The 58,797-nt window shown below is 38.3% G+C and overlaps 2 protein-coding genes and 1 long non-coding RNA gene across 6 annotated transcripts; 2 read left to right on the top strand and 1 right to left on the bottom strand.

Moving 5' to 3' along the window:
- The first annotated feature begins 1,254 nt into the window (after nt 1-1,254).
- Nucleotides 1,255-5,006, top strand: zgc:56699 (uncharacterized protein LOC405758 homolog). 2 transcript variants are annotated; one of them, XM_023292624.2, is made up of 7 exons: nt 1,255-1,336; nt 2,159-2,231; nt 2,335-2,438; nt 3,834-3,960; nt 4,051-4,128; nt 4,412-4,469; nt 4,566-5,006. In XM_023292624.2, the coding sequence occupies exons 2-7, from the start codon at nt 2,195-2,197 to the stop codon at nt 4,636-4,638; spliced, it is 477 nt and encodes a 158-aa protein (XP_023148392.1). In that variant the 5' UTR covers nt 1,255-1,336; nt 2,159-2,194; the 3' UTR covers nt 4,639-5,006. The 2 variants fall into 2 exon arrangements, with proteins under 2 accessions (XP_023148392.1, XP_023148540.1); XM_023292772.1 differs by lacking the exon at nt 1,255-1,336 and adding an exon at nt 1,976-2,038.
- Nucleotides 5,007-15,699: 10,693 nt separating this feature from the next.
- On the bottom strand, nt 15,700-20,927 carry nr4a1 (nuclear receptor subfamily 4, group A, member 1). Its single transcript, XM_023292499.3, has 7 exons — nt 20,813-20,927; nt 18,878-19,666; nt 18,617-18,746; nt 17,930-18,093; nt 17,619-17,821; nt 17,335-17,513; nt 15,700-16,860 (listed from the first exon to the last, which is right to left on the bottom strand). The coding sequence occupies exons 1-7, from the start codon at nt 20,864-20,866 to the stop codon at nt 16,604-16,606; spliced, it is 1,776 nt and encodes a 591-aa protein (XP_023148267.2). The 5' UTR covers nt 20,867-20,927; the 3' UTR covers nt 15,700-16,603.
- Nucleotides 20,928-43,740: 22,813 nt separating this feature from the next.
- Nucleotides 43,741-52,122, top strand: LOC129349414 (uncharacterized). Of its 3 annotated transcripts, none has more exons than XR_008602411.1 (4): nt 43,741-43,876; nt 44,796-44,896; nt 48,075-50,126; nt 50,228-52,122. It is a non-coding gene; the product is annotated as an uncharacterized LOC129349414 (long non-coding RNA). The 3 variants fall into 3 exon arrangements; XR_008602412.1 differs by lacking the exon at nt 50,228-52,122 and adding an exon at nt 46,977-47,118 and having other exon boundaries at nt 48,075-50,186; XR_008602410.1 differs by lacking the exon at nt 50,228-52,122 and having other exon boundaries at nt 48,075-50,186.
- Nucleotides 52,123-58,797: the final 6,675 nt, after the last annotated feature.

The raw sequence follows: 58,797 nt of genomic DNA, 5'->3' as shown, positions 1-58,797 counted from the left end.
TTTTGTTGCAAAAATGTCTGTACTTTAACTCAAGCATTTTATTTCAAATGCTGAACTCTTGTGTTGTGGTTATTGTACTTTTGCTTGAACAAATTAATTGATTAGTTCTTTCATCACTACACAGCCTATAACATAGAAAGTTTGTTTGTTGTTTGTTTGTTTGTTTGTTTGTTTGTTTACTTGATGCTATTTAAGATCTTCAAATGCTTTTTGTGTTCATATATCACACATTTTCAGGGAGGAGAAGTTTGACTTTAGTGGTTATCAACCCTGTAAAGCCTGACCCATCAAAAAATAGCCAGAAAATTCTTTTTTTGTGGAATTGAGATGTTTACTACCCCTTTTAACAAAATCCAAAAGACACATTTTGCCATATCATTTTGTTTATGCCTATTTTTTTGTATCAAATTTGATCTGTTAGACTTTTTTTGCAACTTTTTGCTCACAGCAATCTAAAGCAAAACTCCACTTGTCTACTATTTAGCACTGATTGAGCTGACACACTTCATAACAAAAAACAATAATATAGCAATAAATACGATTAAAAGAAAGAACAAAACAACAAACTGCAGGGAGTTTTTGCAGTATTTCTTTGATGACATTTTCAATGTAATTTCCTCTTCTTTTTTCCTCCTCTAGTCTATTTGACATCTAAAAAAGGGTTAATATAGTACAGCTATTATGATTTCAGAGAAATTGTTATTGTAAATATACTGAAAATACATTTGAAGATGGAATTTCATTCATTAATTAACTTAAAAAAATTAAAAATAGTGTGTGTTTGCATTTTCATAGGTATAATGTAGATCACATTACAAAAATGGTATGACTTGTTAAACACAAGTTGATTGAAATATAAACAATGAATTATTTAGAAAATATGCATTCTTTCAATGCAGAAAATATCTGTTTTTAAAAATGAGTAGCAATTTAGATGCTAATTTTATCGTTACTTCTTGAAAATTAGCAATGATTTTCCTGAAAAAAAGTGTATGAGTTCATGAGAGTAGCCATTTTGAAAAGGGGCAAAATACGACTTCAGCTGCCTGTAGTGGAATGATAATCCTCAAGGGGATGAAATACATGCATCAGGTCATATACAACAGGTTTTGAAGGAAACTATTTATCATGTTGATGAGATAGAGGTCTCACAATCTCATGTATCATTTATTTTTCACATATTTTTATTTAACAGTTAATCGTTTTGTGTCACGTGACTTCAGGCGCCATTAAAATGAGAGGGGGCGGGGCCAAGAGGTCATCTTCCGTTCGGCAGTCGCTAGCAGGAGACGAAGTCAGACAACCGGGAGCGGTGCATGAAACATTATTTTTCTGGGTAACATTACATATTTTCGGATTGTATTTGAAGCAGTTACTATAAACCTGGTAAAAAAAAATAGTGCTCACGTCTTTTAAAACGCTTTAGCTTGTGTTAGCCTCGTTCTTCCAAGTAATATAAATGACAATTTAACTAGCAACTTGCTAACGGCTTTGCTAACACACGGCCGACAGACATAGCGCTCTCAGTGTGATGTTTGGTTTCTTGATATTAGGTTTATTGCCATAGCTGTCGAGGAAGTATGTGTTGTACAATAATTACACGCAGCTTAATTTTATGTAAATGTACTTAATGTTTGAACGGTGAAAGGTGGAGTAAACTGTGAGCTTGGGATGAGTGAAACATGTCAGTGTGTTGCTGAGCGACTTTGAACTGCGACTAAAGACATTACAAATAACCATAGACAGTGCCTTTTTCTTCACTGTCAAGCAACAGCACACCAAAAACTTTGGTTCATGAATAGTCCCCAAACCCATTGTTTCAAAGCTTCAAACATTATATAACTCACATCTTGTCCACTACCAAGAAGATTAAATGATTCACTCAGATCTGATTTAAATTAGGTGTTTTCACATGTGTTTTGTACAATATTAGACACACCCCTAAACCAGTCAACCAAACACACTTGGCTAATTACAGGAATGTGGCACACCTGTTGGGTTACCTGCAGTGTTTGACTGAGTCCTGCTAATAAGTCAGGTTGTAATTGTTGTGGGCCACTTGTATGCGTCACCAGAACAACCTAACATTTGCACATGTGGATCTTTTTATTACTATTTTTTTACATTCCATGCTAACCTGAGTTGTATTTCTTCCCAGTTGAGCAGTTGGGTTTTACACTGTAAATTGCCACACATGGCAGCAGAGGCAGCTCAGCAGGCTGAGGAAAGCGGTACATTAAACCTGTTATTTAAAATTGTGAACAGATAAAGTTATTACTTTTTAAAATATTGACTAATGAAATGTATGCATTTGTTCTTTTCTGACTTTTAAAGATGGGAAAAACTGGGATCCCGACAAACTTATGCCATGTCCTTATGACAAAAACCATCAAATCCGAGCCTGCCGCTTTCCTTACCACCTTATAAAGTGCAAAAAGGTGAGTCAAACACTTGTTTGCAACTAACATCTGTGGTTGATTGTGTCGTGTAGCTGAGCAAAGATTTTTTTTCTCACAATGATATTTGTGCCAATATGTACACTAAGTTCCCATTACTATAGGTACACTTGGTGTACAAACAATCCTAGTCAAATCTAGTAGTCCTCCGTTCTAATGTTTTATGTTAATGTTTCACCAGAGCACATCAATGAGGGTAGAATAAATATTAGAAATATCTCAATGTAGTCCATTATGTTCAACAACATCCGTCAGAATAATCTGATAAAATTGAATCACACCTCGTAAACAATTTGAACAAACCCTGAAAATTATAACCTTCAGAAGGGTGTTAGGCAGGTCTGATTTTGAATTTGTGTGTGCGGCAGTAATCATGTCGTATTGGCAACTGTTAGCTCTCTTTTTACCCTCCGAGTCCCAAGCAGTCTGGGAATTTCTTACTCAGTGTTGGCTCATTTGCACTGCAAAATGAAGACATGTACATCTATGGAAACGGTACAACCATCCCGACAAGTAATGGGAACTCAAACACATCTTTAGTGTAGTGTAACAAAATTAAAATAACATAAATCACAGAATCAAAAATACATAGCAGAGCGCCAATCTAATTTTTTGACTGGTAGCACTGGTGCAACCAACTTTCTCATTTGGTCGAACCTCCCACCTTGTCCCTGCAAAACACATCACTTGCTGAACATTTTCTTACCGATAGACACTATAATTTACCAATGTTTCTAAATGCCCCACATTGGAGGCTGTGGTAGCTGTGGTGCTCAGACAGGTGTGTGACCAAAAGTTACTCTGAAAGGAGTTAAACTAGAGCGTTGCAATGTCAGATTTGTCCAAGATGAAACAGAGTAAATTTTTTTCTACATGCACTCTTTTCTATGAGCAGTGTATGTAGCGCTCCACATTTCATGAGAAGACCGCACTTTTAAGCGTAAATACCACAGTACACTGAAGTTCTAAAAGTACTACTTTCCACCACTGGTAAACACAGTAGCTGCCTGTGCCAGTTAGTGACACAAATACAGCTTTATGATCATCATGCACTCGCACATTGTGACCACTTGAAATTTTAATTGGCACACTCCAGGGCAGTCTGGAGCCCTGCATAGAGGCTATATTAATTGAATTATTTATTTTACAAAAACTCCCTAAGTCAGCATGTACAACACAGGAAGTAACAGCACAGGAAAAAAAAGCTCTGACTCCACAAACTACAGATATTTTACTACCTACAGATGTTGCAGGGCAGAACGGTAGCAACCACTCTTTGATAGAGGATCTTTACCTGCTTCCTAGCACCTAGAGGAATGAATCAGTGCTGTTTTAAGATGAATGTTTAACTGTTATCCTCATCTCTCACTGATACAGAATCATCCCAAACTGGCCAGTGAGCTAAAGACTTGTCCTTATAATGCTCGCCACCTGGTCCACAAGCGTGAGCTGGCACGCCACACTGAGACCTGTGAGAACAGAATGTGTGTTTACACTGAGGACGGTGAGATTGTCATTTGATTGTCTCTGTCTTCATCTGCAGATTCAGATTTGTGTGTTTTGCAGTGTTTGAAAGAAATAATTCTTTCTACAGCTGGAAGCACAAATGGAAATTGGCACGTTCCAGTCAGTACCTGGGTAAACCCGATTGTGATTGAGGATTGGGACAAAGGTATGACTGACAACCACAACTTCTTGTTTTTACACTTTGTTTTTGCACAGATTCAACAAACACAATGTAATTGTTTAAGGTGGAGACAGGTAGGTGTTGCTTCCCTCTGTTTCTGTTCTGGTCTTTATGGAAAGTAATCAGTCTCCTGCTGCACAACTATTCCCTTAGAGTAACAATTAGGTTGGGAGATTAAGATATTCTAACGACATCAGACTTGGAACGTGTGCAACACATTTATTTTCAATGCAGTGTCTGTAAAGATAACAGAGCAGTTGTCTTGCAGAGGCCGACGAGTTTGCAGCGCCGTTCGTGTGGGGCGTCAACACACTCTTGGATCAAATGTAAGTAGTTTGCTCTGTCAGTCTGCCTCAGCTGTCACCACTTGTTTTTCTGTGATTTCCCTTAGATGGTGATTTGTTTTTTTTCTCCCTCTGCAGTCAAGAGACGAGGCCTCCTAACAACCTTGGTCCAAGTTTCAGAGCCCCCAACACCCTCCCATGGTCGGATTAAAAGACCTAATTTGTGTTTCCTGCAGATCCAGACTGAAGCTCAATGTAGGCCTATTGTATGATTGCATGTATGGATATTTACTTTTGTACTAATAAGTTTTTAATTTCCACTACTGTTCTAAGTTGTTGGGAGCTCATTTTAAGTCACTGGATGCAGAAGGTTTTGTTGCGTAAAATATACACACTCAAGCAGCGTCATTGTTTTCTGTGTTCTATTGTCTTGCATTCTTCGTTACCAAAACAGATAGCACTGGTCAAAAAATTGTGTGCTGCTTGTAGTAAACATGTTTATCTGAAGTAATTTTGCGTAGCTGAAAATGAATAATAAACTTGTCCACACGCTTTACAGCACGTGGCTTGAAAATACTACCAGTATGGCTGTGATTTGGGATCAGAATATGAAGGTAATTACACCACACTGACTTCAAAGTACTTCATTACAAGCAGGCAAGTTTATTTATAGAAAACCTTATCATACACAGGAGTTCTTCAAAGTGTTTTACAGGTAAAATATAAAAAAAAATCAATAAAACATGTAATAGAAATTACATCAAAAACATTACAGACAAGTTGACACAGATTTATAGTATAATTAAAATTGAAGCAACTAAACACAAAAAGTTACAAACAATATTTGTATGTAAAAGATAAATTATACAGTAAATTAGGAAAGGCAAAATTAAAATCAAGTGAATAAAAATACAGGCAGTTTAGAATAACACTGATTACCAAAAAGCTTTGGAAACTTGTACAAGAAAAAGTCCAACATTTATAGGATTTAGAAAAAAGTGCAGACGTGTTATTACCTTCATGTTAGAGCATCAATAGTAAAACGACTGTACAAAGGCCCACTTCATAGTATTATATACTCTATGGATTACATTATCAGGGCATTATGTCAATAGTAATAGACCAGTGGTTTACATTTGTTGAAGGTCAAGACTGTATTTGTTTGAAAATAGTTTTTTCTTGATTTGCTCTTCATTAGCACAAATTTCATGACAACAGTTCTGGTTATAGAAGCTCTACGTGTAAATCAACCTGTTTCTGATTCAAATTTAACCATCTTAAAGGTGCCTCTGTCTAGAAATGCAAAGTATAAGGTGTATTTTTTCTTTAAAATTAAGACAAGGGAATCTTATGTTAGAAAATAAACTGGAATATTCTCATTATACTGATGGACCATTTCACTTGTTGCAAGAAATGAGAGCTTGATAGTAAAATATAAACTAAAAGGACTTTATCATGAGATCTCTGCAGGCAACAAATGCATCAGGTTTGATCTTGTCAGCTGAGACCTTTGTGTGCAGCGCTTGCATGTTCTCTTTGTGCCTACACGGTCTTTCTCTGGGTGTTTAACTTTCCCACGCAGTCCAAAGACGTGTGTTAGGATAATTGGTGATTCTTAATTGACTGTAGGTGTCAATGTGCTTGGTCACCTCTTTGTATTAGCCCACCTCAACCCAGTGTCAGCTGAGGTAGGCCCCAGTAGACACATCTACACCTACTTTGTCCTGTAAATAGAAGGAGAAATTTGTAAGATTATGAGAGGGCATCCATCTTGGTGCTTATGGAACAGGGATACAGTAAGACAACCATCATTAACCGGCTTGGAATTAGAAAAACAATGCAGAGAACCTTAAGAAAACACTATGCCTCCACCAAGAGCTCCAAAGGAAGAGGCAGAAAATGGTGGTCTCATTAAAACTCTTTCTGAAGCTGTATTTCATTTGCATATACAGTCATGGAAAAAATTATTAGACCACCCTTGTTTTCTTCAATTTCTTGTTCATTTTAATCCCCGTTACAACTAAAGGTACATTTGTTTGGACACATATAATGATAGCAAAAATAGCTCATAAGAGTTTAATTTAAGAGCCGATATCTAGATATTTTCCATGGTTTTCTTGATAATAGCCAAAATCACTTAATTTCTTCCATCAATATCTGTGGCATTGTACTGCTAAAAACAGTGCTTTTAGGCATTCCATGTTTTCTTTCCTGTCTGTTTTAGTCACATGATGCACACAGGAGTTAGTACTTGATTGCATAACCATTGTTTCTGATGACTGCAGCCTTGTGTCTTGGCATGCTGTCCACCAGTTTCTGACAAAGCAAATTTGCTTTGTTTTTGGGCTTGTGGTTCTACATTTTGTGTTTAGTGATTTTCCACAGGTTTTTAATTGGATTTAGATCTGGTGATTGGGCAGGCCAAGACATAGTTCTAGTGTTCTGGTTCTTCATCCATGCTTTAACTGAGCTTGCCATGTGACAAGGGGCATTATCTTGTTGGAAAATCCAGGCATTGGAGGCAGGAAAGAGTTTTCCAGCTGATGGAAGAAGACTGTTTTCAAGAGTAGCCCTGAACATGACCTGGTTCATTTGCCCTGTTCCACCCAAACTGTAACAACTCCAGATCCTCACTGATCCACCCCCATGTTTTACCTTAGGGGCAATACAGTCTGGTTTCTAAGCTTCTCCAGGCTTCCTTCTAGCCTGTAAGTTGGTTGGAGTGGACATCAACTGAAAACTGGTTCCATCACTGAACAGAATCTTAGCCCAATCATCAACAGTTCAATCCTTGTGATCCCCAGCAAAGAGTAACCGGGCTTTCCTCTGCCTTTCACTGATGAGGGGCTTCTTCCCTGCCCTGTGTGACTTCAGACCAGCTTCAAGAAGTCGATGTCGAACTCTCCTTGCCGAACAAGTCACATTTCTCCACAGTGTTCACTCTTTTTTAAGGTCCCTGTAGGTCTGACGACGATTCCTGACACAGGAATGGATGAGTTCACAGTTGTAGAAAGATGCTTGGTAGAACCATGTTCAGCTTGTTATTTCTTGGTGTAAGTAAATGATCCACCATGAGGTGTAACATGTGACTCTTGAGTGAACTACTTTGAGGATCATTGCATCTTGAAAATGATCCTGGCTTTAAATTTGGATTTCGGATGTACTGAGAATCCTGGGTATAAACCGTAAGTGTTTATGGCAGTGATCATTCACTCACCTCATAAAAATATATGACCAAGTATCTCTAAAGAACAGCAAATCTTTTGTGTAGTTAAATGAGTCAGAGGTTGAAAACTGTAATAGGAGATGGCACGTCTTCAGATAATAGTAAACCAATGCAAAGCTCATCAAAAACAATATACAAATATAAGAAAATCGATAAGAAAAATCTTGAAATATGGAAAGGAAAATTAAAGACGGACATTACATATCCACACATATTGCAGACTGGACAATATATATGTTGTCGATTTAAATCTCTTGTGGTCATTTTGTGTCTTTCACTTTAAGTATCTGTCTTGATGGTTGTTTTATTTTTTAGAGTCAGTTTGAGTCTCACTGTGGTCATTTGTGGCTGTAGTCGATTTTCGTCTTTTTGTTTTTGTTGACTATTTTAGTTTCCTTGTGGTCATTTTCTATCTCCCTGGTATCAGTTTATCTTTTTAATGGTCCTTTTTTTGTATCTTTGTGGTTTTATTTCCATTTGAGTCATTTTGAGTCTCTTAATGGCCATTGTCCTTCTCTTTGTATTAACCTCAAATCCTTGTGGTCATTTTGTGCAATTTTGTTATGTGTTTCCATCTCTCTGTGGTCAATTTGTGTCTCTTTGTGGTCGTAGTGTGTCTAATTATTTTCTCTTAGTGGTTATTTATATGTCTGGCAACATTTTGGATTTCTTTGTGGTTGATTTGTGTCCCTTAGTTGATTGTTGGGTTGACTTTACCAGAAGAAACGATTATACCAAACAAACTGTTTTTTAATGATAATATCTGCATTGGATGTGAGGATGGGAAATTTGGACTGTGATGATTTATAATGACTGATTTAGTCCATCTCCATGATGCTGTTGCTTATTTAAGAAGCAGCTGAGAGCCTCAACATACTAACTGTTATTGGGTGGCCACTGGATGGCGCTACTTGTCAACTTTCTACTGGACACACTTACTATGGCCGCCTGTTTTCTCTGTCCTTTGGAAACACTAGTCCTTTGATTTGATTATCACCGTTTGATTCAAGTAGCTCCTCTGATTATCTGACATTTTTATTATGAGCACTTTACAGTCATAAAGATACAAGATTTCACTGCTGTCTTTGGCTCCATGTTGAGTAAACTGTCCAGGTGAAAACTGCTGCGTTGAGCTCAGAGTGATAAGTGTCAGGATAAGTCCAGTGTGAGGGCGGCCCGCCAGCACACTCTGTCATATCTAAGTGGCATTATTGATTTCATGTGATGACTGTCTATTTTAGTTGTGGCTATTATTGGAAGTGTCCAGAGGGGCTCTATGCTGTCCTGTCACCATCTGTAAGGATGAGATATGACTCCTCAGAAATGAGGACGTGCTTGAACCTGTGGTCCATACAGGCCTCTTGTATGTTTCAGGGAGTTGGCTCCTCCTCTTACATGTACTGGACATGTGTTACTATACAGAAAATTTGCTGAGTGTCAAGAAAAGGCTTATGTAAATTTTGAACTTTTGTATAGTCAAAAATTTAAAGAGGCATCTGCAAGTAGCCAGCAATTTATAAATATAGCTCTTTGGATGTTGAGTTTTTCTTCACATGGAAGAATCTTCACAGTTGTATTAGTATCTGCTGCTCAGTCTACTGCTGTAAATCAGATCTCATTACAGTTCCTTTAGAGACATCATCATAGACAGGGAGGTACTCTATGTTTTACTATGTCCAGTGTCGTATAAAGTACTTAGAAGATAAGAGAAAAAACAGCTACACAAAGTCTTACACTGCATGTAAAAATCCATCATTTTGCCTACTTAGAAGCACAAAAGTATAAGCAAAGTTAAAGCATTTTAAGCACAAAGTACAAGTCAGGATTATGTTATTATTACTAAATTAGTATTATTAATGATATATTTACAATGACCAATCCCTATCCTATTATTTATTGAAGCATGTTTTTTTAAAAATAGCTTACTGAGAGCCAACAGTTCTGACACGCTGGCTTCTTCCACCTTCAACAAGACTACACTCATATGGGTCTTTGAGTGTGTTGTGCTGTATTTTATGAAATGTAGGCTTTTAAACTATATTGCATATGCTTTATCAGAAAGTATGTTGATTTAACTACTGTATTTATTGTGATGTAATTACTAATTACATATTTTGAATCGCAACAGGCAAGGGGGCTTTACATCTACACTTATAAACGCACAAAAAAGTAATTCTCAGCACCTAATACCACCATTTAATAAAATCTAATCTGCTTAACATTATATTGATGTGGGGTTTAAAGTCAAATTTCTACATTAGTTGATTTATAAGTATATTCAAGTTGAGGTAATTTAATGGAATTTTCTTGATAACTTGAGTTCCGGATTTTTGAGTTCAGAGGTTTCTCTATCCTAACACGATTGGACGATTTGAGATAGTCAGGTCAAGTCACAGTGGCACCAAAGTGCTTTCTGGCAATAAAGATTATGAGTGGCATTACAGATGCACCTAACAAATTGAAATGTTCGTTTGAACGCCCTATGGTGTTATTTATAGTGTGATTTTACCAGAATAATTTACATATTGAAATTAAAACCCTACAAAAATGATGTAAAATAGTACTTTATCAAACTAATATACATTACATGTACCTCTTACATGTACTGTAAGAGGTGTTCTTAATTATGGAGAATATAACCTAACTAATGTAATTATAATGGAAGGACCCTATGGTGTTAAATTACAGAACTTAACCTAAGTAATATAGATAGTAAGGCTAAGAAACTACAGCACTATTGTTTTTTTTTTGTTTTATTTTTTTATTGTTAAGACGAATATTTACAATACCTTTGATTGTAGAGGAAAAGCTAATTCCCATAACTCAGTGTAATCTGTTGGTTGAACATAATTTTATTAGGAGTTGTCATAACTCACAGACATTGATAAAAATCGTTGCATTAACTCCTTTCGTTAAGTGCAGACACTATTACATAGAACGTGCATTTTTCCTTTACAAGTAAATAAATCAAAATTAATTTAAATGTTGCAGTTGAATCAGGTGAATCTACTTTTAAAATCTTGAAGTATATCAAGGAATTGCATTTTATGAGCTGACTGTATGCTTTATACGAAAAACTTGAAAGAATTTGACAGGCAACCATGATTGTTAAATATAGGCTGTGAACAAAAATGTAAGGAAAAGAGGAAGCTGTGTTCAAATACAACACAAACACCCCAAAACTCCAACTAAATACAACATTTGAGTAAAAACTTACAGTTATTTTAATACATATGAAACAGTGTCTTCTCTACTAAGAGGTTTGTGATAAAAACAGAGTGTAACCTAGTAACTGTTTAGTCTAATGATCTGTATTTCCTATTGAGATCCTGTGTTTCTCCTCTTACATCATTATGTTGTGACTATTGATTAGTAATAAACCTTTTCCCCTCTTTCGGTTGTAAATCTAATACAAAATCCATATTAGCAAAGAGTCCTGCCAACCTCAAACATAAAGTGAAACACAATAGCCTCTGGATATCCTGTTCCAGACTGACTGCCCAGTAAAAGACAGCAGTGGGAGCAGAACTGTAAGTCCACTGGGCCAAAGAAACAAACTGTGAACTGTCGTTACACCAGAAACTTTCTTTTTCCTGTTCAGATGATTTGATGCAAACGCATTAAAGTGGAATGAGCCTTTAAGACATTTCAAAGTTTTTATAAACTGGGTCACTTTATATCTGTCTCCCAGAAAACAGATTTTTTTTAAAATTTTTTTTTAAATGACAAAATCTGTATTCGTGTCACACACACACTGTCATGTTTCTGGGCTTCTCTAGTGAAATATTTGGATACACTTACAAATTCAACACTTTTTCATGTTTTTTTTCTATTTTTACAGTTTAGAGAAAAAAATGAGGACATCGAAACTGTGAAGTAACACATTTGGATTCATGTAGTAAGCAAAAAAATAATAATTTTTCATATTTTAGACTCTTAACAGTATCTTTCAGCTCTACACGCTCTTCATTCACTGAGTCTGTGTCATGAGGTCGTCATCTGGAGCTTTTCCAACATTCTGGGAGTAGCATTTGTTGGCTGCTTGTTCTTCACTCTGCAGTCCAACTCATTCCAAACCTTCCCCACTGGGTTTAGGTGGTGACCGTTGAGGTCAGGGCATCTGATGCAGCACATTCTTGGTCTGTTGCTTGGTCAAGTTGCCCTGATGGAACCTGAAGGTGAGTTATGGCTTAATGTCCTGCTAAAAAAGTAATGGTGGTTCCACTAAGCTTAAACCAGATGGGGTAGTGCGCCACTGCAGGATGTTGTGATGGCCATGCTGCTTAACTGTTGCCTGGAATTCTGATTAAATGACCAACAGAGTCACCAGTAAAGACACCACAACACAATCACAGCTCCTCCATGTTTCACAGTGGGAATCACACATGCAGATACCATCATTCACCTTCTATGTGTCTCACAAGCAATCTAACCAAAGTCCAGATTTCTGCTGGTTTAATATCCATTTCTTGTATTTCTTAGTCCAAGTAGTTCTCTTCTTGCTCTTGGTCTCCCTCATTCGTGGTTTATTTACAACAGTTCCACCATGAAGGCCTGATTCACAGTCTCCTTCCATAGTCGATGTCGAGATGTGTCTTCTGCTTGAACCCTGGGAAACATTGATGATCTGGGACCGAATCTGATTTCTAAAGCCTTAATGAACTTCTTCCTCATGAGAGACAGTTTTATCGCAGCATTTGATGTTTTTTGAACCTGGAGAGACTTCGAATGGAAAGTAACTGACATTTTCTGAACTGACTGACCCTTACATCTTAAAGTAATGAGGAATGGATGGTATTTGGGTTTTTTTTGTTTTCGTTTCTTACCTAATTGAGTTTTCCTTGCCATAATTGCGAAGAGAATTAGTAATACAAACATTATAGAGCAGTAAACCAACACTACCTCGCATGGCAAAATTAAAGAAAAGCCCTTGAATGAGTTGGTGTGTCTGAACTTTTGACCGTCGCTGTAAATTATTCAAGTTTGGGGACATATTTAACCTTATCATTTGACTGAGTGAAGTAAAAACCATTGCATTCAGCCTCACGGTTTCTTCTTTTGTGACACAGCAAAGAGTTTATATCACAATTCAAGTCAGAAGATGTAGCCTTTGGTGAAGAAGAGTTTTAACAAAAAAACTAATCTCTGCAGGTCTAATGTTCATTTCTTGTGTTTCTTGGTCCAATCAGGTCTTCTCCTCTTGTGGTTTGTTTGCTGCAGTTCCTCCCTGAAGGCCACACAGTCTCCTAGATGTTGAGATGTGTCTTCTGGGAAACACTGATGTGGGACCCAATCTGAGGGGCTGTTAACTGGTGATTTCTGAGACTGTATTGAGCTTCCGTTCTGCAGCAGAGTGAACTCTTGGTCTGCCTCATGAGAGTTTCATGGCAGCATTTGATGTTTTTTGCACTTGAAGAAACCTTGAAAATTGTATTTTCTAATTGACCCGCGTAGAAAATAAGGAAAACTCCTTGATTGAGCTGGTGCATCTGAACTTTTGACCGGCACTATAAATTTAACATGTTTGGAGACATCTATAAACCCCTCCATTTGATTTAGTAAACTAAAAGCTGTTGAGTGTCCGGCTTTATCTCTTCTTCATTGGTGACAGCATAGAGTTTATATCACACTGCAGGTCAAATGTGACTCTTACAAAACTGTTCACGCTGCCTGCTGGACACTCTGCAAACATGTTTCAGGCACGCCTCTGAAACCGAAGCCTCTCTGCTGGGCTCATTTTATTAATGTGGCATTCTCATTTTCTCTCAGACATGCACAATGTGCAGTGGACAGTTTGTCCCCTGGAGCTCCTCTCTACACTATCTTTATCACCCACATAGGTTCTGTAATTGGAGTGATGCTGACTTTATCCAGTTACTGTTATTGCATAAATCCTATCTTTGCGAGTTCACAATTGTGAATAATATTCCAACTTATGGTACGTCTGAATCCAAAAGCAAAGTCTGTTTTCAGTGATACAACACTGCAGGATGTCAGAATCACTTTGGACTAACTGCAGTAAATCTACAACAGTCTATGTTTGTCATTAGATAGATGCATATTTAAAGAACAATATATAGATCTACAGTACAGTGTAGTGATGTACTGATTTTGGACAAAGTGAACTGTGTGAAGATAAAGGTCAGATAACTGCTGGTACAAATTCATAACAAGAAAACCTTTTTAAGGAAACATTATATAGCAGCTGGAACCAGTCAGTGTGTTATTGGCACCCTATTCATATGACTAAATTACCATGTTGTGAAATCAGGTTGATTGCTGTTGTTTATTGAAGAACTTGTTCTGTGTTTAAAATGCATCACTTTTGTACTGTGGTTTTATAAGCTGACATACGCTGATGAGCCACAACATTAATGTGATTTCCTGTGTCTGTCCCTTATGAGGCCTGGATACAGGACCTCTGGAGGTGTCCTTTGGTGTCTGGCACTGGGAAGTTGGCAGCAGATCCTTTGGGTCCTGTGAGTTGGAAGGTGGTGCTTCTCCAGATCGGCGTTGTTCCAGGGCATCGGGTGCACACTCAGTCATACTGGGGTCTGGGGCCGCTGGACGTTGGGCTCTTCGTTGTGTTTCTTGCGCTCTACCTCAGCAGCCTTGTGGCGTGTCAGGGCACATTGTCCTGATTAGGGAGGCTGCTGCCATGGGGGCTGCGCTTGTTGTACTATGTGTCAAAGTAAAATCCACATGAGGACCAAAGGTTTTTGAGCAGAACATTGAATTTCAATGCAAACTTGCCTGTCAGTTGTTCTAATGTTGTATCGGATTTGTGTCACAAGCTAGTATTTCAATATTTGTAGCGCCACTGCGTGTGCTGTTTATTTCCATGTCTTTGAGTGTTTTCTCAGGTTGTGTGTGTGATCTTCACTACTCAGCAGGTTTTGGAGACAGCAATGTCAGTATTATTTTGATTCAGACTGAATAATCTCAGCAATGGATGGAGTGCAGTAAAATTCTGTCATGAAAATCATGGTCTCCACACCAAGAAACCCCCTGACTTTGGTGGCATTCTTCAAGCCCCCTCATGATGTTGTCTTGATTACAGTTGGATGGATTGCAGTGGAATTTGTTTGACTTTCATTTTTTTTGGCCTTTTTGCCTTTTATTGATAGGTGCAATGGAGACAGACAGGAAAGGAGGGAGAAGAGTTGGGGTAAGACATGCAGCAAAGGGCAGTGGGTGGGAATCGAACCCAGGCCAATGCATCAGGGACCAGCCCCTGAACATGGGTCGCCCGCTTAGCCCGTTGAGCTATCCAGGCTCCCCCAGAAAGATTTTTTTTATGGCTTGGGTGATTCTCCATCAGGTCAAAAGGGTTTCTGTGCCTTAAGTGTAAACTTAGACTTGTGTACTCCTCTTGCTTTCCGTCTCTCTTTGCCTGTGACCCATGATCTTGAGCCTCTACATTCCTGCTGACTTCGTCTGTTTTGGACCACTACGGATGGTCATAAATTCCCACGTGCTGTTAACAGGTGGACCTGAGTAATCTATAACCTATCATGTATAAATAACCTTTTATCAGCCTGAATTGTGGCACTTTTCCCATAACATTTGTGTCAAGACTTACGAGGTGTGCATTCATGTGTTGACACATACGCACACACATGCAAACATGCATACATATAGTAGTGTGGCAGTATACAATGATGAAGTAGTCTGGGTCATTTGAGACAGGCCTGGGAATTCCACCGGCTTCTAAAAAGAGAGCAGCACATAACTAGCAGCGAGGTGGGTGAGGGCACATTTTCAACAGTATGTTCTGATCTGTTGCCAAAAGAAGAAGCTGCACTTGACTGAGGCTTACAGGCTGCTGGCACAGCAGCACACTCAGCACGGACACACAGTGGAAGAATAAACAGTGGACTAACATCCTTGATATAAAATGACAAATGTTGTTAAGTCAGTGTTTATGAAAAGAAATGGTGTCCTTGCTCATGTGGGGGATAATTTTTTTTAATAACCCCAACGACCACGCTATTTAATATACATTTCTGAATATTCTGGGTAAAGAGGACAAAAGCATTTCAAATATGCAGTCGAACATTTTATTTCATGTTTAGCTGCAGTAAAATATAACATCGTAGTATGTAAAAATTACAGGCCCAAAACAAAATCGCCCAAGACTGTAGAATACAGCTCAGGTGGCAACAACACCAGCTGGTTAAAAACAACTTTAGAATCATTTACAAACGAGACCAGTGCGTAAGACTGTACAGGGTGATACACAGTATATTAGCTGCTCAATGTCGATTCATGATACATGAATGATACTACTGATTAATCCTGTAGGTTTACCCTACTTTACCATCACCAAAAATATATGGTGGCATAAATATAAAGCACACAGGAGCTTTGAGTGACTTTTACCTTGGATGTTGATGTGCGTAGACTGACTCCAAAGTCTGTACAAAGTGGTTCTATGAATTAAACTGCTTGTTTAAACACACTATAGCACCAGAAGAAATTGAAACAGAAATATGACTATTTTCAATACTTGAGCTAAAGATATCACAATAATGCTTTTATCATTGAAATGATGGTGCAAATATTATTTGCATTGACTTTGTAGCTGTTTGGAAAGTTCAGTCATGTTCTCTCCATCAGAAATGTTTCCATTCATGGCACCTTGTTGTATGTAAACAGCCACCTTTTGGTCCATGAGGTGGCCTATCTAATTCCATCCAGAGAGTCCACAACTTCTTGGAGAAACAAACTAGGAGGAGTATTATGTGATGGCTCCACATTCATGCTGCTTCCACAAGTTTTATGACTGTAAAATTCAGAAGCATCATTTTTCTTCTGATAATCCCTAAGGATTATCATTCTGCTTAGCTTCTTGCAGTTTCACTTTGTTACCTGGAGTTTAAGTGCTCAGTCTGGCTCTCAAATGAACTCCAGGTTTTATAGTAGAGATGGTCGATCTCCCATCTCGCACTCAAAATGGAAGCGTATCCATGAAGATTTTTTCCACTATCGGTGGTGGAGGAACGAGGTCTTCCAGTTTAAGGTAAAAGATGCGCTGGAGGCCTTGAGTGTACAGAGTCCTGAGCTCTGGCAGCTTCCCGAGAAGTCTGGACAGATAATTTGGCCGCGAGGAGTCGGAGCTGCAGCCAGAGACGTGATCTTTAAGGCAGGTGATGAGCTGGTTCTGCAAGTCCTCAACGCGTTTTGGCTCCTTAAGACCATGTCGGTCTGCAGACGAAAAGAAGAGACATGATTCGAATAAGACTTAGGATTTGTTTTTCTGACTTTAACCAAATAATGCACATTGATAAAATTATACAGTGACAAATCTGATTTGTATGGTTTATCTACTCATCTCCTTTAACAAACACTGCAACTCTTGACTGTATTTGGAAAATGTTTATGCAAAACCTGAACTATATTTAGTTGACATGTTTGCTGTGTGAATGCAGCCACGCTGAAACAATTCCTTGCCTGTAAACGTAAACCTTCATTGTGGTTATGTTTAGGTCTGCTGTGATACGTGACATCTTCTCTGTGTTGTATATGAGGTCCAGTTACATTTTGTCCGACACCTGTCGCGTCAATCCTGTGTTGTGTAACTGCTGTTTATTGTCCATTGCAATGACACTTGAAGAAGACGCCTGGTGGACGCTGCTGTCACAGCTGATAGGACCAACTGTGTTCGAATGAAAATCTTACCGGTGATTATGACGAGGGCAGTGAGGCAGGAGAAGGACGAAACATCCAGCTTCATGCGGTGGAGACTCTGAGAAAACTCCAAGATGGAGTCAATCCATTCCCCAAAGCTACGGACACACTGTAATTTATGAAGTACAGCTCCGTTGCAGAAGATGAGCTTGTCTGTTTTGGGATTGGACCTTTTAAAAGAAAAGCACAGGTTTTTAGTTTGTTCAAAAGTCTTAAAGTTACTACTAACAATTTGGCTAAATCCACAGCAAAAATGTGCAGGAAGTTGCACTCACCGGTATGCAAGACGCAGAATGAAAAGTTCAACAAACGCAGATTCCAGCAGCAGTTCCTGATCCTCAGAGCAGAACTCAGAGAAACCTGGGATGCTGTTTGCCCACTTTTTGATAACCTCCATGGAGGCTGTCAGTAAGTCGTAAAACTGTTTGATGTCACTGGCGTCCTCCTTGTGGTTCACGCTGACATCCGTCTCAACATACTGAAATTACAGGCAGCACAGACGTTACAGGAGACACTTCATTCAGAGCTGGTGAGGAATTTTTCCTCAAAGTACAAAATAAATTGAAGGAATGTTGTTTCTTCTTACCTTGGAATAATCCAGCGTGCCGAGGCTGGGGTTTGAGTCGATGTGGGCCCTCACGAGAGAAGCGATCATGCTCACTGGGGACACAGCGGCCGTCACATCCTGAACAACTTTAGGCTTGGAAGGAAGACGACCTCTTCGACCTTTCAGACTATCGGTTCTCACAACTGGAAAAATGGTGACATCAGTGTTATTATATGTTCAAGATAGGTTAAAAACTGTGGGAAAACTGTGGAAGTAAAAATTATAGCAAGCATGCGGAAAATAATGATATTTTTAGCTGACTGACTATTGATAAAAGCATACATTTTTGATGTGAACATTATGTACAGTTTGGATCTTTTTTGTTTTTGTTCTTTTACAGTCAACATGTAAATAAATATTTTTCTGTGATTTTTCTGAGATTATTTTCAATCCTAAATATACAGAATTTTCTTTCAAATAGTAGCAATTATCTGTAAAATAGCAATATTGTTTAATGATTTAGATGCAGTTAAAAATGTGTTGAAAAAGGATAAATTACCATTTGTAAAAGAGAGTTTGATGTGGACATTATTTACATTTTTGTCCTGTTTTTTTTTTAATAGTTATGGTCTGTAAAATAACATTCAATTGTTCAAAGAAATTAGAGATAAAACGTTTTTTTCAAAGTGTAATTTTTTTTATAGTGTAGGTTCACACTGATCTCACCTTCCCTGACCATGCCCGCAGCCAGACACTTCTGGAAACGACAGAACTGGCATCGATTCCGTCTCCTCTTGTCCACAGGGCAGTCCTTGTTGGCCAGGCAAACATACTTGGAATTTTTTTGAACTGTTCTCTGCAGGGAAAAAAAAAGAAAAATTACTCTAAACTGGCTCGAAACATTCAGCCAGATAACACCTCCTTCTACGGAGAGCGTCTGGGTTTCCAAACATGAATTCGCTGCACAGACAACTCAGATCTTATTACCTTGAAAAACCCTTTGCATCCTTCACAGGTCCGGACCCCGTAGTGCTGACAGGAGGCGTTGTCCCCACACACAGCGCAGCAGCCCTCATTTCCTCTTGGACTTTTTAACTTGGGTGATAAGCTTCCATCCAGCTGGTCAGTGCCATCCAGGCTGCATTGCTGCTCCATCGCCAAGGCAGGGAAGGTCAGTGCAGATGGGTGAGGATGGGCCAAAGTGAAAGGGTCCTGCTCTTGGGATTGACCCAAATGAGACATGTCCTCCAAGGACCCTGAACCGAACGTGAAGAAGGACGGTGTTACCGAGGCCTCCTCAGCCGCCCAGTATCCTGGACTGGGCGAGTAAGGCCCAAAGGCTGAATCCCAGGTGGATGCATGCTGACTCTGGAACCCGGGGGTGCAAGGAGAGGAAGCCGATGCAGGACTGCCAAAATAATCAGACCCACTGGGGGACACAGCCTCATCCGGGTGACTCAACATGAAGGGTCCAGGGTAGCAGCCAAATACTTGGAGTTCATCCAACTTAAAAGGGATCTCCTGGCCTGACGAGGGAGTGATGTGGGCAGGAGTTGTGGTAAACTGGCATGAATATGCATCAAAGTCTCCCGCCTGAGTGCCCACCAGGGAGCTGATGCTTGGCAGGGATGGAGCGGAGAGGTGGTCCCGTGGGCTGCTCATATCCTCAGCCAGCCGGGAGATAAAGTCTGTGTTCTGACGCTCCGAGCTGCCGAGGCTGTTCTCATAGGGCTGAGATCCATGCTGGGGGTGGATGCAAGTCATGTCTGCAAAAGACTGAAACACACCAAATGGAAATGCACAAAAGTATTAAAATCTCTCTGCATCCTTTACAACTTTGAGATTAAAAAGCACAACTAAAAACATCAAATGTGTTAGCTAAATTATTTAATGAACAAAGCAGTGTTGCGATCATAAACTAGATGTACAGATGAGAAAACAAACAGGTAGTCAACGTAGAAGTCAGAAAGAAGAAAAAACTTTTTAACTTTAAATTCTAGTAACTTTACAGTTTCTGCAAACACAGTTTCAAATTCTTTTTCTGTTCTTCTGTGCTTTAATATGAGTTTTCAACAAGTTCACAAACACCCTCCATTTAATGACAGTTTTATTTTCCTAGAATGAATAGCTCCTAAAACATTGTTAACCCTTTGATGCATAACCTGGGTCAATAGTGACCCAAATCCAATGGAAAATGGGTATCTCCTCATGTGGTCTATGCATCAAAGGGTTACAAGTGCAAAAAGCAACTTCTTTTAGATATCTTTATTTAATCTTTAATATAGGACTCTCCTGCAAAAATGAGTTACTTGGCCCCAGTTTTCTCCCCTGTCTGAGCACAGTATAGGTTCACTGTGTGGTAAACACAAATTAGTGATGCTCCATGTTGGCACTGCATGAACAGAAATATTATAACATCCATGTACTGTAGTTGCCTCAGATTTGTAAAGCTGAGCTTATAAACCACCTGTCACATTGTGAAGCAGTGGTGTTCAGGGACCACTGGGGATTTTAAATGCAGGATTCATTTTATGAGAAAACCTAAAATGTCACCTGCTCTGCGAGGCCACAGTCTTGTGTCACCTTATTGTAAATTACTAAGCACGTCTGCAAAGTGCAGGATGTGGGGTTGACTTTCAGACAGGGGCTTGGTGCCAGCAAGAATCACGTGTCACATCCTGGATGGAAAACACTGGGGCAACCACTTGGCACACATCACACTTTAATTCTGCTCTTATTTTAGCACAGATGTGAATGGATGCTGAGATACAACACAGCCTGCAGATGTAACTTTCCTTCATTCTGTGACATTTAAAGTTGTTCCATTTAGAGTGCCAGCATCGCTGCAGCTGTAACAAGACTTTAAAATAACTTTCTGTGTTAGAGTCGGCTGTAAAGATGAAGATAATGAGCGTTTCTTACCTTTTTGGTCCGTCTACAAGTGTTTGAAACTGTGCGTACTCCACAAGCGACCATCCGTCATGTTCGGTGTCTCCTGCTCTGGATCAGTCTGTCTGCTCTGCGCAGTACCTTTATGCGATCAGCTTCATTGTACCCATGACGCCACCGAAAGGTTTCCATACAAGGCCGTGAGGTGGGCGGGGAGATTTCCAGCCTGCGGGCCAATCACGGTGCGCCTTCGAGAGAATAGTCGCCGGATGACGCACTCCGGGATTCCGTTGACGCGCGTTCAGCGAAGAACCGCAGCATTGTCTCTCTCTCTCTCTCTCTCCCTCTCTCTCACACACACACACACACACACACACACACACACACACACACACACACACACACACACACACACACACACACACACACACACACACACAGAGAGAGAGAGAGAGATAAAACTCCACAAATCCGACTATAACTCACAACAAGTGTCTCTGTCAGTTTGTGATCAGTTTTACTGATCAAACGGAAAGAGAGGTGTTTTGATCATTTGTAATCAGGGAGACAAAGGAGTTTTTTTCTATTTCTGTGAGAAAAGCATATTTTGTAACCATAAAATTCACGATAAAAGGGAAGCAGAATATTGCTAAGAAGTGCATTTTGTCTATTGATTAGAGTCACAGACTGCCTCCAGTAGTGAGAGTCCTCATCAGGATTTCTGTTTCAGAGTGCAAAAATATCAACTGAAAAAGAAACACTGAATGAAAATATCAAGGCAGTATGCAAATGGTTTCCTTTTCTAACTTCTTCTTTCTAACTAAAAGTTGAAAATCTAATATTCGTTCTAAATTAGAAAGTAATTGAATTTAGCCAGTTGTGCACAAAAACATTTTGGAGGTGTTTATCTGGTGACTTATTTTAATCCACCGCCAAGTCAAGCGTACTTACAGGACAATGATCAGATAGTGACGAGCGCACAGATACTCCTTTGACCAGTGTCCACCTTAAAATGCAGCTTTATTCAAATGACATGATGCCACAGTTGACAAGAGAAAGATGAGAACAAGGTGTTGCTGGATGTCAGTTTGAGCTGCAGCCTGACATCTAAATGTCCGCTGACACACCATTTGTTTCAAACAGCTCTAGATTTATGTGTCCAACAATGTGATCCCCCTAAAATGTCCACTAACTTCACAGAGCCCACGCACGATCCAGCATCGACTACTTGCATTGCAGAAGTGTGACTTGATACTGACGTGATTTCTGGTCAGTAACCCCACTGTCAATCTGCCTTTTATCATTTCCAGAATAATGCATGCTTAGTTGATGCATATTTATTTCTAATCACGATGCGTCCTGAGTAACTTTATAAGTCAAAGAGAAAACAAGAAAAGTCTCCCATGGAGTGCTGTTGAACTCCAGTGGTCCTAAAAGCTGCACCATGTGTGAACTAATCTGCATTTGTTTAAATTAAAATCTATGCACCAAATTGCCCAGTATCTTCTGACACACATGTGTTCTCATATGAGACATTGTTTGGAGTTGGTGCCTTTGTCAAAATCTAGTTATAAGGCCTTTGTTGTTGTTGTTTGTGCATCTACAATATCTTACATGTACCAAAAGTAACTAAACAACTAACGTGGAGCCATTGTAGCATTAAGCATAGCAAGTTTTAAGCACAGGGAATTGAGAGAAGGGAGCATTGGACTGACTGCAGTACTACCTGCACAACACAGTATAATCCCATCCAATTCAATGATTACGCTCATGTTATAGTTATATAAGCCTATAATGTTAAATCAGGCCTGCTAATACGAGGTCTGTTTAATAATAATAATATTGTGTGGTGGAGTTCTGTAGCAGAATTTGTGGTGTTCATATATTTGTGTCTATGTCCTCCATCTGAAACTAAAGTGACGTTTACTACGCTATAAACCTTTACTATAGTACTTACTCATGTATGTGTAGTTGCACACTCCATAAGCCCGCAGAGCGTCACTTCTCCTCCCACATGGACTTTGGTTTCTCAACACCTTTCTGAACCCCCACAGTCTCACTAATGATGTGTTCACTGCCCCTGAGTGTCATTCAAAACCTTATGGCCTCATGGAAGGAAGAGCTTTCATGAGTCGCTGCACAGAGGAAACAGGCCACACACACGTGTTGAGATGAGATTGTGATCACAGAGATGCTGAATATTTACATGAAGGGAGCGACTCAGCTGCGTGTCGACGGGCTGAGCTGTGGTTCTCATTCGTACTGCCTGTTTAAGGTCACTTTCACCAGAAGAGACAAAGCTGTACAGTCAGTGAAAGCTTCAAGAGGATTCTTGGATGGAACATTCATTAATTTATTCAATCTGCATTTAAACTCTGTACACTGAAGTACGAAGGACTCATTTAAATATAGGCAAGTAAGAAAATAGCAACACAAATAGGAACCTTAGAAAAAAATAACAATATTACAAAGGGAAAGCGATCAAAATAGTGAAAACATTAATTAGACTGTTTAAGGTTTAAAAACAAATGAATCAACTAAAACAAGAACAACTGAAGTAAAATGAGCCAAGTTAGAAACATGAAGTGCCCTGATGATAAAAATGAGTCAGCACTTTAGATTTGCCCTGCAGGTTATTCATGGTTGCAGGTGCACAATGAGTAAAGCTGGATTTTCTAAGCTAAGTAAAAGCAACTGCTCAATAAAACATGATGCAACTTTTTAAGAATGTTTAGTAACCACCAAGAAACAATTAAATCCAGTGTCTATCACACATTATAGAGATCGATGGCTGCCTGACCTCAGCATAGAGCTCACAGTGATGAATATCTTAATTTTCACTATAAATCCTAATGCAGAGTGCTAAACAGTGGTTAAAGGCTTAAGAGTGACTGCTGATGCATACATGTATTAAAGGTCAAAATCTTCTACAGCTGATTGAAAAGTCCTTTCAGTAAGTGCATTTTCGTAATTCAGAGGAAAACATGATTTATTCCTGTAAAAGAAACGTATTTTGAATGTAACTGAGTCACCATTAAGTCAGATTAGCACCCATTTAAATTCACAGATATTTGTACTGTATGACTCTTTCAATGTTTGTCTTAGTAGAAAGGACCAGATTGACAAAAGCAACATCTACATTTTTCTTCATTAAGAACTAATTTATGCTTGCTAACAGCAAGGTGTATAGTATCCACACCACAAAACAACGCTGCATCATCAACATACAGATGTACATTACAGCCTGATACAGAGAAGACAAGGTCATCTACATAAAAGGTGAACAGCATAGGGCCCAGCATTGAGCCTTGTGGGACACCTACTCCTACATTTTAGAAATTCTCACTTTTCCAATAGCCACATAATGCTACCTGTTCAGATAACTCTGAAACCCCAGGAATTATGATTGAAACCAATACTGTAATGTCATTTTTGAAGCAAGGCATAGTATCATTGCCCTTTGAAAAGATCAACAAAAAGAACTCTGTAATATTTCTTTCTGTCCACAACTGTAATAACGGCTTCAAAAAGACTCCTACACGATGTTTAACTTACAAAAATGTAATCATTGGTGACGCTTTGGTCCTGGATCTTCATCAGCCACAGAAGCATTGCACTTAAATTTACTTTTGGAAAAGCTTGTCTATCTCCTATGCACCTGACTCACACAATAGAAAGAGAAAAGAAACACAAATGAAAGCTGTAATAATGTAATTTAAAACTAGAGTAGCAGCAGTTTGGTCAGTCTTTGGTGAATTCTAGTTACCCCTTTGCTGATTTCCATCTCTGGGAATCTGTAATGTCATGCCAGGACTCTCTGGGCCTCTCTGCCACAAAGCATCATTTCACTTATTATCTGATCTCAATTATCAGATGCAGCATCTTCCTCTTAAATCATTTAATGACATCAACAGGATCCTTCCTTCAAGCACACAGTCCACTAATTTGGTGGAAGTTGTTTCTAAAACAGTAACCGTTACCCACCATTGTGAAATCGGTTTTATTTCGTTTCCATAAGATTAAAGGCTGATATGAGAGTTTGGACGTGATGATGTGATAATGTGACGTGCAAGAAATGTGGCCTTTATGTGCAACTGTTCTTCTCGCACACACATGTACTTGTTATGTATTATCACACATGCGTTGCCAAAGCTCCATCCACCACCTGTTGCTCCTCCACAGAGCTATTTTTATGCTGAGAAGATGTTTGGCATTGTGGAGAAATCCCTTAGTTCTTCCGTCCAAGCTTGCTGTAAACTGAAAACGGCACCTGTGGCCATCCACCGACATCCGATTTCAAATCGTCGAGCCAGCAGGAGAGCTGTGGGGGGATCCATGAGGGAGTTTGTGATGAGATTGGCATCAGATGAGAACACTGCACACAAAGTGTTTCCACCAGAAGGACCGACTGAAGCTCCACAGCAGGAAAAAAAACTGTTACTGCTGCTGAAGTCAGATCCCTGGGAGTTTGCATACAGATGTAAATGAGGCAGAGAAGATGCTATCAGAGGCACTTTGCATCTTTTTCCAAACCTTAGAGGATTCTACTCCCTCTGTGTAATCATTAACTGATTTTAGACACCACTACCTCACTTCATGATTTCTATAGAAGCTATTCTCATCCAAACCTTATTAAAACACACCAAAAAGTTTCCAATATGTGTAAAACATTTCTATTTGATGACACATTAAAAAAAACACACAACAACAACAAGTGTATCTTGTGTTTAAATCCAAAATGGATGGATTTACAGGGGAAAAATTAGTGTAAAACCGTGTGTTCAAAGGTGAAAAGCAGCTCGGTGTGTTCTTTTCAGACTGTAAAACAATGAGCATCATTACCTGAACTCTGACAATTGCAAGTGCAGCAGTGTGAAAGAGAGATTTCAGAATTATTGCAATGAAGAACATTTTATCTTGAATAATACGAAAAAAAACAACAACCCCGTGTTTAAGCCAACGCATCCATTAAGCTGCTCTCTTGTCACGTACCTCAGACAACAAACGAAGTAACACCTGCCTCTTTACGCCGCATACGTGCTGTCTGCTTTGGACTTGCAAATAAATTTGTTGCTGGCACATCTCATATTCTGCACTCGATATATCACTTCTCCCAGTGGGTACAACATCAGGAATGCCACTACAAGGCGATCAGGTTCAGACATACCTTTGTGGCCACTGGATTCTTCATGCTAAGCTGTCGCATTGATTCTTTTATGGGGTGTGCATTGTTTGCTTGGAACTTGATATGTTTGTGTACGTGTTTGAATCTGTGTGTAGTCAATTTTACAAGTACTCTCGATCTAATATTTACTGTTCAGACAGTTGTTCTTATACACTTAGTGGCACCAGTATGATTGAATGCAGTGCAACGGCCTACTAGATGCATGCATCTTGTTCACTTAACTGCCTCAAAAGTTACACAAAGCTAAACAACCTTTTGATACATCAGTTAAACTATTCTTATAGTTAAAAGTAGGGATACGTGATGTTGAAGTTTTAGCAATATATAATATGGCAACATTTTCCAACTCATTCTGCTCATATTACTATATGCACCTATATTTTCTGCCTAGTTGCATGGGGCATCTTCCTGTTGTGGCATCAACATATTATCATGCCTGATCTTTTCATGATTGTAAATTAGCTGATGCAGTACTTTTCAAATACACACACATATCCCCTGGAAAAAATAAGAAAACTCCTCCAACTTCGGAGCAGTTTTGTAATCCTGACAGGTATTATCCGCCTGTCGATGCAGGTGTTTCAGTTCATCAGCTGATATCATGATGTGCTCATATCATCATCCACTAGTTAAAAGATTAATTTGCAAAGCTAATGTTGCTAATGTTACTGTTAGCTTTTAATGCAAAGCTGAGGGACATCCAAAAATGGTGAAGACGTTAATTTGAAACCGACAAACAAGGACTGGATGTGTTACTGTGTTTTCATGTCACCAGTTGTGCTCCAGTACAAACTGAACTCAGCTGGTTTTTACATCTGTTTGCTTCCCTCCTGGTCTCTGTGCTCATCTATATTGCATTTTGTTACATCCAAATACCCAGTAAAGCTGTTCTCATTTATATATTTAACTGTTACTGTTGCCAGAAAAGTATGAAAAAGTAACTGAAATGCAATCAATTAAGAATACATGTCAACCAACAGGCACTTTAGACCCATTTTCAATCTTCCGCACTGCTAAATTACTCATTTTAGAACTGCAATGTTGTCAAACAAGCTCCCCAACATGTGTTAAAAGCTGCAACCATGCAGTGAATTTGGTGATATTTCCAAGTAAAATGATACAAAGGTCTCACACACTCATTCATGTCTGTCAGCTGCAGTTCCATCAACTGTTTTGCTGTCAATCACAGATGCAGAGAGAGTTTTGTTCCTGAAGGAGGCGAGGACAGCAGCAGCTCAACTGTATTTACAGCTAAAGACAGTGAAACAGACTGTTAAGAACAAGAATAAAACCAAGGTTTATACAACTGTGGAGGAATTAACCATCTTTGCTGTATTTTAAGGTTAAAAATTGAAAAACATCGTGGGCACATGAGAGACTTTTATTAATTTCTTGAAAATGGGCACAGTTGGGATCTTTAAAACCATCATGGGGCTTCACAAAAAGTCAGGAAATTGCTGAATTATTTGGACAAACTGCCTGGAACCCACAAATGTATTCTAAAAGATTTTGAGATATTTTAGTTTAGAGGAAAATGGTGACCTAGCAATAATGTCAGCCATGCTAACGTAGCTAACGTGTGTGTGTTGGTAATTCTTCGAACAATATTCATTAAACTGATGTTTTGGTGGTGATGGTGAATTGAGCATTTTCTAAAACTCTTCCATACTCTCCCAGAGTTTTGGTGAGACCTGTAAAGCTTTATGATTCATTAACTTTTCATGACCCCGATTTCTAATTTCTCCAGGAAGTCATTATTTTAGTGGGAAAGGGGTATTTTGTCAACTTAAACAAGGAGAGTCATTGCAGATTTTGACCATTAACTGTGTCAGAAGAACAATATGATAAAACATGTTTTCTTATTTGTTTAAGAGAAGAAAGGAATATGTGGTATATACTGTATGCCTCCCTAAATTTCACAATGTGGAATATGTTGCAAAAACCAGAATTTACAGAGCATGAAATGGACACATTTGGAGAAGCTTCTGGCTATACCCATGACGAAAACATGACTAGGTCTCCTCACGGCTCTTCCCCTTTTTTGAGACCAAACACGTGAGACAGTTTTATATCGCCCCCACGTTCCTCCATGAGGCTTAAGTCGCCACTGTCCTTATCAGGTTCCACTTTCCAGTCTCAAATGAAAAGAGGATGAGACACCACACTTTAAAGACATCTCATATTTTACATGCAGATCACATAAATTATCACCTTCTACTTTGTTCCACGCATAGACTGTATATATACAGTGTTTAGTTCCACATCCCCAAAGCCTTTACTGTCCTCTTTGTGTTTGGAGGTCATCGAGTTTTTCCTACTGTAAAATAACAGTCAGTGTGGTTTCAGTGGCTGTGACGTGTTACATGAGCGTGTACTGTATGTGAAGATTTATTGTCAGACACCTCGGTGCAGGAACAAGTGATATCTCATCCGTTTGGTCTGTGGTCACTTCAGAGCTCTCAGTTTGTGCTTGTGTTTGCACCAGTGGCAGCATGCATCACACACTGTTATTGCTCCATCTGGTGGCATGACATGAGAAAGAGCTGCTAATTTAACAGGACAAGTAGAGGAGACCAGACAGTGTGGCTGATTTGCTGGAGCTCAGTTGAAAACATGCTGTGAAGCAGCAAACTTTACTCTTCTTCAGCTCAAAATCAAAAGCTCCATGCAGCTAATAAATGGCCCTAAGTAGACACTGTCCTGCAATTTTGAAAATGAACTTTCAGTCTCACCCTAAAGCTACTGTGGACTGTTAACTGTTTAAGTGTTCAGAAAAACATCTCTATTTTCAGTGGTGGAAAAATATTAACATTGCAGTCAGAAGTACTGAAGTAAATTTATCTGTGCAACAATGTAAAATAGGGCCATTTCATATAAAATCAATCAAACTGAGGAAAATTCCCATCTGACCTCCTCAGAATCAGCTGAAGTTTTTTTTTTGCACAATAATTTTATAATCAATTAAGCTATACAACATTTAACCTTTTACCATTTTTTTGAGTGACAAGCCCTTAAAGGATATAGTAGTTTCACACTTTATATTGTATTTTGAGCCCTCATAACTTCATAAATTCACGTGAAATTTTCTGGACTGAAAAACTAATTTGAGTTCTGTTAAAAACTGCAACCAAATCAGTTTTACATCTAATCCAGGCGTACAATCTTTATTTAAAAAAAAAAAAACAAAAAACAAAAACATATTCTTTCTTCCTTCTGCATGTTTTCCTCTACATCCAGCTTTGAGCATCAATATCATGGGATAATTTGTAGTTTCAGTAACAAAACTGCACCAGTTTACTGCCTATGACTTAGAGCAATAGAAACAAGCATTGGTACTCTGGATGTGTTATCTGTTTTGTGACAACTCATCAGAGAAAACTTTAAAAAGTGCATTTTGGGTGAACTTTAAAGGGTCATATCATCTTCTGGAATCGGTGGATTTAGCGAATGAAATGTCTCATTTTTTACTAGGCTCATCTTTTAGATGATGATTCCATCTGTCAGAATAATTTTCTAATATAGGAATATTTTGGCACTTGTAAAATATAAAATAAGGGATTTTGTTTCACTCAGGGAATTAAAACTATAATAATTCAGAACATATTCATAGTATGAAGACAAAAACATTTGAATGACTTTATTAAATTTACTTCATCTTCATCAAAAATCCACTAAAGTAATACTATCAAAAATAAACTATCTATTAGATTGTTTACAGAGTATGCCATGGATTTAAGTAAAGTACCTAAATAATATTTTTTTTATAAATCTTATTATACTGCTTTTTTATACTTCTTTACAGTCAATAAATGTTGATCGCTGCAGCTAAAAGACTAAATTAGTCACATTAATTCTGACTGTAGCTGTTGACAGTTGTTTTTCTAGACCCAACTAAACTTTATTTTTGAGGATGCTTTTCAATCCAACTCAATGCCAGATAATAAATAAACAGTGTGAATCTGTGTTGCTGTGTTTAGCACTGTTCATGTGTTTCTGGTTGTGTCAGTTTTCTTCCCCTGCTGTGCTTAAACTGTGCGGTTGAAACTCACTTTGTAAGCAGGATATCTTTGATCCTTACCTGTGTTTTCGGCCTGTTGAAGGCCTGAACTCGTTTCCACACTGACCAGTCAGAGGCCTTGAAGCTTCTCCTTTCTGTTTAACAGCATCATTGCCTAATTACTGAGCTTATGAAAGCAGTGGCTGAGAATAGAATAATAATACTAGAATAATAGAATCTCTACTGCTCACACTTTTCAGGTCATTTCAGGATTTTGTACCAAATCTAAACAGCAAGCCTTAATTTAATGTTGTTATCGCACATTTATGAAAAACATATTTATAAATTCTACCCAGTTGAAGAAGAATATTTATATTTCTCATTACATTGGTGTCTTTTATTACTTCCATGTCTTTTAAAATGAATGGGTAATGTGATGATTGTATAACTGAGACGCTGTAGAGGCCTACAGAGTCACCTTTTTATTACGTCACAGTCTGAAGATAAAAATAATGTAATTGCTGGCTGAGCTTCAAGTGGTTGCTTTGGTTTCATGCTCCTGATACTGTGGATGTTGGCTCACAGCCACTCTGTCATAACTTACTGGGACACTCGAGGAACCGAGCCACCTTTACTGTTATTAGTATCACCTGTGCTTTTCCTACTACGATGACTTAACACGTCTGCAGTGGAAATCACACGAAGCCAATTGTGAAGTTGGAGAGCGTATACTAGCAAATAGATACCAAACTGTTTGTATATGCAAGTGCGGGTACCCTACTTGTGTTGAACTTTTATGTTAATACATGTTAATACGTCCATGAAGCTTCTTCATTCAGGTCATCAGTACATTGAGCTTTGACCTCAGTACAACCTCACTCTTATTCAGCATATTGCCAAAAGTGTGTGGAAATGTATTATATGTGTGTTTTAATAGTTACATGACATACACTCACCTGCCATTCTATTAGGAACACTTGGTTCCCTGCTTATTCATGTAATTACCCAGTCAGCTAATCATATGGCAGCAGCATAATGCACTAAATCCTGCAGATACAGATCAGTAGCTTCAGTTATATTCCAACACCAAAATAGGACTCTTTTAACCCTTAGATGCACGAGTGATTAGACCCTACACACTTCCATAAGTGGGTCATAAATGACCCATCTAAGAATCTATGTGTTTTTGTGCTATTTTTGTCATGTTGGTTAAGAATAAAAATGTGTATTATTGTTTGTATTATATTTTTGTAACCAAAAGAATGATTTCATGTTTGAAATATGCTTATTTTTTACTTTATAGCAGATTTTGATCGTTTTGATGATTGAAAAAGAAGAATATTTCACAGAACAGCAATAGAAATTGTCAGCATCCATTTTGTGGACATTTTTCCACTCTTTTCCTTCAGCTGTTGCTGCTCTTGGTCCTTCCAAGTTTGTGCACCACCTCTTGTATGATATTATCAATGATAAAGAGCTTGAGATAGTAGTACAAGTGAGTGTCTTTTATTTTTTATCTTTTTCAACAGTGTTGGTTTTTGCACCCGATGCTGTGCTTGTGTTTGTCTTTTTAATTGTCATGATTTATGTCTTGTCTTTTGCCGCCTCATGAAGCTCTTTGTAGCATTGATTTTGAAAGGTGCTCATTAAATTAGGATTATTTCTATTTAAAACTTAGTTTTAAAGTTGAAATTATTTTGGTGATGGTCGATGGTTAGCACTTTCGCCTTCCCGCTGGAAGATCCCCGGTTCACATCCCAGCCTGGGATCCTCTGCATGGAGTTTGAATGTTCTCCTGTGCATGTGTGGGTTTTCTCTGGGTTTTCCAGCTTCCTCCCACAGTCTAAAAATATGTTTAGGTTAATTGATTTTTCTAAACTGTCTGTAGGTGAGTGTGATCGTCTCTATATGTAGCCCTGTAATAGACGGTGACCTGTCCAGGGTGTCCCCTACCTTCACCCCAAGTCAGCTGGGATAGACTCCAGACTCCCACTACTCTAATGAGGATTAAGCATGTATAGATAACAGATAAATGTTTCTCAGTGGAAAAGAAAGATTCAACACTGTGCTTACAAACATATTTTTTACACACATGTTTGAACAGATTTTCCACTGGAGGGCAGCATCCTGACACGACTGCACAAACCTCTCTCACTGAAGGGCAAATTCACTGAGCAGGACGGAGCTTTTCAGCATTGCAGCAACTAACTGTCTTCATGGTTTCGGTTGCATAGCATGGACTATAGCACTATATGAAGCAGTATGAATAATGAATTCGTTAATTTATTTATTATGCACATCTCACAAGCGTTCAGTTGAAGCAGGCGGAAGAACAAATAATGGAATAAAAGAAAGTCATTTATTAAAGTAAATTATTTATAAACATGAAAGTGCTAAGATATGAGAGAGAGAAGGTGAGAGAGTACAATAAATCATTTTAAGTTCATTCATTTTAGAAACGGACGTTCTCTGCTTCATTAACAGTGTGAGTTACCACCACTTTAGCTGATTAATTGTTTAATTTCAAGCCAATTTGTGAGTTAAATTAACTAAACTTGAGAAAACATGTTCAGAGATATTAAGTTAAATCCAGCAGCCAGATATTCATTGAGTTTTAGCTGGATTTTTTCTTGTTTTTCTTTGTTTTTTCTTTCTTTTTTTTTTACAGTGCACATTACACGAGATTTTACCAGTGCTGCTCAAAAAATATGTTTTAAATAAATTCACAGAGGATGATCATGTTGCAGCACAATGATACTTTTTACACCCCAGAATTGAAAGAGAGTTCTCTAAAATCTTTAAGATGCGAACAGATTTGATGTGGACTTCTGAATCTGTCTGCAGAGCTGTGTGGCTGCCAGTGCTGATCAACAACTTTCCATCCAGATTACATTAAGTGTAAATGACGTTGGGCCCGGCCGTGCTGTCATCAGAGCCATTTCATCACACCACACTCTGAATAATAAGCTGTCTTCATGCTTGTCTTTGCGGACAAAATCTTTTCTGTCGTCCGTTTGTAGGTCACAAGAATGTCCCCCTTTGAGCTTCCCACTCTCACATTCCTCCTCATCAGCTGCCCACAGACACTCGGCCACACACAGTAAGAAGGTCCAGCACTGGATCAGTTTCATCTGTTCTCATCGGAAGAGTCCATGGACAGAAACAGGGAATAAAACACTATATAAACACAGCATAAGGTTTTAGGTGTGAATTATGGACAGTGCAGTAAGAAAACCATGATAGAAGAAGTAACCAGATCTTATTTAGAAGAAACAGTTCAACATTTTGTGGGAAATAGCTTATTTGGGTTCTAGCTGAGAATACATTGTAAAAAAAATTTAAAAAAAGTTTTTCAAAGGCATTTTTAGTTTTATTTAACAGATAAACTACACAGGTTTAATGTAAAATAACAACAAAAACCTGTGCAATATTACCCCTGAACACTATACATAATGTATAATACCTACCCAGGGGTATTTATTAACTGTGAATAACCATAGAAATGTCTATTGAGTATTAGTATTTGTGATGTCAATTTCCAAATATACAGTTTAGTTATTGCAGTTGTGTTTGGATTTTGATTGGTTTGAATAGTTGAGATGGGTTTTAGAGGTTTAGCTAGCTTGACTGAGACGTCTGTAGTGGTTAATGTCAGTGTTCAAATAAATTTTTTGAGTCTCTGTTTATTTTGACAGTGTTTCTGTAGTCATGTGGCACATGGTGTACAGGAAACGCACAGTCAAATCTGAGATATCTGCTCCTCTAGTGTTTCTCACACATGGTGGACACACTTTTCACAGAGTTGCTTGGAGTGTTAAGTTGCCTTCATGTAGTTATAACCAAGACTATTGATTCACCAGTGACTGGACCTTCCAGACGCAATCGTTATTATACGCTGCCCAGCCAAAAAAAACAGCCGCACACTCTAGTATTTTGCTGGACCACCCTTAGCTTTTAGTACGCACTCATTCGCATCGTTTCGATAAGCTTCTGCAATGTCACAGCATTTATTTCTGTCCAGAGGTGCATTAATTTTTCACCAAGATCTTATATTGGTGATGGGAGAGTCGGACAAAGTCTTCTCCAGCACATCCCAAAGATTTTCAACGGGGCTGAGGTCTGGACTCTGTGGAGGCCAATCCACATATGAAAATGACGTCTCATGCTCCCTGATCCACTCATTCACAATGTGATCCCCATGAATCCTGTCATCGTCATCTTGGAACATGTCCATGCCTTCAGGGAAGAAAAACTCCACTGATGGAAAGACCTGGTCATTCAGTATATTCAGGTAGTCAGCTGACCTCATTCTTTGGGAACATAACGTTGCTGAACCTGAACAACCCCAGATCATAACCCTAACCCCCACAGGCTGGTAGGTAATAGACATGATGAGTGCATCACTTCATCCACCTCTCTTCTTACCCTGATGCCCCCATCACTTTGGAACAGGGTAAATCTGGACTCATCAGACCACATTTGTTCCTCTAAGATGATGGTTCATCACTATCCTTCAGGTTTTAATAATGCGTTGTACGGTTCTTAACCTGATTTTAGTAGTTTCAGAAATCTGCTTTGTTGTTTTCTTTGACCCTTCTGAGACAGATGAACATCCTTTCCATGACCACTGGATATATCTTCTGACATGGTTGTTTAAGAAATGAGAAGCTCCTCACTGCATCAGCTAGGGTTAAATAAGTTGTTGCAGCTGAAGCATATTAATCACTGCAGTAATTGTCCAATGGAAGGCTTTTACGTGTTTGCTTAGTTAAATCCAGGTGGCGACTTGTTGTTTGGCCAGGCAGTGTATTACATTCATTTCATTAACTGTGAGACTTCTAGCACCAATTGGCTGCACCTGTGTTAAATTAGGTGAGTCATTTGCATTTTATATTCTCAATTAATTGACATTGCTTTGTAAGAATCTGTTTTCACTTTGACATGAAAGAGTCTTTTCCCTCTGAAATTCTTGTCAAAGAAGCCAAATCAAATTGACCATGACTCAATGCTAAAAAGCAATAAAAGGGAAAACTTCCAAAGGGTGGTGAATACTTTATATAGACGCTGTATGTGGTGAAATAAAAAGCTGAATACTTCAGTGAAGCAGCAGTATAAGATAAAAAGGTTCAAGCTGTTCCTAAATACAGTACATTAGTCAGTGCACTGTCATCACTGTATGAAATAATTAGAAACTCAATAATGAGGTCACAGACAGGAAACATTTCAGGTTTTGTTCACACCTCGCTTTTCAGGGGCCGTCCGTCGTCATGGTTGCGTTCATTGCTGCCGTCTCTGAGCAGAGGCGTGGATGAGGGTGGGGAATGTTTTCACAGGTCCCACTGGAACACGATCAGGAAGCATTACACGAGGCCTCGCTCGGTTGGGTCAGAAAGCCGGAGGCGGCGCAAAAACCCTCCAGGAACTCCCCATGAGCAGCATCTCCTCACTGCAGTCGTGGTGGACTGCTGCTGCTTTGTTTTGATTCCTGTCCAGGTCCGGGACTGTCGCCATCAGTGACTCACTCATATTGGCTCTGGGCTGCTTTTGGCCCCTTTTCATCTTAAACTCTTTTTTTTTTCTTCAATGAATTTCCTCTTGTTTTTCCAGATACAGTCTCTGGATGAAATAGTGGTGTTATTGTCTCAAAGTTTCCTGGACCTGTTCAAGGTCAGGAACCAGTTGTTTAAGAGCAAGAAGGAGGACTTTACAAGGAGTCGGTGTCACGGGGTTGATTGCACCGATGCAGGTGAAATCCCCACACAATACAAAGCCCTGCTTCTCGGTATTACGCTGGAATAGAGGAAATGTGTCGAGGGTGGAAGAGAAATGTCAGCCGCACGAACCACAGCTGCCATTCAGCTGGAAATGGATAATAGCTTTGCCCCAATGTGTTTATGTTTGGTCTCTTTTGAATTCCCCGGTCTCATCAGACTACAGTCACCCTGCTCTCATACTGAAAAGAAAAGTGTGAGTAATGTGAGAATTATTTAGCCGCTAAACACAGAAATGAATTTGTGACTCTAAAGCTGAAAAATGTAGCTTTAAAATGATTCTTCGAAAAACAAGAGGAAGAAGCAGCCGCAAGGTGACGAAACAAACTTCCTCTGTTTCCAATACTAAAAAAAAAAAAGATCAGTTGAATGTAGAAATGCGATATCACAACCTGTGGAGTCTCCTCTTACAGTCGTCATTCACTTGTCACATCCCCCTCAAAAAAACATTTCGTATGAAGTGTGTGTGTGTCATCATTGTAGATGAGTCAGTTCTGCCTTCTTGGACTGAGAGTGAAGGACTTTGAGGTGGAGAATGTGTGGGCAAATCCTGAGAATATTCTAAACAGCGTCAGATAAAAGCACCTGTCTGTGTACAATATGCACCCACACTCTGCATAAATATGATTTACTATTGAGCTTTATGGATACACAATGCCAATATAGAGCGCGTTTCATCAGTTTCAGTTTGTTTGAAAGACTCCGTCTGGTGAAAATCTAGTTGTTTTTACCTTGTTAACCTGTCCATATGGTGTTTTATATCCTACATACACATACTGAGCCAAACAAGTGGTCAACACCATGGCTCAGCATTTCCAACTTCAACCTAAAGCGTATGAATGACAGTCTCAAAGGCACGGATTCAGACTTCCAGGAGTCCATACATAACAAACAGAAGGAAACAATCCTCTCAACTTGTAGAATGGAGCTTTCTATAGTACTATTTTTCCTCAGATTTATTTCACAGCTTAAACATGCATCGCTGATAATACAACTTGCTTTTGTGCAGTGTCGAGTAGTTCTATAGAATTTGGGACGTTGTAGATCTGCATATTCAAGAGGAACTTGTTGCAATAAAAGGACTCAACATTATAATAAATTGCTGTAAGAATAAGCCAGATTCTAGTGCAACATTTTTTCAAAATATGGTCAAAAGCAGACAAATGTAGTGATCTTTAACAGGCGGCTTCTTCACCAACTGACGGTATGAATTAAGATGCACAACAAGGAGTGAGCAGCCTTGGCGGAGTACTGCGCTCTCTGAGTGCTTTACTGGATTTAAACTCAGCAGTATAATAATATAGTATATAATGATACAGATATTTGCCATTATTTGATATTATTATTTGAATATATATCTACTAAACTCACAGAAAAAAGTATTAGTTTAAATGTTGACTGTAAATAAATGGGCCAAAAGAGTACATAATGTAAAAAAAAATAAAAAATCAGTAATTTGTTCTTTTACAATGTGTGACTATGAAATCTTTTTTTTACAGTGTTTAAATTTGTTTTATATAGATATTTTTCACTAGTTTCACTGTTTTAAAATGTTTAGAAGGTTACACTATTCGACAGTTTTTAAATGTCTTTTTTCTAGCACCACTGCTTCCAAATTTTTCATTTTTTTTATGGATTTGTTTTTTTCCAGTGTACAGTCAGATATTTGCATGTGTGGTCGCCAATTCTTTACTCTAATTTAACAGGAAAGATGACTGATTTTAAAACAATTCTAAACATGTAGCTTTGATACACAGAGGTGGGGTAGTGGTATTTTAACATGGAAGAAGAGCTGTTTGTGGCGCTTCATCATCGTCATATAAAACCACAATGTCATCTTTCTTCTGAGGAATTTTTGGCTAATTGCAATCGTAATGTTTCTTGGGAACACAGTACAGTATCTCTGGGCTCCATCCTCTCTGTTTTCCAGGAGCTGGCTCTTGGAAAAAAAAAACTTGGTGAGTCAACATCCTCTCTCCTTTGGCACAAACACCAGAGCTTCCAGCATTCCTGAAGGCCAGACTCTGCTCCACAGACTGAGCTCGCAGTCCGCCATGCTGCTTTAATTTGCCCAGACGTGGTGGGAGATGAGGACAATATGCTGCGTTCTCCTCCGCTGTGCTGTTCAGACAGTTGAAGTTGTGTTTGTTCAGCATCTCCTGAAAAAAAAAGATGACGTTCAGAACAGGCTGATCCCCACCGCTTCCTCTCTTTGGAGACAGGAAGACTCTACTGTCGCCGCTCCGGTCTTTCAGTCCAAGTGTGGACGTCTGCGGGTCTAAAATGATGTAGATGGTTGCAAGAATCTATAGTTTGGGATCTTTTTTTTTAGTGGAATAAATGACGGCTTTGGCAAATAATCTGAAACTGAAGCATTTGTTTTTTCGTTACGGTTTCTGGGAAAAGTTTTCAGGCCCAGGCCTCAGTGTTCAAAGATATCACCCCATGACACTTCCTGCCATTGTGTTTGAGGACTTTCTCTGTCTTTGTGTGCACTCGCAGCTGTCAGAGGTTTTATATAACAGAGGCTCAGTGCTTAACCCTTAGCTGCACGAGGTGGGTCATAAACAAGTGGCGGGACTGATTTTGGTGACATTTTTTTCTCACTATTTTATGCTCCCAATATTTCCAAAAACAGCAGTTTTATTTCAAAATGTTTTTTAGAAATAATAAGCTTTTCTATTCTTAAGTGGGCCCAAAACAGCCTACGTGCATTTCCTATAGAAACTTGAAGGAATCTTTGATCCTTTTCAGCTATTTTAGTACATATATACACTTTTAATACATTTAGTGTCTCTATAGATTTTAAAATTAGACATTTTTAAAAATTATTTTATAGTAATGTACAGGAAGGTTTTCAGAGTATATGCTACTACTATGTTGTGTGAAAGCTGCTGAATACTTGAATTTCCCTCGGGATTAATAAAGTATCTATCTATCTATCTATCTATCTATCTATCTATCTATCTATCTATCTATCTATCTATCTATCTATCTATCTATCTATCTATCTATCTATCTATCTATCTATCTATCTATCTATCTATCTATCTATCTATCTATCTATCTATATCTGTCAGTTTTCATGGAACGCATGAAATTTTCTAGGTGACCACAAACTTTTGAACGGTAGTGTAGCTCATCCAATAGCTGTTAAAATACAGTCGCTTCAGAAAATATTCAGATCCCTTTATTTTTTGCATGTTGTCGAAGTCATTTTCAGTTGATAACATTTTCCCATTAGGTTACACTCAATAACTCATATGGTGTTTTTATACGCTAGAGGACACATCATGAGCTAAATAACCTGGCACCACCATGATTCAACATTTCCACCTCGAAACTTCAGACTATGAAGAGCCAATTCTGTCAGCTTCCAGGGTTGGACTTCTTGTATCGTTATTCCTCTTCAGAATGGGTTTCTGGGTCCAAAATGTGTGACTGAATAACTCCAATATAACACCTTGCCAATGTGGAGAGTAAAGCAGTTTTAGAGCAGTGAGCTGGTGTGCTCGAGCTGCAGCGAGAGTTACATGTGAGCCATTTAAAAGCATTAAAGAAAAATATAAATGTGTAACTTTGACACACAAAGCTTGGTTTTTATGGGTTTAATCAATGTCCAGAGAGAAATCAGTGTTCAGTTCAACAGCAACTGATTCTAAATCTGAACACTGAACCAGACTTGGTACAGTTTTCTGTTTTCATTCTTTTTTTTTTTTTTTTTTCATTTCATTTTTACTCTCAATCCAGTTTAGTCTCAGTTGGTTTCCAGTGTGGGTTTGTTTCTTGCAGTTTCATTTTCATCATTTTATAGATAAGATAGAAGTGTATTAATTCTTGTGCTAGATGTTGCTCTGAAAAAATACAATAAGATGAGCAATAACAGCAATAAGATATAACAACCATGTAACAAAGTTAGAAAGCTTTTTGGTAGGTTGTAATGAAATATAATAATGTAACACTGGCCAAAGCGTGCGTGCGTGCGTGCGTGCGTGCGTGTGTGTGTGTGTGTGTGTGTGTGTGTGTGTGTGTGTGTGTGCGTGCATGTGTGGGTGTGTGGGTGTGTGTGTGTGTGTCCGGGTGGAACGTTAACAGGTGGTTCCTTATCTGGCTTTGTGCTCTCAAGCATCATAAAACCATCATGAGAAAGAGGAACCAGTTTGCAAACCGAATGTTTGCTCTGAGGCCATCTGGACACGAACTCTGTTTCATCGTTTCAAATAACCTGCAAATGATTAGCTTTAATCCACACTCAGCTCTCCGGATGTAAAGATTTATTCCAGGTCTACTGATGCCATAGAGAGCAGGGAAGAGAAATTCAAAGAGTTGCAGAATTTAATCCAAACACAGCCTTGTTTGTGTTGTACTAAGACTGAGCTTTTGACACGTCACATCAGATTGCACTAATATGTGACAAAATACAAAACAAACGATGAATTCATTCACGCCTAGATGTATAGTGGGATTAGCTGCATGCAGCTGTTGGTTCCTGTGTTGGCAGTGAAGCTAAATAGCTGTCTGACATATGAGCAGCAAAAGGAAATGAAAGCATATTCAGTGACGCACACTTTCACGCCTGTTGCTCCTTAAAATAAGAATATAGCGCAGTGTGGTTTGTGTAGGGGTGAGAGGTGAAGCCACCAGGCCTTACTTTGGAACAGGAGAGGGGCTGAAGAATATGAAGTTCGACAGTGACTTCATTTATTTCTGTAGTCTAGTTTCACGACAGTTTCACATTCATTTGCTGTTCTAAGACAAATATCATTACATCGTCACTTCCTGGTAAAAGTCCCTCAAACTCCACAGCCAGGTTTCATGGCCGGTTCTGTTGGTGGCACCATATGAGCTGCATGGAGACGAAGAAATCTAGAGAGGTCGAAACTCCAGTAATATGAAGATGAACTTTAGTGTGAGACCATTAACCCTCCTGTTGTCCTCATTTACGGGCACCAAAAAATATTGTTCCCTTGTCTGAAAAAAATACAAAAATTCAGCAAAAAAATTCCCCAAATTTCAGAAAATTTGCAAAACCCTCAGGAAGAAAATTCCAATAATTCCTTAAAAGTTTCCCTGAAAAGTTTTATTTTTTTTAAAAAAAAAATCCCCAAATGTGGCAAGAAAATTCTTGTAAATATTTTCAAAAAATGAGTAAAAATCTTCCCAAAAAATCCGAAAAATATCTAAAATGATTACATATATATCAGTAAAACTTCTAATATTTTCTTTAAGAACATTCACAAAAAAATCTACCAAAATCCAGCGAATTTCGCTGGATTTTGGTTGATTTTTTGTGAATGTTCCTAAGAAATATTTTTTTTTTAATTTTTTTACACCAAAAAATGTTCAGAATTTCCCAAAAATGTTCAAAATGTGGACATCAGAAGTTTCACTGTGAAAATATATTTTTTTCCCCACATTTTCAAACTTTCAAATCGGTCAATTTTGACCCGCAGGACAACACGAGGGTTAAGTTGTGGCTGAAATCTACTGGAAGACAAGTTCTCGGACTTGATAAAGCTTCACTGGCTCCCTGTAAAAAACAACTGAATTTAAAATCCTTCTCGCATACAAAGCCTTTCATAACAAACCTCCATTGTATCTTAAAGACCTTATTGTACCAAATCATCCTAACAGAGCACTTTGTTCTCAGACTGCAGGTTTACTTGTGGTTCCCAAAGTTTCCAGAGGTAGAATATGAGTCTTCACTTATCAGCTGCTGTGGAATCAGCTCCATGTTTGGGCTCGGTAGGCAGACACCATCTTTACTTCTAAGTTTAGGCATTAAACTCTCCTTTTTTTTCTAAATCTTATAGTTAGGGTTAGAGTCGCCTGAACCAGCTTTAACTGTACTGCTACAGGGGAGAGTTCCCATGATGCACCTGTCCTCTTTCTCTCTCCATACATTTATATTCCACCACTGCATGTCACAAACTTTGTGTCTTTTCTCTGCAGGTATCTCTGACTGCAGCGCTACATGTTCATGACCTGTGGTTATTGGCTGTGTGTGTGTGTGTGTGTGTGCGCGTGCGCGCGTGTGTATATATATATGTGTGTGTGTATTTTTTTTATATATATATATATATATATATATATATATATATATATGTGTGTATATGTGTATATGTGTATATATGTATATATATATGTATATGTATATATATGTATATATATATATGTATATATATATATATATATATATATATATATATATATATATATATATATATATATATATATATATATATATAGTTGGTTACATGTATATAGTGGAATTGGGTTTTTTTTTGTTTGTTTTTGTATTTATCAGTCCGATGGCGAGCTTATTGCATTATTGCATTGGAATTTCAGTCATAATGTGCACCAACTAGTGTATGTTCTGGTTGACAGTAAAGTGGCTATTCTGTTCTATTCTATTCTATTCTGCTCTATTCTATTCTATTTACCTTCACCCCAGATGGTGAAGGCAGACAGCTACCCTCCCTGAGCCTGGTTCTGTCGAAGGCTTCTTCCTGGTGAAGACAAGTTTGTTCTTCCCAAGGAGTCTTTGAGTTTTTTTGGGTTTCTCACTAATTACTAACTAATTTAATAAGGTCTTCACTGTAATATTTAAACTGTTTTGAGATGACTTATGTTGTGATAAAATAAACTGAGTTCAATTTAACTGAATTTCTCGTGAGCCACACCAACCACAAAGCCGTGTTGTCATCTTGTCAACAAGAAAATTTTGTAAATCTGGTGAAATGCCTTTTAAATTGCATTAAAGTCAGCTTATTTCCCATCCATCAGCTGTAACTGCTACATCTGGGTGAGAGGACTGACACAAAGAGAGAAACAACCGTGGAAACTCACGCCTGCAGCTAATATGGAATCAACAGTTCATCTGCTACCTGCGTCTTTGAACAGAGAACCCAGCAGCACAGACAGAACATGCAGACTTCAAGTAAAAATAGCCTGTCTGACCTGCAGAATCAAACCAAGAACCTTGTAGCTGTGAGGCCACTGTGTCAGCCAGCTAATTTATCATAACTAAAATAAAACTGATGAAATTACACGACTAATAGTAGCCAACATGATGTAACTGCTCGTTTCCATTGCAGTAGTCAACCAGAGCAGAATCCCTTTTCAGTCCATCAGTGTTATTGTCTGTCAGAAATGTTTTATTCTGCATCATTCTGTCTGTCCACTCAGAGAGGCAGCCCTACAAAACATACAGTTTCAGCAACAGTCTCACAACACACTAGAAGTGGCCCCCTTTCTCAGTTTCTTTCTTTCTTTTTCAAAAATGCATACATCGTAAAGCTCTTTTTATGTCTCTGTAAAGTTGAATATATCTCTGACTAAAGGAGCAAAAAGCAAAGTTTTGATTATAACTCAAACATTCAGCTTATCTGCTTCGTCAGTCCCCTGTGGGTGTTTGATCAGATTTCATTGACAGCTGCTGGCAACAAGCACGAACAACTGTCATCAGATTTCATTTCTAATGCTGCAGAGCATTGATTCGCGCATGGAAACACACGATGTCACCTCGTTCCAACCGACACCCGCCCACTTCAAACCAGCGTGAAAACCACAGGCAAATACAAATCTAAAGCTCTGGCAGCAAATTCTGTATCCTTGCACGACTCTATCACTCCAATCAATATGGAAGCTGATTTTATTATCAAAAACCAGTTATTGTGTGCTAAAATGGTCCGTGTATTTATCTGGCAATTGGATATTCCGTTCTGAAACGGGTATTGAAAAACAAAAAACAAGTGGTTATTTGATCTTCGTTTTAAAATACAAAAATTAAAATTGAAATACAAGGCGTTTTTCCTTTTCATGATCAAAAAGGGATGTACGAAATTTTTAAAATGCTTTGATTTTCACTTTATATTTAGAATAACAAAAAAATAAAATCAGTAACAGACAGAAACGAAAAAATGTCAGTTTTTTAATTTTCTGAGACCGGAAGTGGTCATCAGCAAGTGTGGCGGCAAACGACAACAAGATTCTCAGAGGGCGGAGCCAGAGAGCAGTGATTGGTCAGACCATAGGCAATTTAGAAGACAGCGCGCTAGCGTATCTGTTCTATGTATATCTATGGTCGGTACATCTGGTAGCATCTCTGGCTGCTGTTGACCTTGTTTTTGGAGTAAAACACGGTAAGAAGATAAATACTTCTAACCAGTAGCGTTGTTTTGTTGTAAGTTAAGTCAGCGACTTGTGAAGAGTTGTGTTTTGTCGTGTTTGAGCAGTTGGTCCGGACGCGTTAGCTAGCTAAGCGGCTAAGTTAGCTAGCTAAGCGGCTAAGTTAGCTAGCGGGCTAATTAACACAAGTGGCTAACTTACCGCTGAACCCCTGTGTTAGTTGCTGCCACAGCTGTCCGTCATTGTTAGACCTTCTCAACCTGTATTCCTCTGCTGTGTATTTTAGCTTTTAAAAAAGTTATTTTACTTTAAGGTTAACTGAAACCCGTTGAGCTGCACTGAAGTTTAACATTCAGCTGGTTTGGATTAAACAGCGCTTAACTTAACTTGCGCAACATTACCTCTCTGAATCTCCATAATTTCATTAAATTCCTTCTCTCTTCCACTGCTCAAGTTCAATCCAGTATATAAAATGTCATTAATAGTGAATAAACTAACAACCAGCCATTGTATTTATTTATTATTGCATGTATTTGTAGTAAAACATGAGTTGAAACATCCTACTTTTGGATCTAGAACTGCACAAGCCGTTCATTTTCAGTCACCTGATGAGTTAAACTCCCCTTTTTATGTGAGGTTGAAGCAGAAAATCTGAGTTAACAAAGAAAGTTGTTTATAATTTGTGATACCTGCTATCTCTGAATGAGGCTTTAGTTATTGTTGAGCTGATTTACACGTAGAAACTTTGTTCAGAAAAATTTCTCAGTAGCTCAGAGGACAGGCTGCTTTTTACACAACCTTGTAAGAGAATGTCTGTCAATGCTTTCAGCAGAATTTAGAAACACAACACTTCCTAAACAGATATTTTGAGGCTGTGAGGTTGAATGTTTGAGAGTATATCAGTGTGTTTGTTTGTGGTCTTTCTGTTTCTAGGTGGAAGCTGAATTAGTAAGGATGACTCCTGCTCCTGTCATCTCTAAGCTCCTCACACATCTTTACCTGCACATGAGGAAAATCACTCCTGTAGAATGCAGGTATGTTTGTCATTATTATAAAAAGATGTCGCCTGGTGACCTGTCAGAAACCCATTATACAGAGTCAGCCAAAATAATGTTTACACACATCAGGAAAAGAAAAACTTGCATAAATATTTCAATACCAAATTTATTCAGACATCATGAGATTAATAAAAGTTATGTTTGGCCTCTACAATTACAAGAGGTGCTCAAAGTGGTGGCCACTGGCTTCCAGACATTTCTGTTGTGTTGTAGACGTCACTTGTTGATGCTCCATTCAATTCAATTTGTTCAATTCAATTTTATTTATATAGCGCCAATTACAGTCAAACTGTCTCGAGACGCTTTACAGAACCCATATGCCTGACCCCCAGAGCAAGCCAAAAGGCGACAGTGGCAAGGAAAACACCCTTTTAACAGGGAAAAAAACCTCGAGCAGAACCCGGCTCTAATGTGGGGGGACCCATCTGCCTGCTGGCCGGGCGGGTTGAGAGGAACAGAAGAGGTAGAGGGGTAGAGGTAGAGATAGAGGGATACAGATAGAGGGGTAGAGATAGAGAGGTGGGGGGGTGGGACACAAGGACCATAAAACACAGCCACACATCTGAAGCATCCAGCATCCAGCTCTGGGACCAGGGACACTCGGAGAAAGGACACAGAAAGAAACAGAGTGAATGTAATGCAATAATGGTATATATAGTAAATACATAGGTAGTTAGAGAAGGGCTCAGTACATCAAGAGAGGTTCCCCAGCAGTCTAGGCCTATAGCAGCATAACTAGGGGCAAACTAAAGGGACGTCAAGAGGGGAAGTCAGTTGTGCAAATGAAAACACCAGCTCACCCCGTCAGGGTCACCCAGTCAGCCCTAACTATAAGATTTGTCGAAAAGGAAGGTTTTAAGCCTGGTCTTAAAAATAGAGAGGGTGTCCGCCTCCCGAACCCAAACTGGGAGCTGGTTCCACAGGAGAGGTGCCTGATAACTGAAGGCTCTGCCTCCCATTCTACTTTTAGAGATTCTAGGAACAACAAGTAAGCCTGCAGTCTGAGAGCGAAGAGTTCTGCTAGGGTAATATGGTACTATCAGATCTTTAAGATATGATGGAGATTGGTTGTTAAGAGCTTTATATGTCAGAAGAAGGATTTTGAATTCTATTCTAGATTTAACAGGGAGCCAATGAAGAGAAACCAATATAGGAGAAATATGATCTCTCTTGCTAACTCCCGTCAGTACTCTGGCTGCAGCGTTTTGGATCAGCTGTAGATGTTTCAGAGAGCTATTGGGACAACCTGATAATAAGGAATTACAGTAGTCAAGCCTAGAAGTAACAAATGCATGGACTAGTTTTTCTGCATCACTCTGAGACAGGATGTTCCTGATTTTCACAATATTTCTCAGGTGGAAAAAGGAAGTCCTACAGATTTGTTTTATGTGCGAGTTAAAGGACATGTCCTGGTCAAAGATAACACTGAGGTTCCTCACAGTAGTACTGGAGGCCAATGTAATGCCATCCAGAGTAACTATATGCTTTGAAAGCAATTCTCTAAGATGTTTGGGGCCAAATACAATGACTTCAGTCTTGTCTGAATTTAGTAGTAAGAAATTATAGGTCATCCAGGTCTTTATGTCCTTAAGACAATCTTGCAGTCCATTCATGAGGGTAATGCCATCTGTTGGGAAAACATCGCACGACAGGACACAGAGTTATCGTGATTTGATCAAACTTAGAAAGAGGAATCTATAAGTATAGAAGTACTTATACAAATGAAATATTTATAAAAGTTTTTCTTTTCCTGATGTGTGTACATTATTTTGGCTGACTCTGAACTTAATGAGAACAAAACTGTCATTTAATTGTTGCTCTGAAAGCTGCTTTAGTGAAAACCAGCTGGTGTTCTGCTTTGAAGCAAACTGCTGTTGAGGTCTGTGTTTTTAGGTTTAACCCCACAGTTTCTGAATGAACTGATAGTTTGTTTTTTTTTCCTGATCAATGTGGACGTTATAATTGATAGTAACATTTACTGATCATATATAACATTCTGACCACCTGACTAATACTGTGTTGGTCCCTTTATGCTGCTAAAACTCCTCTGACCCAGTGATTCATCAGAACCTCTGGGGATGTCCTGTGGATTCTGTGGATCCTGTGGGTTGCAGGGTGGGTCCTACCTAGACCAGGCTGATCCTGGACCATCCCACAGATGCTCCATCAGATGTGGATGTGGGGAGTGTGGAACCCAGGTGAACAGCTTAGCTCTGTCGTGTTCCTCGGACCACTCCTGTAGTAGCAGTTTTAGTTTGTCCTGCTGAGGGTGGCAGCTGGCATCAAGGACTGCTGTTGCCATGGAGACTAGGGGGTTGTTTGTCCTGCAGTGTTTAGGTGGTGGTACATGTCAAACATCCACATGAACGTCAAGGTTTCCCAGCAGAACGTTACATTAGAACAAGATGATGGATGTTGTTCTCTTCAGCTGTCAGTGGTCAGAATGTTGTGGCTGATTGGTGGATCTGTCTGCCTTTACTCTGACATCCAGAGTTATACAAAAGTGTAGTATGTGTGCAGTGCAGAAGAGATTTACTTTATTGTATGCATTTTTTTTTTAAAGGAGAGCATTTTTTTATCCACCTGAAGAAGACCTAATCTTTCCCTTCAAAGGATAGTTAATTGTTACTACGGCTTCCATAGTGGTCCCATCAGAGAAAATCATATCCATATACAGATTTTTATTAATTCCAGGGCTGGTTCAGTAACGATTATAATAATAACTACATCAGATAATTCGCAGTTGGAATTTTGCAGCCTGAGAGATGGTTGAGAAGGTTTGCAGTTCTTGTTTTAGCAATATGTTATAATAGAAGATCTTTATTGTAATTGTACATGAAATTTACCAGCAAAGTGTATCAGTCTGAGGTATCTAAAAATAAATAAAGAAAAATGCTTCTAAAGCCAATAATGAACAGAATATTTTGAGGGAATATTCTAAAAAGGAAAGAAAAGCTCCATTCTCACTCCTCTCAGGATAAATTGTCATTAAAATTGACTTTAAATTTAGCTTCAACACAAGATAAAAACATTTACCTTCATTACTGATGTCAAGTTTTATTAAAGTTCATGCTACTTTTATAAAGTGATGAAAGTGAATAAATTGTATTTCTGTGATCTGTGTTTGATTTCTGTCTTTTCTCCTGTCATCCAGATGTTCAGAGGGAGATGATGCCACATCTGGTCCAGCTGATGGAAGGTCTTGAAGTTCTCTGACTGGCCTCGACTGAAGATGGTCGTCTCACTGGATTTAAGGTTCAGATGCTCAGTAACAAACTCCACCAATGTGCCAACAGGGAAGCTTTAGGTTTATTAAATGTTGCTATGAAGGTTTCGCTGTTTTTCTTTGTGAATGCAATGTGCTCCAACTGAAACTTGAATTAGAACTTAGAAGTAAATCCTTCCATCTGAAAGGATTTAGTTGCATTAATAACCTCATAACATTCTAATTTTTATTACAGTTTTGGCTGAAAATAGAATCTCTGTATTGATTCAGGTAAAAACTGAACTTCACAGCATGTTGAAGCAAAACAACCAGATGAAAACTGTGATGGTGTTGGATTGTCAGACCGTAATGTTGCAGCTCAAAGCAGCTTTTCTATCTCAGTTCATTCTGACATTCAGCTATGAATCAACACAGCAGATGGTGATCCATGCTGTGGAAGTCTCACATCTCCTGATTTAATGGAGCTGCTTTGCACTTTTTACACTGTTTATTCACCAACACTTTATTTAATAAAAGTCCCATTTAGTTTTTATGAGGAATGTGATGTTTTAATTTCTCTGTGAATAACTGCAGTCTAATGCAACAGCTGGAGTTGTAACATCTGTCCTGATATTGATCATGAAGTATTGATCAGAATACTGATGGTCAGCAGTCATCCCTGAAGTTTTACATTAAAATCTTTACTTGTGTTGTGAACTTTGGTAAGAAGCAGAAACGTTAGCGTTGCCATGGATACATGAGTGTTAAATTCAGTCCATGTTTCCATTTTGGGAAATGCAGTCCAGTTCCAGAATGTGGAGGAATTTAGTCTCACAATCACAGACAACAAATATTATCTGAAAGCCGGGTTATTGTTGTTTATCAGCACAATACAAAAAGATCAATGTTAGAAATATTCCAGTTAAGACTCTAGAATACCATGATTTATGTAAATTTACCTAAATAATATGAATGTTCAGGTTAAAATTGTACAGTGATATTTATTATGTAAGTTTAGCTGATTAAAGTTTATGACTCTGCACTAAAATATTATTTAAATTGACATCATTATTATAATATTTAGGGTCAGACCCTACAGTATTGAGATTAAGAAATCAAATATTCTATAAAATGTAAATACACTGAACTCATTTGGATATATTTAAGTGAGACTCTACAATATTATTTGACACAAATCTATCTAAATCAAAATTTTAATAATTTTCACACCAAACATTTACTGGACTGATTTAAACATTAAAATCACTCCTTTCTAATCCTCTGCTGTACGTTCAAACCTGAGGCCTTAAACAGAAACACACAAGTATCTGTTTGAAGGAACTTCTGCAGAGTCCTGGTTCCAGAACATGATGATAGAATTATAGACAAACTTTAACAAAAGCTGCCTAAGAGTTTACAGGTTTTTATGTTGGATTTCTTCAGTAATTTAATGAGCGTTATCAGCAATAATCAAGTGTTCATTTGATGAACTTCATTTCCTAAAACATCCAGAATTGGAGCTCATATCTTTGACAGCTGTAAAGTTTCTGCTCCTTCAAAGTTCACAACACAATGAATTAATTCCTAAAACACTCTCAATGCTGGAGAACGTTTGTGATGCTGAAGCAGTGAGCAGTTTTTCTGTTTCTTCTCTGGAGATGCACAATGAGGGACGTCTGCAGTGACTGAGAAAGAGTCTCACCACATCCTGACATGAGGAAAACGACTTTATTGAAGACTACAATGAGAAAAACTATCAGACAGCAGAGGGCTGCATTCAAGGTGAGCTCTGAACATCTGATCTGGAACAGGAATTCAATAACAGCAGCATGAGCTTCATTTCAGTCTGTAGCTGCTGAATTCATGGATGAATCATCTGGCACTAGAGAAGAAGACCATCAAACATCCACGTCAGCTGATAGAGGTCCAAGAGTCTCACCAAACAAACAACCTACAGAGTGAAGACCTCAAATCTGATTGGACGGCCTCCTATTCAGCCACGTGTGAACAAATGCCTCTAAGTTGATTTGTTTTCTAAAATAAATCTAGTTTGAGTTCTAATCTATGTCTGTGTGTTTGCTTCTTTACACCGCTGTTAACAGTTTAGGCTGTTAGATTGTTCCAGATAAGACAAGATCCTGCAGAGCCGTTCTACCACGAGCCTGACAGGAAGAACTCCAACAGCTACTGAATGTTCCTGTGGTTCCCTCAAGGCTACAGGAGGAGTCCTACGAGGACGAGCCGGTCCACCTGATGGTGGCCAGTTGCTGTGGTTCAAAGCCAACACCGACTACGTGGACTTCTACTGGACCACACGGAGGCCTTCAAACTGGACCACCAAGTTCACTGACTCCCCGACTCGTGGGTCTGAGGACGCCGCCGAGCCTCGGCCCAGCCGGCCTCCTGTCTGTGGGTGTTTGAGTGCTGAGAGGTTTGTGGATGCATGTGAACATGTCTGTGTTGAAACAGCAGCTTTGGACTCAGTAACGCTGGGAAAAACCAAGAGCTCCTTTATTTGTGACTTCCACTAAAAAACTGATGAAAATAAGTTTGCCAGGGTTCTGACTGATAACAGATTATTAAATAATGAAAATAATCGTTTAAATATTTCTTTAAACAATCCTTTTAGGTCTACATTTCCTTTACACTGACTTCTTGGTATATGTACAACTATTTTGGATGGACTATACCATTAAGTCCAATGTTCAAGGGTTCTTCTGGGAATATACCATTAAACCAACCTTTTAGGTAAATGTTCCAGGATGTTGGGTAGAATATACCATCAGATCAACCTTTTAGGTCTACATTGGAAGATTTTAGAGTAGAATATTACTCCAAACCATCCTTTAGGTCTACATTTAAGGTGGAATACTCCTTTACACCAAGATTTTTTGGTCTCGATTGAAGGATTTTAGGTGGAATATTCCTTTGAATGAACTTTTTAAGTTTATGTTCAAGGATGTTGGGTGGAATATACCATCAGACCAACCTCCAAGGTCTACAGTAGTGAATTTTAGCTGGAATATACCATTAAACTCACCTTTTAAGTCTACATTGGAGGATTTTAGGTGGAATTTTCTTCCAAACCATCTTTTAGTCTACATTTAAGGATGTTTAGGATGGTATATTCTTCCGAACCAACTTCTCAGGTCTTCATTTCAGGTGGAATATTCCTCCATACTAACTTTTTTGGTCTACATTGAAAGATTTTTTCTAAACCACCCTTTCGGGTCTATATTTGGGGTTTTAGGTGGAATATTCCTTTTAACCAGCCCCTCAGGTCTCTTTGAGGATTTTGGATGGAATACTCAGTTAAATCAACATTTTAGGTGCATGTCCAAGGATTTTTGGTGGAATGTTCCTTTAAGGTGGATGTTTGAGGACCTTGTAGGTGGAATACTTCCTGAAACTAACCTTTTAGGTCAACATTCAAAGATTTAAGGTGGAATATTCCTTTAAACCAACCTAAATTTCATGTTTTGATCATTATCAAGTGAGAAACCTCAATCCAGACTCCTCATAATGACGTTTGAGATTTATGCTGCTGTTATTTGTTTAGTCCAGACTAAATGACAGAAATCCACAACTGTAATTTTATTTCAGGACTCGGTTATTAAATGTCAAAACAATCCATGTGACTCTAAAAACTCAACAGCTGAACTCTCCACAAGGATCCAAAATAAGTTGGACTTCTACATGAGAGCTTTAATTATTCTTCATCTACTACCTGAAAAGTTTGGTCAATAAAAAAGACAAAACTAAAAACAGACTTTGTGATTTTTCTGCTCACATGTTGTGTTGTTGTAAACTTGCTCTTTCAAATAAATAGCCGCCTAACCCCCTGGAAACCAGCGTCTGTCCTGTTTTTGTGTTGCTCCTCGGCGACCCTAGACAGCCGGGTCGTAATGTTTTTTGAGCAACACACCATACTATGACGTTTTTACAATGATGGTTCTACTATGGAACCAGTTTGACATGTTCAGGTGTTCTTTGTGTGAAAACTCAGAGATTTCAGGTATCAGAAGGTGGTTTTCAACTTTCTTTGTTAACTTTCTGCTTCAAATATTAAATGAAATTTCCTTCACTAACCCCGCCCTCTGGACTTCCAGTAAGCTGTGTTCCTATTGGCTGTCCAGGTGGGCTGCTGGTATTTATCAGGAACACCTGAGCAGCTCAGTGTCTTACCTGCTTTATGTGGCTGCAGACAGAACAATTCCTCTGTTTCTCTTCACCACTGAACTGGGTTTGGGCTCCAATTGCTTCAGTTTAGTTCTTTAGGCGTTGGCTTAAGCTTCCAGCAGTAAAATCGTCTTTAATGTGTTTCTTGGTGTGTTTCAGGGCTTTGTTCTGGATAGGTGTCTTGGTAAATGTGATTCTTTAGCCACAGTTAGCACATGGTGCTAATGGTGTGCGTGATTAGTGGATTTGGTCAGGCTGAGTTGTGTCTTCTTATCTTGGCTGTAGTGAGTCTTTAGAGGTTTCTGGTCAGACACATTCTGATTCTTGTAAGTGAAGCAGACGTTGTTGTCCAGAAGGTAAGAGTTCCTGTCCTGATTCTCTGTTCTCAGAGGTTCTCTGGTTAGGCTGCAGGAGACTGTAGTGTTTGGGGTGTACTAGTTTGGTTTTTGTATGGTTTCATTTGGACGACTATCTTGAGCCCTCCATGTAGTTTAGTGAGGTTTCTGGAACAGTTCTACAAAGCAACCTGCAGCAGAAGAGATTTGGAGAGTTTTTAGGAAGTTTCTGGAGACCAGACTTTAGAGCAGCAGAAAAACATTTGTCAGCAGTTTGAGCAGGAGAAGGTGAGCTTCAGAGTAGAAATGAGATGGAAACCTTCTTGACCCGTGTGGTGAGGTCCTGTACCAAGAGTTTGAGCAGGTTGTGAAGAGTCTGTAGTTCTTTGGTCTGAATAAGCACAAGAAGAGTCGACTCATTAAAAGGAGAAAACAGGAGATATTGTTGGCTTCTTCTGTCGCTCTGCAGTTTCCTTAGACTGAATATCAAGTTTATATTTTAAATGATTTCCCATGTGAGCCCAAGAAGACTTCAATAAACTCCCTCCATCCCCTGGACACAACATATTTTATTACCATGTTAAATCTTTTTTTTTTTTTTTATGTTTTTGAGTTTTAATCATAGTTTTAGCATAGTTTTTTTCTCTTTGCTTGTTTAGTTTTGTCATCTGTGTAAAAGGTGCTAAACAAATAAAGTTGAATTGATAAACTGAATAATTGACTAACTCATGATTGTGACAACAGAAGTATTTTCATTGTGATTTAAGGGTTTATTTCATTTTTAAGGTTGGGGTTAAAATCTTGACAGAAAAAGAAGATTAAAGAAATAAACTACATAACAAAAAGCAATTAAATCAAAGGAAAAAAATTAATACAATAAAACTTTTAAAAAGTTTTATTATTAAAAAGATTTAAGAAATTTAAGATGTAATTTTCTAATTAAACATTTAATTTTTTAATTAAATGTTTTGTCTTTTTAAAGGTTTAATAATCTAATTAAATGTTTTGCATTTTTAAAAATGTTTAATATTCTTCTTGTTATTTTTTTTAAATGTTTAATTATGGAAAATATTTTATCTGTATTTTTAATATTTGTATTTTAAAAATTTTGTTTAATTTCAAATGACATGTATTGTATCTTGTTGAATTATCTAATTCAATATTTTGTCTGTTTAATAGAATTTAATGTAATTTAATGTTTAACTCTATTAAACAGACAAAATATTGAATGAGATAATTCAACAACATACAATACATGTCAATATGAAATTAAACACAATTTTTTAAAATACAAATATTAGAAATTACAGATAAAGTATTTTCCAGCATTAAACATTTAAAAAAATACAATTAAACAAGAAGAATGTTAAACAATTGTTAAAATGCAAAACATTTAATCAGATTATTAAACCCTTAAAAGACAAACCATTTAATTAAAAAATTAAAGTTTAATTAGAAAATTACATCTTAAAGACAATAAAACTTTAAATAGGAATTAAACAGAAAATACAATGAAGCATTTAAAAGAATTAAAATTAAAAGGTGGTAAAACATTTAAAAAGAAAAACCTTAAAGATTTAATTGAAAAATTAAACATTGGGAAAGAAAAAAATTTTTCAAACAAGCCGATAAAACATTTGAAAAAACAACAATTAAACATTAAAAAGACAAAACATTTGGAAATCAAATCAGAAATTAGAAAAGAATAAAAGGTGAGAAAAGAGCAAAACTAAACATTTAAGAAGAATCAAACTAAAGACAAAACATTTGAAAAGACACCAGTTTAGAACTTAGAAGATCAAATTAAACAGAAGAAACAATAAAAGGATCAAAAAGAGCAAAAACAGATAAAGGTCTTAAAGCGTTTTCTAGTCTGAAATGAAACATCAAGTGTTTCTTCAAACTTTCCTCTTTCTATGTTCTTGGTTTGATTGTGGACAGATTTACTAAGAACTCATTTCAGAAACTGCTTTCCAGATAAAGTCTACTAGTAGTTGAACGGCATCGATCAAACTAATGTTACCTTCTGATCTCACAACTTTACTGTTCAGTGAAGAAATCAAAGTTTGTTGAGGATTTCTAAAAACCCACAGGTGAAGGTCTGAGAAGAACTCGGATGGTCTAAATGTGAAATCAAGACACATGGTCACAAGTTTTAAGGCTTCTGTTAACTAGAAAGTTCAAACTAACAGAGAAGTACTGAGAAACTTTTAAAACTTCAGTCCTCAGACTGTCTGAAGGTTCAAACTAACAGAGAATTACTCAGGAACTTAGAATATCAGTCCTTGGACTGTCTGAAAGTTCAGTCTAACAGAGAACTATTGTGGGACTTAGAAAATTTCAGCCCTCAGACTGTGTGAAAGCTCAGGTCCTGAGGACTCGGGAGGTCTGAAGGCTTTGGAAAGTCTTGGAACTGAGGGTTCCACCCTCCAGCACAAAGGCTGAAGTCCAACCACCTCTGAGAAAAAACGGTCGAGTCGAGACCGAGTTAAAAAAAAAACCCGAAAACGACAAAAAATAGATGATAAATGCGCAAAAAAAAGAAGAATTAGTATCTGAGCAAGTAGCTCAGGGAGGATATAGAGAGCGACTACAGAGCGGAAGGTCGCAGTGTTCAAGACCCGCCACTGGCACTTTTCTTTCTTTGTCTTTGTCAGGATTTTGATAAAGACTTAAGAAGGGTCTGGTCTTGAACCAGCGACCTGCAGCTCCATAGGCAAATCCTTAACTCACTTAGCTACAGATCAGTATAAAAGAGAAATAAATTTCGTCGTCCCTTTGGCATCGTAGTGCTCAAGTGACCACATGGGTGGGAGCCAAGGCGGAGTCTGGGTGGAGCAGGGCGGAGAGTAGGCGGGGAGGTGGGTGGCGGCCTCCCCCCTCTACTCCCCCACCTCCCCCCTACGCCCCACCACAACTTCCCCCGCCCAACGAGTTCTTCGAGTCTCCACGAGTTCTTCGAGGTCTCCACGGGTTTTTCCCGAGTTTCTGGGAGTTTCCACCAGGTCGGAGCAGAACAAGTTGTCATGAAGAGGTGTTGAAGTCGGCCATGATGGACTGACTTTTTACAGCGACTAGAAGGAAGACGACTAGAAGAGGCAGGTCTTTAACCACCATCCATAAAATCCATGGAGTCGGCTTCCAGAGAAATGAAGGGAGGTCAACTTTTATCAACCTCCATCCAGATGTTCAACTTCATATCTTTACTTGAGCATTTTTAGCACCACAAACCTTTAGGTATCACACTTTATAATCAATTATTAGGGACTTTAATGGAATCCACCTAGCAGATTTAAGTTTTGTTGACAAACTTTATTCTTTGTCATCCGTGGGACTAGCAGTATTAAAACTGTTTCCTTCTATTTACCTCATGTTTATTAGTTTTAGTGGAGAGAAAGTAGTTATTAGTTGTCGATTAGTCTCTTAAAACCAAATAATAAATTGGATTAGTCAAGAGGTTTGAAATTTCTTACTTTGTCATATTTTAAATGTGACAAAAAATATAAAAATAAAGGTGTCTTGAGACAATTTGTGCCTGTAATTGGCGTTATATAAATAAAATTGAATTAAATTGTATGTATCTTGTAATGTTGGAGTAAGTTCAGCCATATGTTTGGAAAACACATTTTCTTTGACCATTAATCTGTTGTTTTCTCCAGTAATTCATTTCTTGTTTGGTTTATAAAAGTGTCAAACCCAAATATATTCAGTTTACCTGTCATAAAAACCAAAAAGATTTACATTCATGATGCAGGAATCAGGCAGGTTTTTCACTTTTTATCTAGTTTAGTCAGAAAGATAGTTGATAATGTGTGAATTGTTTGCAGCTTGTGAGCCGTAAGAAGGTTTTAATCTTTGGGGGCCGAGTGTCAGAAAAAATTTAGAAACCAACATCAACAAAACACTCAAAGATCTGAACATCATTTGAGCAGTGACAATTGTCAAATTAAAGGACATTTATTTCCAACGTAAATGTGTGGATATTCATCCTCTGGAGCTTTCTCTTCACATCGTCTTCCACCTGGACTGGTTTGGTCAGGAGCATGTGCAACAAACATTTGAAAAACTGCACTTTAACATCAATGAATGACACTGAAGTTTAATCTCTACATAAATGAGACTGAGTCTGGGATGTGCTGCTCTGTCATAACTCCTAAGTTTAGGGAAAGTTCAAACAAAAGAGGACAGTTCAGATAAGACTTGAGAATGAGCTTATTTTGAACAAACATCTCAGACTTCTGAGCTTCACACCTCGAGCAAGATTTTTTAATCAACAAGCAACTCAAGAGATCCAGGAAGTTGGAGAGAGTTAGCGTTAGCTGAAGCCAAAGAACATGTGGGACGCTAACCTAGCAAACATTTCAGACTTTCTCTGTGAATTCTGAGAAATAATTTACTATTTAATGACAGAGCTACACATCTTAACTCAGTCTCATTAAAACAGACTCTAATTCAGTGTCATCCATCCATATTAAAGTGCAGTTACCCAAAATTTTGTTGCATGAGCTCCAACAAAACCTGTCCAGGTAGGAAGGCCACTTTGACAAACAGGAAGTGGAAGATTCCAAGCAGATTTATAGAAGGGTGGAACCGGACTGTACTAAGTGTGGGTCGAGTATAGAGGGGTGTTTCTGTGGGTTTTTTAAGGCTGATAATGATTATTAGTGAGACATTTGGAGAGGATATTCATTTGCAGTTATATGAAAGGATTTTAAAATCTTGGGAGTTAAACTTAGAAGAACACAAACTCTAACTAGGAAACTTTGTGATACGTTTTTGTTTTGTTTAGCAGATGTTAAGTTAAAGGAGGTTTTTAATCGTGATCGTATAACCAATCAAATCACTCCAGGAAGACAGAGCGACCACAGGGTAGATAGAAGGTTCAGAGCCAAAGTAGCGCCATTTTTAAATGTATTTATTACCGAAAATCAGTAAAAAAATAAAAGTACTGAAATCAGTAAATCAGTCAGCCCACAATTACTACAGATTCTACAATGTATGTCCTCTTTCCTTTGACTTGTTATTTGTACAATATACGATGTATATGAATGTGTTTTTTCATACAAAAGGCTATACTATGATGTTTTCTAAGAGACATACGATGCTACTCTTGTTGTTCTTGGCCCTGGCTCTGCCTCCACCTCTGTTGTTTTTCTGGATTGTACTCACTGCAATGCCTTCGTCCACCTGCCTCCGTTGACTCGTCCCGCCTGGCCGTCTCTGGAGCTGAAGCTGGATTGGGAACAGACCAAAGTACAGTCCAATCACAGATGCCAGCTGCCTCTCAAAAGGCTCCTTCATCTGGCAGGGCGGAACTTCTTCTGAGGGGAAGCTGAGCTGGACGGCAGAACTTTGGAGATGTGTTCCAGTGGTTGGTGGATCTGTGGGGAGATAGAGAGGGACCTTTGAATTGTTCAGAAAGGAAAACAGGAAACCCATTGGTAGTTTTAGTTTAGGGTGCTACTGCGGTGTGTTTTTGGGTTTTAAGAGGTGAACAGGAAAGTTTTTTTTCGTATTGATTATCTTTTACTTTGTTCCTGGTTGGAATGCCCATCAATGTCAACATGAAGTTCACTTTTAGTTCTGTTTATTTATTTTTATTTTACTAACACCCATTTGCGTTTTAACCCCCTCAAATGTTGTTTTGTTGTAAACTTCCTCTTTCAAATAAATACTCATCAAACCCTCTGGAAACCAGCGTTTGGACTGTTTTGGTGTTGCTCCTCACCTACTTCAGACAGTCAGGACAAAACAACGTTTTGTGACCAAAGGCTATACTATGACGTTTTTAGAGCGACATGCTATACTATGACGTTTTTAGAGCGACATGCTACACTACGACGTTTTTAGAGCGACATGCTATACTATGATATTTGTTTTGAACGACATGCTATACTATGATATTTTGTTGAACGACATGCTATACTATGATGTTTGTTGGGCGACACTCTATACTATAGGCTTTTTAAATTGACATATTAGTATGACGTATTTTTGTTTTAGTTTTTTTTGTTTTTTAGCAACATATAATAAGAATTTGAACAGTTTTAAAAAATTACTATACTTTTACTTGTGCAATGAAATATTATTCTATGGCATTTTTTAGACGACATGTACTCTCGATGTTTACTTGAAAAAGTATACAAAAACATACTATT

This window comes from Amphiprion ocellaris, chromosome 8 (genome assembly GCF_022539595.1).
Source record: "Amphiprion ocellaris isolate individual 3 ecotype Okinawa chromosome 8, ASM2253959v1, whole genome shotgun sequence".
NCBI classification, from domain to species: domain Eukaryota; kingdom Metazoa; phylum Chordata; class Actinopteri; family Pomacentridae; genus Amphiprion; species Amphiprion ocellaris.
Note: the sequence above shows the minus strand (reverse complement) of the source record. Positions and strands in the feature narration are given on the sequence as shown.

Bases quoted from the DNA above. Each gene is read 5' to 3' on its own strand.
- zgc:56699 (XM_023292624.2), top strand. From the start codon at position 2,195: ATGGCAGCAGAGGCAGCTCAGCAGGCTGAGGAAAGCG. The intron at 2,439-3,833 runs GTGAGTCAAACA...TCACTGATACAG, and splicing joins ACCTTATAAAGTGCAAAAAG to AATCATCCCAAACTGGCCAG. The intron at 3,961-4,050 runs GTGAGATTGTCA...TTCTTTCTACAG, and splicing joins GTGTGTTTACACTGAGGACG to CTGGAAGCACAAATGGAAAT.
- nr4a1 (XM_023292499.3), bottom strand. From the start codon at position 20,866: ATGGTCGCTTGTGGAGTACGCACAGTTTCAAACACTTGTAGACGGACC. The intron at 18,747-18,877 runs GTAATAAGATCT...TTTTCCCTGCAG, and splicing joins GATGCAAAGGGTTTTTCAAG to AGAACAGTTCAAAAAAATTC. The intron at 17,514-17,618 runs GTGAGTGCAACT...TTCTTTTAAAAG, and splicing joins ATTCTGCGTCTTGCATACCG to GTCCAATCCCAAAACAGACA.